Genomic DNA, 70069 nt, shown 5'->3' with positions numbered 1-70069 from the left:
ATCAGATACAGGAGCTGAGACAACTAATGCTGAATATACGAACAGAAATGGAAAACCTCTTCAAAAACCAAATCAATAAATTGAGGGAGGACATGAAGAAAACTTGGGCTGAACAAAAAGAAGAAATAGAAAATCTGAAAAAACAAATCACAGAACTTATGGGAGTGAAGGATAAAGTAGAAAAGATGGAAAAAACAATGGATACCTACAATGGTAGATTTAAAGAGACAGAAGCTACAATTAGTGAACTGGAGGATGGAACATCTGAATTCCAAAAAGAAACAGAAACTATAAGGAAAAGAATGGAAAAACTTGAGCAGGGGATCAGGGAACTGAATGACAATATGAAGCGCACAAATATACGTGTTGTGGGTGTCCCAGAAGGAGAAGAGAAGGGAAAAGGAGGAGAAAAACTAATGGAAGAAATTATCACTGAAAATTTCCCAACTCTTATGAAAGACCTAAAATTACAGGTCCAAGAAGTGCAGCGCACCCCAAAGAGAATAGACCCAAATAGGCGTTCTCCAAGACACTTACTAGTTAGAATGTCAGAGGTCAAAGAGAAAGAGAGGATCTTGAAAGCAGCAAGAGAAAAACAATCTGTCACATACAAGGGAAACCCAATAAGACTATGTGTAGATTTCTCAGCAGAAACCATGGAAGCTAGAAGACAGTGGGATGATATATTTAAATTACTAAAAGAGAAAAACTGCCAACCAAGACTTCTATATCCAGCAAAATTGTCCTTCAAAAATGAAGGAGAAATTAAAACATTTATAGACAAAAAGTCACTGAGAGAATTTGTGACCAAGAGACCAGCTCTGCAAGAAATACTAAAGGGAGCACTAGAGTCAGATACGAAAAGACAGAAGATAGAGGTATGGAGTAAAGTGTAGAAAGAAGGAAAATCAGATATGATATATATAATACAAAAGCCAAAATGGTAGAGGAAAATATTATCCAAACAGTAATAACACTAAAAGGTAACGGACTGAATTCCCCAATCAAAAGACATAGACTGGCAGAATGGATTACGACCCAGCAATACCACTGCTAGGTATCTACTCAAAGGACTTAAGGGCAAAGACACAGATGGACATTTGCACACCAGTGTTTATAGCAGCATTATTTACAATTGCAAAGAGATGGAAACAGCCAAAATGTCCATCAACAGACGAGTGGCTAAACAAACTGTGGTGTATACCTACGATGGAATATTATGCAGCTTTAAGACAGACTAAACTTATGAAGCATGTAATAACATGGATGGACCTAGAGAACATTATGTTGAGTGAGTCTAGCCAAAAACTAAAGGACAAATACTGTATGGTCCCACTGATGTGAACCGACATTCGAGAATCAACTTGGAATATATCATTGGTAACAGAGACCATCAGGAGTTAGAAACAGGGTAAGATAATGGGAGCTGAAGGGATACAGACTGTGCAACAGGACTAGATACAAAAACTCAAAAATGGACAGCACAATAATACCTAATTGTAATGTAACTATGTTAAAACACTGAATGAAGCTGCACCTGAACTATAAAAAAAAAAAAAGAGAGAGATCTTAATATAGATTATAAACAGGACAATTTAAAATAACCATTTTGTAGGTTATAATGATATATATTGATTGGCTTTGTCTACAAAACAAAACAAAATTTTTAATAATATAGAGAGTGCCTTTAATGAATTCCTTTACTTATGACCAAATGTCTTATTTTATAAATGTGAGAAAGAAAATGAAACACAACAAAATTGTATAGCTTATCTGCTTCTAGAGGGAATTAATACTTATGACCATGTGGTTTATTTACACAGGTGCAATAAGAATCTGTTCTCTAACTTATTAGAATTTAACTGGATATTGACATACCCCAAATTCCGTTTATTGTTGTGATAAGTCCGCTAATAAGGAGCTACATTTTATATGTGGGAATGACGTCTACAAAGTCCTCCCAGAAAAATGTGTCTGGTAGGGCTTTATGACTTACAAAATTCTAGACTTACAGGCAGTAAAGAAATTTTTTCCTGGCAGTCCAGGAATATTAACAAATATGGGAATCGTAGAGAAAACAGTGCAAATAAGGATAGTAGAAATTCTTCCGGCAACTAAAAGTAATTCACAAATTAGGGGTTTTCCAAAGCCTCCACTCAAAAGCTAATGCCAAAGCTTTAGTATCAAGTGGCTCTGGTTTTATTTAGTTATACAAAAAGAAGGGATTTATGTATTAATCAATACCACTTGTTATATCCATGTACTTAAACTGGTCAAATGAAAGAAGGTATTGATTTGAACGATGCTCAGTCAAAAAATTATTAAGCAACTTACATGATCAAATCCATGCCTCCCTGGCAGGAACTTGCCCACAAGGAAGGAAAACCTGTACAAGAAAAACTGACACTTGGCTCCACTTCCAGCATGACTAAGCAACACTGGGGCAGGGCTGGGGATACTTCGCCTTTAGAGATAAACCAAAATTAACTGGGTTGTCTTGACTGATCATGATTTTGACTGGTAATAAACTTTTTGACTATTTCCCACACAAATGAACTCCTTGACAAAAATAATTCTAACCCTAATTTCTCCTGTGCTGATATGTTGTGGATACAACAGACTTGTGAGAAAGCGGATTTCCACCATAGATGTAGTGACCTTTGAATATGCACTGTGTTTTGTATTTGCTGAGCCAGTCTTTCTGAAGCCTGACTCCCCTCTGCTCTTCTGAATGAACTCTTTTCTGGTCTAAATGCTTCTGCCTCAGTCTCCCTTGACAACATCTACCATGCCTCCGGGCGAGGGCTAAGGATTTGGAAATGCACGTGGACTCCTGCCTGGCAGAAGATAATCATCTGAGGAAGAGGCCAGCTTGTAGAAAGATAACTTCTCCCTAAAATACTTGGTGGGAAGTTCACACAACCCCTGTTCACTCTGACACCCCCTACAAAGGGAAGGGATCGCCAAAGGGGTTAATAACGGAGGCCACTCCAGGGTCCCAGCAGCTCGTCCTCTGAGAGGTGGCTCTGTCTCCCTACTGGATCCCAATCCAACGTCACCTCATTGCTCCCTGGCCCACCTTTTCATGCCTTGGCCACTCCTGACTTCTCCCAGTTCCTGGATCATGAGCACTTCTTCCCGCCCAGGCTTTTGTTCCTTATCCTGCCTCCCACGCTCCTTTGCCAGGCTAACACCTAGTTTTCCTTCTCACCCCTGCTATGGGTCATTTCCTCCAGAAGCCTTCCCTGGCCACACACACTCTGTTAGGCGCTCTCCCCACACTTGGGATTTCATTGTTGATCTTCTCACAATTGCAGTAACATACTTATTTATGTAATTCTCTGTTCAATGTCCAACTTGGCCAGAGTGTACATTCCACGAGGACAGGTGCTGACTCTTTATACTCACCTTTCTTTCTCCACCACCGGTCACAGTGCAAGGCAACTAATAAATGCTCAAAACACGTTTGCTGAAAGAGTAAACGATTGGCCAGTGACATGTGGGGACCTTAGAAAGATTAGATGGGGGCAGTTAAGTCCAGGTGCTGGTCAGTTTTCTGGTGTTACCTCCTGAGTCAGTTATTCACAAAGTGACAAGAGCTATGACATGGGATGAATGTTTGAAAACATCAGGCTATGTACCTTATAAGAAAAAAACCTCATTCATTCACTCATTCAATTATTATTTTACTAAGTGTCTACTATGTGTCAAGTACTGCGGATGTACCCAAAGATGATAAAACCAACCCAGTCTTTGCCTTCATTGGGCTTACAGTCTAGTGGGGGAAGCAGATGTTAATAAAAAATACACATCCACCCACAAAATATAAAATTATGTCATTTCACAAGTAGTAAGGTGGTAGGAAAGAAAGGTACACAGTACTCTGACAGCTACAGTATGGGTCTATGTTTTCTAAAGAGGAGTTACCTGCCTCAGTTGCAATCTGAAGGACGAGTAAGAGTAAACCAGCCAAAGAAGGGCAGTGCTGGGGGACAATTCTCCATGGGCCTCATGATTCTGCACATTTCATGAGCAGAAGCACTACCTATCTTTGTTCTAGAGTATATTTTCAAGGATGTTCATATAGCAAACTATAGATAGACGTAGTGCAAAGTCAATGTTTGTTACTGTCTGGTATAATAAAGATGTTTCCCTCCTGCCTACTATAAAAACTTCGGATTCCTTTAGCTCAGGGTTCCCAGACTGTGATATAAACCCATTATGTAAGCGGTTTCAAAGTCATCGCCATGAAAAACTAAACAAACATGAAGTTTATGCTGTTTGCTGTGCCATGGGTAATAAAAGTCCTTTGTCTCTGACCTAGGGGTCTCATGTCTTCTGCCAGCATCCATGAAGCTGTGGCAGGCTATCTCATTAGTTTGCGAGAGGTGTACAATCTCAGCCTTCATAAGTTACTGGCGGGCAAGTAGATGACACACACCAAGGCTCTGCGGTGGGCGAGAGTATAGCAAGTACAAAGATCTGAAAGAAGGCGAGCATGGCTGGAGTAAAGAAAGTGAGAAGGGCCTGGTATGAAATGAGGTGAGAGGTGGCAAGACCTAGAATCCTCGGACAATAGCACAGAGGCTGGCCCAGGAGGTGTCTTGGTTATTTGTTGTGACAAATCTGCCTTTGTGTGAGAATATATGGAATTAATAGATTGAATTGGGGTGGGGTGGGGGGTGGGAGGTGGGCAGTGCACATGGCAGCAAGGCTCTGGTCAATCCAAGCTGAAGGGATAGTATTTAACATTGGAAGAAAGTGAAAATAGGAAATTCTTTCATCGTAGCCTAAAACCTGTTATGAATATTTTTGCATGCATGCTATTTTGTAATATCGCTTTTAGAGATTAATTTCACTTCTCGGTACTCCAAATGAAGAAGGAAAAGTTATTATTGGCTGTCAATCATCTTGGGTGTACAAAAGGAACTAGTCATCTCGAAAGGGAGAAGTGGTGGTCCTTCAGTACCCACAGAGATAATTCATGCCACCACCTCCCATGGGAAATCCAGAGTCCGCTGTCTTTACCTCCATGGTGCTCCATTGCAGCCCCAGGCTGGTGTCAAAGGCTTCCTCACTTTTCTTAACTGGTATTTCCAAGAAGCAAGATAGCAACAGTCCTCAGAACATTCTCGGGAATTTCCCACTCTTCTCTTGACTTTTCCTTTAAAAATTCAGTACATAAACTGCTAAAAGGAGGGAAAGTAGATGGAAAAGGAAGCAGCCAGACTCTTTGTGCCCTGCATCCCCCCCCATCTCCCAGCTGCTCTCTGGTTCTGGCAACTGCTTGGAGACCAAGAGAGAAAGTTGGGGGGGGGGGGGTGGTAAGGAAGGAGAGGGGAGGTCAGGCAGGATGATGCTTGGCCTCAGGCAGAAAATAGTCTTTTGGGGGGCCCTTCGAATTATACAACTTAATTGAGCCCCATTTTCAACCTGGCGGAGGGCCCGGACTGAAGGCAGGAGATGCAAAAATAAGGGCTGCCAGAAAAGCCAGAAAAATGCTGGCAAGTAAATTAAGTCAGGGGTAAGATTGCGGGGGTGAGCAGCAGCCTTTGGAAATGAAGCCCCGGAACCCCCAGATCATCACCCTCATAGCTTGTTTGCTTGAATGTTGCTCATGAGGACCCAACCCAGAGTTTTCAAAACTCTCCAAAGTTTCTCAATCTTCCTCTGGTGGCCCAAAATGCCCCACTTCCCAGCCTTGTAGTTCTTTTATTGACACACAGCTCCATTCCGGTAAAAGGATGGTTTGGGGGTGTGGGGGAGTGGAGTGGGATGGGTATAAAGAGGAAGTTGGAAACTTGGGGAAGAGGCCCTGTCCAGGGAGCTGGGCACAGGAGCTGGTGGGCAGTCAGAGGAAGAGGCTGCGCCATGCCTGGCTCTGCTGCAGCCAGCATGGGTCTGAGGGTGGCTCAGACAGGTCTCTGGGCTGACCAGGGCTGATAGGGGTGGTGGGTTTTCAGACTGAAAGGCCCAGCCAGCAGCAGAACACAGCTGAACACAGCAGAACACAGTGGAGAGGGACCCAGGATGCAGCAGGGAGGAGGGAGGCGGTGTTAGCTCCTTGATTACCTGGGCGGGAGAGGGTGGGGGAGGCCGGGGATGGGGACAGGATGTTCTTGCACCACCTGATACCTGGATTTCCCTTCAGGCTTTGCGGTCCTGGTGTTTCTCCAGTGTTGTAAGTATCCCTCCCCCACCTTTTTAATACGCTTTTCCTTTTAAGTCATGGGAGACAGAGGTGCGGTGATGGGTGTGGAAGTCTTGGTACCAGGGGGGCACTTTTCTAGTTCTTTCTGTTTTTCAGTTCTTTTTGTGATCCAAATGGCTCAAAACTTTTTATATAGATTTTTTTAATACTGTTTCTACTTTTCTCTATATTTTGACATTTTTCAAATAAAAAAAAGTTTTAAAGGTTCAGTTTCAGTGAAGACTTTGGCTAACGGCCCTGGTGGAACTACTCGCATGGGCCCATAAGCTGCATGGGGTGGGGAGGGAGGGAGAAGTGATGCCCGCCGGTTCTCCTCCATAAACCAAAGGGCAGAAAAGGCTCAAACTGGAATTAGAGGAGAGGAAGAACTTGCTGGTCCATCATGAGGAACTGGCTGGAGGGATGTGGGAGACCACCATGGTGGAGTGGGTTACAAATAAGGGGTGCTGCCACCCGGAGGCAGTGCAGACAGAAAAGAGACGGCCAAGAGCCTGGGGCAAGTGCCTGTGTTGCAACGCCCTGCTTTTTAGTCTGCAGAAGATTCACCGCTGCATTTGATCTTTTCTAAGCATTTTAAGAATGGGCCTTATTTCAATCTGACAGGGAACGCCCCAGAAGCAGAACTGATTCAGCATTCTGTCTTTCCCCCCCAAGCCTGCCCTATTGTTCACTACCAAGCCCCACTGATGCTCAGCGCAGGGCTCAGCCAGAAGGCCTGTGGCTGAATCTTCCCGTCCCTTAGGCTCTGCGTACAAACTGGTCTGCTACTACACGAGCTGGTCCCAGTACCGGGAGGGCGAGGCGAGCTGCTTCCCAGACGCCATCGACCCCTTCCTCTGTACCCACGTCATCTACAGCTTTGCCAACATAACCGACAGCGAGATCGACACCTGGGAGTGGAATGATGTGTCGCTCTACGACTCGCTGAATGCGCTCAAGAAAAGGTTGGGCCATGGGCTCGGACAAGACAGGAGGAAGACAGAGGGTCAGCCAGGAGGTCCCTGCTTCTCCCCAGGAGAATGGGCAAGGCCCACGGTACCCACCTCTGGGTGGAGAATAGCAGGTGCTAGGACCTAAATGGGAGGAGGTGATGAGGTGGGTGTTAAGCAGTGTTTGGGGTGATAATAGAGGCAGACTATAGACAAAGGCAGCAGCTGAGCTCCCCTGGTAAAGGGGAGCCCTTTCCCTTCCCCTGAGGGTGTCACACCAGAGAATATGAAGATTCTCTCATGGCTCGATGCTGCTGTACCCCAAGTATCCCAAAGCAGGGGAACAAGATTTAAGTAGCATATCCCAGAGTGACTGCAATAAAGTCCATGATCTCTTAAAATCACTGAATCTCTGGGTTTGAAAGAACTTAGAGTTCAATCCCTCCTTCAATCCAAAGTTTGAAGCCTGCTGTGACCTCCCAGACATGGGGCCGCCCAATCTCAGGACAATTTCACTCTATCCCTGCTCTCCCCTATTTCCTTCTGCCTATAGGAACCCCAATCTGAAGACTCTCCTTTCTGTTGGAGGATGGACCTTCGGCTCTCAAAGGTAGGACCCATTCCTCAGGAGGAGGACTACAGAGAATGGAATAGGAGTGGAGGGTTGTGAGAGACACAGGACCCCAGACTGGTTGACCTCAGAGGCCTGGTGTTTGTCAAGGATCTAAAGCTCAGGTACAGTCAAGGAATCAGAGCCCAGGGAGAGATGGGACTTGCCAAGAATCATGTAGCAAGTTGTCAGTAGATCTCCTGACTCGTCCCCATGCTCTTTTTACCACCCCCAAAACTGAGAACGAAGAACTGCTAGGGGCCTATGGCTGGAAGGGGGTGGGGGATGGAAATGAGCAAGAAGATTTGGGGTTGTGGAGACCCAGGGAGGATGTACTGGAGTAGGTAGTGTTGGAGTGGGCTTGAAAAGGAGATGGGGTATAGCCAGGATGCATGTCATTTTTTTGAGCTGGCTGACTATGTCAGGCCCCCTTTCCAGCCATATCACATGTAACCCTCACAACAGTACTGTGAGCTATTATGATTATCCCCATCTTACTGAGACTCAAGTTATAACCCACAAAAAGTGGCCTGGCTAGTATATGATAGAACCAGGACAGAAAAACAGAAATGTCTGGCTCCATCACATTTTCTTTTGAAGATGCCTTGCGTTGGGTCCTTCTCTGAGCCTGCCCTTCTGGAGCAGGCAGGCTCAGGCTCCAGGTGCCCCAGGGCTCAGAAACCCTGCCAGATGCTGAAGGCACCCAGCATCATGGTGCTGAGAACACTACTGGCGTGATCTCGGTTCTAGATTTTCCAAACTAGCCTCCAACACCCAGAGTCGCCAGACCTTCATCAAGTCAGTGCCACCATTTCTGCGGACCTACGGCTTCGATGGACTGGACCTAGCCTGGCTCTACCCTGGACGGAGAGATAAACGACATTTCACCACCTTGATCAAGGTGCTGGTCGGGTGAAGAAAAGGGGCAGGGAGGTAGGCAGGCATCAGTGAGTAACATCAGTTAGAAACTGTCTTCAGCTGATGTCCTCCTGAGAGCAGGGTCCTGAGATCCTGTACCAGGAATGAGACAAGTTGCCCTGTGCCCTGGAGATCTCACACAGCAAGGAGCCATCTGTGACCACAGTGGGAGGTGGAGGGGGAACCTAAGAGGCCAAAGGTGATGATGGAGTTGAGTAACTACTCACTGCTGCCCACTCAGTGGCATGTCATTGCCCACTGTTCAGCCTCAAGTGGATGCTCCTGAGACACTCAGATCCATCTGGGGCAGCCCAAGCCCAGCATCTCCAGGTAACCCAGTGTCAGAGCAAGGGTCTCCAATCTCAATTATAAATAACTTTAATTTTGTAATTTCACATACCGTCTTGAGCAAAGCACAAAATGAAAGGCAAACTTCTTTCACTATCACCTGCAGGCCAGTTGGGATCACCCACTATTCTGACGATCCCTTCTGGACCAGGAGTAATTAAGTGCAGGCCAGATAGGATGTGGGGAGGAGATTGAGCCAAACAATATTCTTAGAAAAAGAATAGGTGGCCCAGAGTTTAGCCTCACTGATGGGCCACTTTATCATTTCCACTGAGACCCAGAGAGGCTGGGGATCACAGCAGATGAGGAAAGTCAGTGAGGACAGCCAGAGACCTTAGTTTCTTTCAACAAGTCTCCTTCTCACACAGCCTGGGCCCCCTTTCATTCACCTCTCTCTCTCCTATCTAGGAAATGAAGGCTGAGTTTGCAAAGGAAGCCCAGCCAGGAACAGAGCAGCTCCTGCTCAGTGCAGAAGTATCTGCAGGGAAGGTCAACATTGACCATGGCTATGACATCCCCCAGATATCCCAGTGAGTGTCCTGCCTTAACAGCCTACCCAGAAACCTCTTTCCCTTACCTTGCCCTAGCACTCATGTAGAGTCAGGAGACTGGACTTCTAGTCTGAGTTCTTCCAAAAACTTGATGTGTAACCTTGAGTAAGTCACTTCCCCTCTCCATACCTCAATCCTTGCCCTTCCTTTTTCTCTTGAGGTGTTGTATTTGCCACTTGAGAGGGTTGCTATGAATGTATTTTGGAAAAGGAAATAGAAAATTCCTATAAGCCAGCCAGCTACTGCTGGACATTTTCTTGGTTCAAGGTTGAGCACAGTGCTAGACTCTGGAAAGGCCACACAGCAGTAATGATATTTATTTTTCATTTCTAGAAAGCTGGAGAGTCCTCCAGGTGCTTTCACACACACAGGCAACTCTCTTCCCAGTTCTCCCACCCCATCCTCTTCACCCTGCTCTGTCATGCTTATGACTCTGAGAGATCGCAGACTAGCTTCTTGGTAGAGCAAAGGAAAGATCTTAGAAATCCAGAAGTAAGGAAGAAAGTCCCTTCCATATGACTTTAGAATCTTCTTTAGGGCCTTAGGGAGGTATTGGCTTGAGGCTGAAATTGACTATTTAGGGTACAAAAGAGGTAGCTCTTAACCATTTGCCCCAAACATCTGAAGCTCATACGCTTGGCATCTGTCTACAGCGCCCCATGCTCACAGCCCCTGTGACCTCACATTGCTGGTATGGAAAACTTTCGTCCTACCTACCCCAATGTGTCCTTAGGCTCAGGTTAGCCTTAGGCCTTGCTCCTTCCCTTTGAAGCTGTCTTTTGAGCTGCTTTGAACCTACTTTCACCAAGGCGAACATGGTAGGGAGTGGAGGGAGTAAGGTGAGATGGAGTACCAGCTCCCAAACCTGTGCTGGAGGCAGGAATGCTTTAGTAGGGCCCTGAGCCACTTCCTGCCATGGCACAGAGGAGGGGGTCCAGCAACCAGGGCAGCACATAGCTGAGAATGGCTCATCTCTCAGTTGCCTGCTTGCCCTGCTCATATTCTACTGGGGTAGAGGACTGGAGGTCAAGAGCTTTTCTAATTTCCCATCTTGCCCTCCATTGTCGCCATCTACCCCACAGACACTTGGATTTCATCAACCTCTTGACCTACAACTTTCACGGCGCCTGGCGCCAGACCACAGGACATCACAGCCCCCTATTCAAAGGCCAAGAGGATGCAAATATCGACAGATTCAACAACGTTGTGAGTGCCTGGAAGGAGGGAGGACCAGGAGGGGGTCTTCAGAAACTTGCCACGTGCTGATGTTCACACAGCAATCCAACTCATCCTCAGTACAGTCCTACAAGGGTGGGGTCATGAGGCTTACTTCACAGACAGGGAAACTGAGGCCCCAAATCTGTGCATTCTCCATGGCCCCTGGAATGAAGGAGGAGGCAGCTCCATAAAAGGATGAGGACATCTACAGATGGCTCTGCAACTGGACTGATAAGTGAAGGTGGAGGAGGAGATGCAGAGCAGAGAAAGCACAGGGGACTCAGGAGGCAGGGTCTAGCCTCACCCTGCCATTTGTTTACTGTGAAAACTGAGCATGTTACTGGATCTCAGCATGTATCAAATGACAATAATCCCTTCCTATACTTAATAGGATGTTTTTAGGGCATGAAACCATAAAATGAATTTTAAAGTGACATGATTGCTTCCCAGAGGGAAGAGAAATCCCAAATGTACCACATACCTGCAATCCCACACTCTGACGTGGCAGAATTAATCGCACAATCTTCCCCATCCCTGTGCCACCAGCCCAGCTAACTGCTCGTAACTCTTTCCATTCTACCCTCAAACTAGGACTATGCTGTGAGCTACATGCTGAGGCTGGGCGCCCCGGCCAATAAGCTGGTGATGGGCATCCCCACTTTCGGGAAGAGCTTCACCTTGGCATCTGCCAACACGGGCATCAGAGCCCCGATCTCGGGGCCAGGTCTAGCAGGCCACTTCACCAGGGAGGCGGGGATCCTCGCCTACTATGAGGTAACGGAGTTGGGGGGAAGTGGAAGGTGCCCCAACACTGCCAGCAGCCCTGGGGAAGCTGATCCTCCCACCCTACCCCACGCTTCTGCTTCCTTGGGAATAAAAAAATGTCCCAGTTGACTTAGTACCCCTGCAGACCTTTAGCAACTAACAGTCTCCCCCCACCAGACACACTGGTTTGCACCGCTCCCCTGGGGAGAAGATAAGGGGTATCCCCAGGGCCGCTGGGTTGGGGGTCGTCCTTCCAGCCCAGGGAAGAACAGTGACCAGGAAGTAGGCTCTTTGCTTTAGTCCAGTCTCTGCTGTTCTGGCTGTGTGGCCTTGGGATAGTCTTCAGTGTCAGCGCAACACATCCCAGATCCCTGCTTAAGATGGAGAAAGTGATCATAACTACCCCCCACCACTACCATTTCCACCCCTCAAAGCTGCCAGGTTACAGCAGCCACAGAGAACTTTCTCTGGTACATTTGCATGTGTTTGCATAAATTTCATGAAAACCACAGTCTCTGGTGGCAGATGCAGCCTGCAAACCCCAAAGAGAATGAAACGGCAAGATGAAGCTAGGGGCTGAAAGATATTTGGGGAGTGACATCTCCCACTGACCTGTCAGGTTTCAGCATGACCCCACCCACTGCCCCTGTGTTCTCTGCTCAGATTTGTAAATTCCTCCACGGAGCCATAGTCTATAAACTCAGCAACCAGCAGGTCCCATACGCCACCAAAGGCAACCAGTGGGTGGGGTACGATGACCAGGAGAGCATCAAAAGCAAGGTAGGTTTCCCCAAGGCCACCACCCAGGATTAAAGGAGGGAGACGGAGGCCTGTTCAAGCAGCCTTGTGTGGGGCCCCCTGCACTTATGGCTGGGCAGTGCTGTGGGAGGGGCCCACAGAGCTGGTTCTCCCCTGTCCCTGTCCCTGGGAACCCAGCACTGCTCACTCCAGACTTCCCTTGCCAGGTACGGTACCTGAAGCAAAAGCAGCTGGCAGGAGCAATGGTGTGGGCCCTGGATTTGGATGACTTCCGGGGCTCCTTCTGTGGCCAGAAGATCCGCTTCCCTCTCACCAACACCGTCAAGGACACACTCGATGCACCTTAGCCCTCTCATCCTTCTGCACACAGTGGGGGAGGGGAGCCCCCACACTCCTGGCTCCAGCTGGCCTGATCACTTGTCCTTTTGATTTCCATGCCGACCCTTAGTCTCCCTTCTTTGGAACCTTCCTGGAGGGCCACCACTCTGAGATTTGAGCTCAGCTCTGGTGGACAAGGAGTAGGGGTTGGGGCGTAGGGTCAGTGAGGCCTCAGCACCCTCTCAGAATAAGGCACAGGCTTGATATGCACTTGTTGATTAATGAAAATGCTCGCAGACCCTAAGCCTACAGCAGGGGAATTCTTCAACTGAGTTGCCCCCAGCCCTCCTTGCAAAAGACACCATTTTGGCAAGCTCTATCACCAAAGTAGCCAAACATCTTATATGAAGCAAATGGCCTTACTAATTATACCCTGTGCAGAGCTCAACTTGAAACCTTCACCCAGGAACATAATCTTGCCCCTCATCCTACTTCCCTTTCCTAATTCTGCAGCTGCCCAATAAAGTACAAAAGCTTAGAGTGTATTGGCACTTGCTTCAATCCATCTTGGTGGCCCTGCTGGACCCACTGGGTTCATCTCCCCCACCTTCTCTGGATTCCTCTCTGAGGCTTGGTGGCTCAGGCTTGCAGAGGGTAAGGCCACCATGGCTTCTGCTCCCCTAGAAGTCCCAATGGGAGGCCAGAAGTCTCAGACTCACCTTCTTTGAACTGAACCTGAGAGGGCTGACAGCCTTCCAGATCTTAAAATCATTGTCATCAGTCTTCTTAATTAAATTTCTCGTTAAAAGAAACCTGTTCTGTTTCCTGAAGCCCAGAAGACATTGGCAAGGAAGACTTTAACTCCCACATTTCATCTCTTCTGACTCCCAGGGAGACTGTAGGAACCAACCTTGGTTTAGAGAGTCGTGAACCCTGGATTGTCAGGGCCAGAGGGGAAATACAGCTGTCATCGCGTGCCTCACCCCTCACCCCATCCCCACCCCGCCCCCCAACCTCAGGGCTGGATGGGGTCTCAAGGGCACTTGAGACATGGCATTCCAGCCTCTACCTGATGCTCCCAGTGACAAGCTGCTCATCACCTTAAGAGCAGCTCATTCCATTATGGGGCTGAAATCTGTAGGGTCCCCCGATGCCCTCGTCCCTCACTCCACCACTGTCCATGCAGAGATCAGACTGGCCTGAGACATGAGGGGGATAATGGGCTGGGCTGGGTTAGGCTTGAAGGCCAGTCGTTTTTCCAGTTTCCCTTATTTGGGATCCTCACACCAAGTTTCTGTGAATTCTTAGGGTCCCAGACATGCCTGTATTCAATGAGAACCCAGATGTACATTTCAAAACCATAGAGAATTTATTTGTGGACTCCCTAATGTTGGGATTCTCTGGGACTTGGGGTAATCACAAATTGGCCTGATAGTTTGTGACACTGGTTCGCAGGGTAGGGGAGGAAATACCATTGATTGTCCTGAAATCGGAGCCAGCTGGAGCTGGGCAGATGCAACTGATCCCAGGGTTATAGTCCTGCTAAAGGTAAAATAAGTGAGAACTTTGCCAGAGGCTTACAGGGTGCCCGCTGGCCAGTGGGGCTAGCATTCCTGAATCCCCATGCCACTGCCCACCCCACCCCACAAAGGTCTTCGAAACTCCAGGGGCCGTGAGCCCTCCCGGGCAGCCAATTCCCTCCGCCCAGGGCACCCTTCCCCCAGCCCCGGGCAGGCTCTCGCAGGCTGACTTAGGGTCCTGCTGGGTTAGTCACACATCTTTATAGCTGCAGAGTCAGAGTCAGAGTCAGAGGCCAGGGATGGAGATTAGGTCTCCAGAACCCGCCCCCTGCCAGGCAGGACACTGAGTCACCCAGCAAAGGGCACGGGCACCCTCCACTGCCCCTCCCCAACAAGGATGGCAGGAGGGTAAGGGACAGCCATACTCCCATGTGTCGATCTTCCCACACCCACACCCACACCCCCTGGAAAGGAGAAAATGTCCATGGGCGTATTATGAGTTTGTTTATATACTTATTTATTGATTGATTGATTTTTAATTGGCACACGGACTCTGGTGCCAGGCTGTTTGGGAGTGAACTCAGCTCTGCCATTTCCTGGCTGTGTAAATTTGGACAAGAGACTCGAGCCTTAGTTTCCTCATCTGTAAAATGGGGGTGATAGTGGGTGGTAGGGTCATGGTGAGGATTAAAGCACTTTGAACAGCACCTGGCATCTAGTGGGTGCTCAAAATGTGGGACCTACACTTTTCCCTTCTTATTCACCCAACAGCCCTTTACTGAGGTGCAGCCAAGTGCTGGCTCTGCTGTGGGTGGCACATAAAGCAGGCACGGTCACTGGCCTCAAGGAACACATGCTGTACTGGAGGGGACAGAGCAGTAAACACGTAACTTCAGGATCTCACCCTGTACACACACACACACACACACACACACACACACACAATGTCCACCCTCTGTAAAACTCAGCAGGTCCCCACGCTCTCCTATTATCCAAGGTAATCCATTCCTTGGATAATTGTTTAAAGATCACACGACTTTCCATGACCCAGTAGGCCCACTGCCTTGGAAATCATCACACTGATCTGGCAAACAAGAGGTGCACCATGGAATCATGCTCACAGCTAATCCGTCTTGAGCGGTAGACGTGGGTGGGTTGGGCGTTTCATGCTGGAGAACACCGAGGAGGCCCACAGCTGCCTGTGGAGTCGGGGAGCAGCTCTGGCCCCCCAGGCTCTGAGCTCAATACCCACCCACCCCCACTTTGGAGTTGAGGCCGTTCAACAAGGGTGTGCGCTCACCTGGAGGCCCCATTATGGGCTCTAATTCCATTTTCCTCCAACAGGAGCCAGGGATCCTTGGAGAAATGGCGGATGCCAGGGCTGGGGAGGGTAGGTCCAATATTTATGAATTTTTCAGTAGTGGGACATATTATACATGCTAAGGAGGGCACAGAATGTCCCTGTTTAACTTGAAGAATTGTTATAAGATGAACGCCTCTGTGACCACCACCCAGGACGCAAAATGTAACACCCCCGGGGTGCCCCCCGAAGCCTCCACCATCGTGTACCTCCCTCCTGGAGGCAGCCACCGTCCCCACCTTCACAGTAACCTTGACTTTCCTTTAGGTAGGTCTAACCACCTACACATGCACCTAAAGACCAGAGCCTGGTTTTGCCTGTTTTTGAGTTTAATGTGGATGAAATTACACCGCAGGCCTTTCTGTGGACTTGCATCTTTCACTCACCATTATGTCTGTGAAATCGCGTTATTCTGTGTAGCTGGAAATCGGTCATTTCATTCCATCTTTTGCTTTACAGTTGAATGACTACTCCAGAGTCCTCTGTCCACCTCACTGCTGATGGCAAGTGTTCCCCAGACTTTGATTACTGTAAATAATATTGTGATGAACCTTCTTGTAATGTGTCTCCCGGGGCCCAGGTGCTAGAGTTTCTGAGGGTGGAAGTGCTGGGTCAGCGCAGATCTCATTTTCAACTGTGTGAGATACTGTCTCACTTTCTCCGGAGTGGCTGTTCCGCTCTACACTCCGCCGGCAATGAGAGTTCTTCATCGCTCCTCCCTGACACATGGCATTTGCAGACTTTTAAATTATGATGACTTTTAAAGTTTTATTGAATGAAAGAATCAATGAATGTATTGAAATTTGGACATACCTGCCTTGTCCCACCCCCACCCCACCCCCCACTGCAAATGCCCATGCTCACGCCCTGCACCAGAGTCAAGAAGGTTCTCCTTTCGGGGTCTCTTCAAGATCTGCCTTATGAATTTATTCCACCCTCAAGATCTAGGGGACTATACATGACTTTCTCTACAATTGTTGGGAAACTGAGGCCCAAGGGATGGATTAAAGGAGGTTTCACCTACAGAAACTCTAACCAGGGGGCTTAATCCCTCTTCCCAGGTCCCAAGCCCCATCTCAGGCATCCCTACTCCCATCCCTCTATACAGCGTCACACAACACAAGAAAGCATCCCCAGGAATTGTGGAGCCCCAGAGCACGAACCCTTAGAAGCAGCCCACAGGGAGGTGATTTTGGTCTGAGAATCCCCAGGCACTGGTGGTCGTGCAGAAGCCAAACCCACTGCTCTGGGCTCATTTGCCCGGTGGAAGCTTCTCCCCCATGACCTGGCCTAGGCATCTGGCAATGTCCCATCTCGCCCTGGCTATGCTCTCCCTCAATCTGGGAACCAGGTCCCTGGCTGCTGAGACCCAGTTGGGGTGGCGGAGGAGGTAGCACGCTCCTCAAGGGGCCTTGTGGTTCCTCCCCGAGAGCTATTCCTGGCCTCGGTGGCTCCCCGCCCCCCAGAGCCCCACCTGACCTGACCCCACAGCTGGGAATAGTTTGGCTGGGGGTGGGGCGGCCCCGACTATATAAGCCTGAACCTGGGTGTCCCCGGCAGCCTAGAGGCTCAGACCGTTCACTGCTTGCCCCTCAGAAAGCCCAGAAATGACAGGAAAAGGTGTCTCTGAAGCTCTCGCCTGTGGTCCAGAGGAGACGGCCTCTGAGCCAGCCAAGGTGCCCACCACAGAGCCCTCCAAGGAGGCCGCAGCTTCGGAGCCCACCGGGAAGCAGCAGGGTCCCAAGCCACAGGAGCCTGCCTCTCAGGCGCCCGCCCCAGCCACCCCCACAGCCACTAAACCTGCACCCCCAAGAGAAGGTGACAAGAGGTGGGGCGGTGGAGGAGGGGAGGCAGGCACGGCAGGGAGTGGGGAGTGGGTGGGGGGCAATGCTGGGCCACAAGCCCTTCCATCTCACCTGGTTTCTCCCCCAGATGTTCCCAGTAGCCCACTGAGTCTGACTGTGGAGGCCGTGAGCAGTAGCTCGGTGACCGTGAGCTGGGAGCCCCCGGAGAGGCTAGGGAAGCAGGGGTTCCAGGGCTACGTGCTGGAGCTCTGCCGAGAGGGAGGTGAGCTCAGGGCGAAGCCCAGCCACACCCAGGGGGAGGGGGCCCAGGGCAGCAGGGACCAAACCCCAGACCTGCAGTGGGGCCAGCGGGGGGAGATCCACCGGAGGGGACACAAGCGGTCCCCGCGCTCCAGCGGTGTGTCTCTGAAGGTAGGGAGATGTCCAACACGACCTCAGGAGACTCCTCCTCTTCGAGGTCCAGGGAGCCTCTAAGTAACAGAGATGGAAGTGCTGGGGACACTGGGGCACTGCTCTGATGAGAAATTAAGGAGGCGCTGAGTTTCCAAGGACCCTGCTTGGGGAGGGCAAAGCAGGAGATGGAGAGCAAAGTATCTGGAGAAGGGGGAAGGGCAGAGTGAGAGGTAGTGAGGAGAAGGGTGTGCTCTGGCCGAATTCCTGTTGACGCTGCCCCTCTTGGTGGCAGCCGAGTTCAGCCTGGCCTCTGGCCCTGCCCCTACGTTGCTATGTCGCCTTGCGAATGTGTCGCCCTCCAACCCCTCTGGATTTCAACAACCTCATCTCTGGCGTCGATTCCAGGAGAGCTGGCCTCTAATATCGGGTGTCTTTGATGCCATTTCATAGTGAGAAGGCAGGGAAGGAGGAACATGGGGACGAGGAGGCCCAGAAGGGGAGGTCAGCACCCCCAGATCACCAGCAGTAAGGGAAGCCCTGTTGAGAAGGAGACCGACCCAGGCAGGGCCTGGTGACCACGGTCACGTGGCTGAAGCCCTCCCACCCTCCGTCCTCTGCAGCCTCCGAGTGGGTGCCCGTGAATGCCCGGCCCATGATGGTGACCCAGCACACCCTGCGGAACCTGGCTCTGGGGGACAAGTTCCTGCTGCGTGTAGCTGCGGTGAGCTCCGCGGGGGCTGGCCCGCCGGCCGTGCTGGACCAGCCTGTCCACGTCCGCGAGATCATTGGTAAAAGCCCATCCTTTCACCTCCTGCTCCCCAGCCCTTCCCAGATGCCATCTCGGATGGAGAGACCGAGGCCAGGGGGCAGAGGGACCTGGGCAGTCATTTCCCCATCTCACACTCACACGCACAAGCCACATGCCAATGCCATCTTGCCTTTAGAAGTTCCTCAGCAGCAAGGAGGCCTCTGGAAGTCAAAGAGGCCATTTCCCTGAGTGGTCCAGCCCCCTGGCATTGTGGGAAAGGCTTCTTGACCCCCATAAAGGAAAGCTCAAGCTCCCGGGTTACCTATTTCAGGCTCCTGAGACAGTCAGAGTCCAACCATCTCTCCTCCTATCTAATCTTAGTCCTTCCAGCTCATTCTCTGCACATGTCCTATGGCCTGGGTTCCAGATTCTCCCACAGAGAAGGCCCAGTTCCTCCACAGCCCTGCTGGGAGGAAGAAGAGGGCCTGGAAGAGACTCATGAGGCTTCTCCATCCCAGGAGGGCAGGGCCCAGGGAGGACCTGGGAGGCAAGCTGCTGTCCCCGTGCTGATATTTCTGTTTGCAGGGTTCCTTCGCCTCCGTGCTGCCCTTGCTCCCCTCCCAGGGCTGATCAGGTTTCAGTCTGTTAATGGCAGTGAGTCATTTGGTCAGGTCTGTGGTCCCTGGGGACAGGCCAGGGCCCCAGGGTGAAGAGGGACATAGGCAAGCAGGTGGCCTGAGGCCTTCTCCCCTTTCCCACTTGTTGCCCTACTGGTGGGGGTGGATGTTTCCTGGCAGAGACTGGGGCAGAGCTCCACAGTTCTGGACAAGCCTCCAGAAAGAGGGTTTCATGGTTTCAGTAGGGGCCAAGTTTGGATTCAAGGAAATACTTCTCATCACTGAGAACTGAGAAGAACCAGCCAGTGGGTTAGAGAGCTCAGAACTGTGGACTATTGTGACTGGTCCAACTGAGCCAAGCTCCTCATTTTCCAGGTGGAGAAACAGTCTCCAAGGGGCCCCTCCAGGTCACCCAGCCACTTAGTGCAGGGCCTTGACTGCCACACAACCCGTTCAGACCCTGTCCAGGCTGCACTGGGGACTTCTCTGGTCGTCTCCAAAAACCACCCATGTACTTTGAGTCTGAGTGAAGAATCACCCCACCTAGAAGCTGCAGTATGGACAAACTGACCCTGCCCCCAGGTGCTGGGAAGCCCTTCTTGTTGAGAAGGTCCTGAGCCCTCCCCAGGGGCCCTTTCCTAAGAGGGCTAGCCAGATTCTGCATCCACTTCTCCATTAAAATTCCTCTGGCAGGAGAGAGGGGGATTTCCTGGAGAGAATACAGGGAGGAGGCCATGACCATGCAGTCCGGCCCTCTCCTTGGCAGGGCGGGGGCGGCAGGGGTGGGGGGTGAGGGAGGACTGCTTAGGATCAGTGGCCACTCAGCTGTCCCTCCACGGCACCTGGAGCTGCCAAGCATTCCTGGCCCCCTGCAGCTGCCCCCAGAGCATTCCACCCTGATGCTCCCTGAGCCAAGGGCCTGCTCATCTAATCCTCCGGACGGACGCAGTGTTCCTTCTCACTGTCTCCTCCCCCTCCGCCCTGCATGCCACCGACCAACTGCTACCACCTGTTTGCTACTGAGGACCCCCAGCGCCGGCCCTGCTAGGGGAGGGCTGCCGCCGCTCCCCTTGGAATGCCCAGTGGCTGCCATGTTTATACCTGCTCAGGGGACGGTCAGGAAGCAGTCTCCCGACCGTAGCAGGGGCTGAAGTAAGCCTGCAGGAAGGACTTCCTAACCTGTTGGAGGCGGGACGGTGATGAAGAAGGCGGTATCCCGGCCCTGGTCTCATTTAAGGAAAGAGAACTGAATCCTCCCAGTGTGGTCTGGAGACAGAGGAGTAGGCCTAATAAGGGTTTCTCTGAATTCCTTGGGGGTGGGGGGTGGGTTGGGGTGCTGCTAGATTAGGAGGAAGAGGCATCGCCTCTGGGAGTACAGTCTGACAGGTACAGCTCTAGCTCTCCGCCAGGGGGCGTCAGGGAGCGAGCCAGGGCCCATCTGGAGCCTGGGAATGCCTGGGCTGCAGGGCGGATTCCAGCCTGGCAAGGTAGAGGCGTTAAGGGAGTGCCCGGATGTTTATGAGTTCACACCATGGAGGTCCTGGCCTCCCTGGAACCTCCTGGCTCTCAGTTCCCCAAGGACCTTAAGGGATCTGGGCCCCTGGACCTCAAGAGTGAGCTTTGCCCTTCCCATGAGGGATAGCCCAGCACACACCCAGGGGGCCCTCCTGCCCCGCAAGCGGCCCTTGGCAGCTGTCCCCTCCCCTGCCTCTGAAGTTCCCCATTGGCCTCCCCACTGCTGTGCTCAGCCTAGACTCTTGCTTTGCTGCAGAGGCCCCCAAGATCCGCATCCCCCGCCACCTTCGTCAGACCTACATCCGCCAGGTGGGAGAGCCGGTCAACCTGCAAATCCCCTTCCAGGTGAGCATGCCTCCAGCCCAGGGTAAAAGCCTTCTCTCCCAGGTGGAAACCAGGGACCCCATCTGAGCTGTGTTGGGAGCCCAAGAAATGTCAGAATCCCTGGGAGAGTCTGCCTGGAACGTGCCAAGACAGCCCTACTTTCCCTCAGCTGAGCACATGGCTCATTTGCGATTCTGCAGCCTGTGGACAAGGCAGGTGGCTTCCCAGGGCTGGCTGCACACCTGGAGGACGTGACTCTGGGCAGCACCTGGCGCCAGCCTCTGCTGTCCCTCCCAGGAGGGACCAATGTGGCAGGCTCCCCAGGACGCAGCTCCAGAGACCCCTGGAGGTGGGGTAGGCGTGCCTAGCCCCTCCCCACACTGACCCACCTTTCAGGGGAACCCCAAGCCTCAGGCCTCCTGGACCCACAATGGCCATGCCCTGGATAGCCAGCGGGTGCACGTGCGCACTGGGGAGCAGGACTCCATCCTCTTCATCCGCGCCGCCCAGCGCTCTGACTCTGGCTGCTACGAGCTCACTGTGCAGCTGGAAGACCTGGGCGCCAAGGCGGCCATCGACGTCCTAGTGATTGGTACGGGGCTTGGGGAGGGAGGGCTGCCTCGATGGCATCTCGGAGCCTACCCCATCCCCACCCTGCCTCCCAGACAGGGCTGAGGGCTGACGGGGTCCAGCCACGGGAATGTGCCAGGGGCCACATCCTGGGTGTGGGGCTTTGTGGCGATCCCACCCTCACCCCCATTGACCCCCACGCCCTGGCCCTGCAGAGAAGCCGGGGCCTCCCAGCAGCATCAGGCTACTGGATGTCTGGGGCTGCAATGCCGCCCTTGAGTGGACGCCACCTCAGGACACCGGCAACACAGAGCTCCTGGGCTACACTGTGCAGAAGGCAGACCAAAAGACGGGGGTGAGGCCGGCTGGGCAGAGTGGGGCGCAGTGGGGTGCGGAAGGAAGGGCTGGGTGGGGTCAGGGCAGGGAGCTGTTGAGGTGGCTGGGAAAGGCCCATTCCACTAAGCGTCTAGGGACCGAGTCCCCAAGCCACAGCTAGCCTCACTCCTGGCATGGCTCTGGGCAGCAACTTTCCCTCCCTGGGCCTCAGTTTCCTTATGAAGACTACAGGGTACAGGACTGGGCTCTCTGAGCGCTTCTGAGCTCTGGGGTGGTGCTTCTGGAAGCTTAAAGTACATACGCATCACCTGGGGATCCAGTTAAACTGCAGGTTCTGACTCAGGCCCAGGGTAGGGACTGAGATTACGTTTCTAAGAAGCTACCAGATGAGGCAGAGGATGTGGTCCAGGGGCCACGGTGGGCGTAGTAAGGCTCTAGACACTCTGAGGACCCCAGAGAGGTCCCGGGAGTGACTCAGCATCCTGCTCCCCCAATTCAAAGTCCCTTGGGCCCCAAGCTGAATGGCTCAGTGCCCCCTGCCCCAGGGTTGGAGGGGTGTACGAGGGGTGCCAGGTGAGGAGAGAGGGCCAGGGCCAGGGCGAGAGGTGGGGATGACAAGGTCGGCCCCACAGCAATGGTTCACCGTGCTGGAGCGCTACCACCCGACCACCTGCACCATCTCCGATCTCATTGTCGGCAACTCCTACTCCTTCCGCGTCTTCTCAGAAAACCAGTGTGGACTCAGCGCCTCGGCCGCCGCCACCACAGCGCTCGCCCACATCCAGAAGGCAGGTGGGTCTGGCGGGCACGCCGCCCCCCCACCCCCGCGCCTCCCCCGTGGCTCCGCGTCCCACGCTCCGGCTTTTCACGGGCGCCGTCTCCCTGGAACACTCGCTGCACTCCCCACCCCACATCACACATTCACACAGAGAGGCTGTGAAGTAATGGATGTGGTGGATGGATTTTGACAAACACATCTGAGCAAACCCATGCAGATGAGGGCGCCCCACGGGAAGCCATGTACTTATTCTAGAGATGCTGCATGGCTGCCAAAGTCCCAGTAATCACTGGGTCTCATGTGCTGTGTCCCGGGGGGACTGCTCTGAAGGGCACTGTGCACCCGGAGAGGTAGACTCCTGCAAATCTGCCAAAGGAACAAACCTCAAGACCCCAGAATAACGGCACCTAGATGGATGGAGAGATGTGGGTGTTTACTGTCTCCAGACAGGCGCATGACCCTCTTGCATCAAACGCTGACTCCCCAGCCCCCTCTCCCTGTCACCCCGCAAGCTCCAAGGCCCTCCCCCACTCAGAGTCTGTGTGGGCTCAGGAAGGCTCACTCCTTATAACAGCTGCCTGAGCTGCACAGAATTAAGAAATTTTTGCATAAGAAAAGAAAGTCAGTGATGTCTCCAAATTCAAGCAGAAACGAAACATGGGCTCCCTGGGGACCAGTCTCCAGCACTTTCTCACTTCCCTGGTGTTCCTGTCCCTCCCCTCTCCACTCCCCTTCCTGACCCACCCAGGCATGGTCTCTGCTTTTCTCTGCCTTTGAGATTGTCCATCTCTAAGTTCTCATAAATTGGCCATGCCTTGCTTCCCAAGATCCCAGGAAGCTGGGGTCCTGCAACTGGGCTCCATGGAGGAGGGCAGGGATGGAATGATCATTCCCACCCTGTGTGATGCTCAGATCTTCCTCCAGACTGCCATCTCTGTCCTTCCAACCCTTATGCCCCAAACTCATTACGTGCTATTAGGCACGTCGCTCACCCACTAAAGGCCATCTATCAAATGCTGACGACAAAACTTAACCTTCTGGAGGAATGCTATGCAATGACACAAGATATGGAGGTTTAAGTCATAGTGATTATTTTAAGCAAATGGATGAGACTAGTCCTAAGAGGTCTTCTCCATTCCTGTAGCCTCAAATTTGCTATTTGGTCCCATTTCCTCCCTTGAATCCAGATACTGCTGCCAAGCCTAAAGGGTTTATTGAGCGGGACTTTTCAGAAGCGCCCTCCTTCACCCAGCCCCTGGCCGACCACACCTCCACCCCCGGCTACAGCACGCAGCTGTTCTGCAGTGTGCGAGCATCACCCAAGGTGATGGGTCAGGCCCTGGGCTGGTGGGGGTGGCTAGGGGTCAGAGGGGTTGAGGGATCCCACTTAGACCTGAGGACTACCTCCCGGAGCCCCCTGCCCAGCTCCCCTCTGACCATGCTCTTCCAGGCCAAGATCATCTGGATGAAAAATAAGATGGACATCCAGGGGGATCCCAAATACCGTGCCCTGTCCGAGCAAGGCATCTGCTCCCTGGAGATCCGTAAACCCAGCCCCTTTGACTCTGGTGTCTACACCTGCAAGGCCACCAATGTGCTGGGGGAGGCATCTGTGGACTGCCGGCTGGAGGTCAAAGGTGAGGGTTGTGTGAGGAGGGTCGCTTCTTAGGGGCCCTCCCATGGATGAAAGGACAGTAGGGGCCACCGCTTTGGAGTTAGACCAGGTGGGGCTGAGCTCTGAACAGCAAGGCAGGAGGGAAGGGGTAGCGAAGATCGAGGTCAGGCCGTCTAAAGCACCCTCCGAGGGGCAGGGTGCCCAGTGCAGGGAAAGGAGGTTGTGAAGTCGTCTGTGTTTGGGGTGATGGCATATAACCTTGAGCCTCTCTTGCTTCCTGTGGGTCCCCAGGAGACCTCCCCCCAACCCCCATCCCAAGCTCTAACCTGCAGGATCTCTTACAGCGTCGGCCACACACTGAGAAGAGGCTGGTGGAGGCTGGAATGAGGAAAAAGGTAAATGGCTGGACCCACTCCCTCTGCTGCTCTGGGGGTCGTACCTAGCAGAGAGGGGCCTGAGGGCAGGGGGTGGGAGCGAGGACCAAAAAGCAGTATAATCAGCTCTGGGCACAACTCGGCTGCCGCAGGCGGCTGTCGCCCATGTGGCTCTGGGGTGCTCCAGATGCAGGGGGGTGATAGTGCACAGCCGGGGTGACCGTGGTGAGGCCTGCAAGGGGGTGATTCAGCGGATGGTCACAGGGTAGGGGGTTAGCCCTGGTGTGGGGTGATCTCAAACAAGAGTGTTCTCTTTGGACCTGTTTCCCCATCAGAAAAATGGGACAACGGTCCCTGAGCTGCTTTTCTCCCCAGGTGCTTCTGAGGCTCTGGAGAAGTAATGAAGTGTCCTAGAGCTGAGGGAGGCAGAGCTCAGACCCGGGCATGACCCTTAGGGAGGGGAGAAGGGTATTGCTTTCCTTCCCCTCCGTACACAATCTGTACCTCTTCTGGCACGGCACGGGAGCCCAGCCCTGCCTGACTCCAGGGGCTCATGAAGTGTCTCCTTTTCCAGGTGCCACAGACTCGAGGGATCAGGTCCCCTGGACCCAAAATCAAGCCCCCCAGATGCCCAAGACCCCTGTTTCTGCTGACGGAGACTGCTGATGGAACAGCTCTCTGGAACTGGCCTGGCCTCCCTCCCCCAACCCCACCTCCAGGCTGGAGCCTGGTACATGGGAGTGGACCCAGTAGGCCTTGGGCCAGGCTTCCTGGACACGAGGGGCACCTAAGAGCTGCAGAGATTTGAGCATTGCTGCAGAGGGGTGTGCACTGGGCAAGAAATGCTCGAATAAAGGTGTGCAGTGTTCCAGTGCGGGGGCCTTTGTGACAGCGAGCGTCACCGCGAGAAGGGTGTTTAAATGTGCCACCATGAGGATGGTGCCAGTGGGAGGGGTCTCAAGACATCATAGAGCTTTTCCAGACGTGTTGCAATGTTCAGGATCTTGCTTTTGGATTCAGGGTTTGCCACCCTCACCCACCAACCACTCTCCCCATTCCCAGTAAGTGTGTAACACAGGAGCAGACACAGCCTCTCTGGAACCCTCCTTGCTTCCGGGGCCTCCACATCACCCCCCCATCCCCTTCCCTTCCCAGCTTCTTCCCCATCCCACTCCCACCGCTGCATCTTCTCTGTTGAGACGGTCTTGTTGCCCCCAGCAGTGGGGGTGGGTAGCCAGTGGTATGCTCTCCCTGAGGGGTCACAGTCTTTTATTAGTTTTGCAGTCCCCCCCTCCTCGCCCCGGAAACCCACCTCTCAGAGAGGGAAAGCCCTGGAGTCGGCACTGGCACTCAGATCCCAGTCAATGTGACATCCTCCATACACCCCTCCAAACAAGGGGTTCAGGCCTGGCAGGTGTAGGCTGATCCTTTTCCAGGGGCCCTAAAGTTCTAGAATCTGAAACCCCTGAGACCTGGGCTAAATGCCAGGGGCGCCAAATGCCAGCAAGGCCTACCCCCAGTAATGGTGGTCTCCTCTGGCCTGGGCCAGTCTGTCAGCTCAGGAACGCTCACAGTCAGCCCTAGAACCTTGAAGGACACGTTCCTTTGTCCAGCCCCTCCCCAGCCAGGTGGATTGCTCCCAAGAATTGCGTGCCTGGAATTGTCCTCTGCATTCGGCTAGAAGTAGCAGAGACAGATGTCACCTAGTGTCACCCAGGAGAGTCCAGCTGGTTGTCAGGGGCTGGTGGTGCCCAGGTGACAGGTAGTTCCATCCCAGGCTTCCTGGGAAGCGCAGGGCAAGAATGGGGGCTCAGTGCTGTTGCCTGCTGGCTGTTTGAGGCCCACTCCGTCAACCCCCCATCCCTCACTCCCTGGGGATAAAGGAGAAACCTTCCCCAGCAATGATCTGAACCCCTTCCGGGGTCCAAGGGCTGGTGCAACATAAAGCAAATGTCAGAAATGATGTCTGGACCCACTCTTTCTGCCTCTCCCAAGTACAATCCAGAGTTCCTCAGAACAAGGGGAGCAGACATCCTGGCACCCAACACAGAAGCACAGAGCCTTCCACAGTGGGAAAGAGGCTTCTTGTGGCCTGCCTCTTGGCTGCTTCTGGCCACCTTCCCCTAAGAAAACAGACAAGGAAACAAGTCAAGGCATCCTCCATCTTCCTCCTTCTCCCCTTGAGCTTGGTCTCTGGGCTGCATCACTGATACCCAAGCCGAGCATCCTGCCTCACTGGGGGATCCCAAGCTTCCCCTCCCCAGTTCGGACTGCTCCTGGCAGCCCCGTCTCCCCCAGACCTGCCCCGCCCTGAGGGGCTGGACTATATGTGGTTCGGGCAGGAGGGGAGGCTCAAGCCACCCTCCTCTTTCCCTCCAGATACCCGGCTGCTGCTCCCCACCCCCGGCCTCCTCCAGGACCCTGACTCCCTGTGGAGGGGCCCTGCTGCTGTGCATCTCTCCAGAGCCACCCGTGCCCGCCCCGTGCCTGCCCCCACGGCGCCGCCGGGGAAGGCTCGAGGGGACCGCCGGCGCGCAGGGACGGCCGGGCTGCGATGCCGCTGCGCGAGGGCCCGGGGGCGGCGGGCGTCTAGTCGTCCGGCCTGTCCTCGGGGAGGTCCTCCCCCGCCGCGGGCCCGGGCCGGCAGCGGAAATGGTCGTTCCAGATCTTCAGGAAGGTGACGCGGAACTTCTGGATGCGGAAGGCGTAGACGATGGGGTTCATGGCCGAGTTGCCGTGCGTGAGGAAGATGGCGATGTAGGTGAGGATGCTGGGCTTGTGGCAGGACGGGCAGAAGAGGGTGACGCAGTTGAGGATGTGCAGGGGCAGCCAGCTGAGGGCGAAGAGGAAGAGGACGAGGGCCAGCGACTTGGCGATCTTCAGCTCCTTCCCGTAGTACTTCTGCGGGTCGCCGGAGGAGGCCGCCACCTTCTTGCTGAGCTGCTTGCGGATGAGGTAGAAGACCTCCAGGTAGACCAGCGCCATGAGCAGCAGCGGAGGCAGCACCCAGACGAAGAAGTTGAAGTAGACCATGTACTCCATGCTGATGACCTTCTCGAACTCGCACTTGATCACCGGCTCCCCCACGCTGCCGTTTGCCACCCAGGCCCGCTCCACCTCGCTCAGGTTGTTCCAGCCGAACATGGGGGTCAGGCCCACCACCAAAGAGAGAATCCAGCAGCCGGCGATGGCCACCGCAGCCCTCCGGGGGGTCACCACCGTCTTGTACCTGGGGGGCAGGAGGGCAGAGGGTGAGGCGTTGCCGCGAGAACCCCCTGGGCAGCCCCACCCAGGCCCGTGGGATCCAGGAGGAGGCCCTGGCCCCACCCAGCCCCGCAGGGCTGGGGAGGGGCATGTCCTCCGCCCCAGGGCCAAGGCGCTCGGCTCTAAGACTTAGGCTAGAGCTTGCCATGTGTTGGTTCATCTCTCCCGCAGGAGGGGAGCCTGGTTAAGGAGGATAAAAATAGTAACAGGAAGTGACAGAGGACCTCCTTTAGGAATTTTAATAAAGATTACCAACATTAAAATCGCTCCCATGGATTCGACACATTCCTACTGGTGAGCTCCTTATCACTTGTGTGGGGTAGGAAAATGCTGGCCAGAATGAGGGTCCGTTTGACAGATGAAGAAGGTGAGGTTCAAAACAATCACACAATTTAAGGCTACACAGAAGGTGGGAACTCTGTCCAGTGATCCAAACACACCTCTGCACTGAGCAAAACAAACCGTCCTTCCCTTAGGCCAAGTGACACACTGTCAGAAAATGCCTGCCCATAGCTCCCCTTCTTTTGGCCCTGTCCCCTACTCCCCTGCCACTGACTCATCCCCACCCCCATCTTTCCCAGACCCCCCTCTCTTCCAATCCCTGTGCAGAGTTCATCTCCCGAGGCGTGGATCTCAAGGGCATTGGGAACCCGCTCTGCCTCCTCATGCTCATTGGGAATTATTCTCCGGAAGGAAAACTGATGCATTCACTGAGCATTTAGTACATGCTAGATACTTTCGTTTATTCATCCATTCATTCAGACATGCATTTGTGCATTCATTCAGCAAACATTCATTAAGTGCTTTCTTTACCAGGCAGTGCTCTCTGTGCAGAGAATAAGATAAAAGATCCCCACCTCCATGCAGCTTACATTTGGGTGAAAGACAGAGAACACAAAGTAAGGAAATAAATAAAACAATTACAGATTGTGAAATGTTCCTTGAAGATGTCAAGGGACATGGCTTCCTGAACTTTTTTATGTCATGACACACATGAAAATATTTATATCACTCACAGTAAATGGATGAGGTGCCATGAGCCAGAGGTGACTGGCCACAGAGCTAGACCCTGCCTGCACAGTCACCCCAAGGGCTGAGGGTTTCAATATTTCGGGGGCTTCCACTTCCTTTCAAATCATACCAGCCCGCAGCCATCATGTCCGCTGCCCACATACCAGCCTTGGAGCGAGTGCCAAGGGCTCGGGCCCTTCCAGCTCTGTGCCGAGGAACTGGTTTAGTGGCAGCAGCTTGCCTAGTTGTTTTTTTCCAATGCAGCTTCCAAGATGGATGGAGTGCCCTCCTGAACACATAAAAAGCTACTGAGGCCCGTGGGTGTGAAGGGGGAGGCTTCTCACGTTGTCTCCTTCTGTCCTGTGCCAGCAGAATCTGCAGCTTTCTCCTTTGCAGTGATGATACTTAAGGATGACCCTGACTCTCCTTCTCCTGGACTCTCTACCATCCATCAAAACCCACCTGTTCCAAGAAGACTTTAGAGGGAGAACGATCTGGAGGGTGGGAGAAACCAGGTGTCTTCCCCCCTCCCCAATCTAAGTCCCACTAGGAAGGGACCTTCAGAAACTCATTTCGATCACCTCCTCATTCCAATGGGGAAACTGAGAAACTGAGGACGCCAGATAACTTCAAGACCTTCTGGGTAGTGCTCTCCCCCCACCCCCCACCCCCACTTTGTGATTGTAGGACACTTGTGTCCTCAAACCATGAAGGGCCTTGAAAGCTGTGAGTCGCTGTAATTTCCTCCCTCCCTTCCTCCTTCCTTCCTTTCTTTCAAGAGGCTGTGGGCTTACAGAATAGTCGTGTGTAAAATATAGGACATTGCTCTTCTGCTGTAATTACAGTCCATTCCATCTTCTTATGACCCCAGAAGAATCACCAGGGTCTGGCACATACACTGGAAGTCAGAAAACCCAAAATTGGGCTCGAGGTCTACCATATACATTCCTTTTTCAGCAAGTGAGGAGCAAATGAGATAAAATATATGAAAATGCTCTGTAAACATCCAATCAATAGGAGGTGCTATCACAACAAATTTCATTGTCTAAGCTCCTGTCCCTGCAACCCCCTGGAAAAACTCACATCTGGAAAAACTCCAGTATCTCTAGATGTTCCACAAACACAGCCTAATGGTTCTCAAATGATTTTGCTCAGGTCTTGTTCCTGGTCGTCTGCAAAGGTTTCCCACATGTCTTCTCAAACAAAAAGAGTTCTGGGCCGAAGGGTGAGGGACGCTGCCACAGCTGTCCTAAGGTGTGAGCCTCACTGGGACCAAATGGGGCTGCAGCTGCAGAAGGAAGGAGGCCACGGGCCTTTCTCCAGTCACCACCATCTTATCTCTCATTTATATCACTTAGCATTTACAAAGCCCTTTTACATTCATATCTCAGGTAATCTCCTTAATCACCCAGGAAGGTGAGCCTGGCAGTTAATGGAATCCCCATTTTACAGATTAGAAACGTCCAGAAATGGGCAATAACCAGGTCTCTAAACTCAAAACCAGCTCTTCTTCAGGCATGAGTGGCAGAGTGGGGATATCTCTTTTCGAAGAGCTTTAGAATAGGAACATCTGGACCCTGTTCAAACGGCACTGTCCAGAGACAGAGGACTTCTGGTGCTGCCGTCTGGCCTGAGGATCTGGGGCGTGTCTAGTCGGGAACCCACATCTGGGCAATGATGATCTACTGCGAGACAGGAGGTGGACTCTGACAGTGTCCCAGGTGGGAGAGAGTGAGGAGGTGGCTTCTAGCCAGAGAGTTTCCTTCTTCATCCTGTGCCCTTCACCCTTTCAGACTGCCTGGAGCCCAGGGGTTAAAGCTTTCCTGGGGCTCCTCCAGGACCAGGTCCCAGCAGACCCTGGGGCTTAGGGTATCAGTTTTGATCTGTTTTTCTTGCTATTTTCTCCTTTGTGGGAAACGGCTGGACCCTGGACCTTGCCTGAGGTAGGGCAGGCTCTCACAGGAAGAGCTGTCTCCCAGGGCCAGCGGTGTGACTCACCTCTCCCTACACATGGGGAAAGAGAAGTGGAGGCTGCAAGTCCTGGAGCACCCACGGGGTTGGGCACGTTGAATGCGCGTCCAACACTTGGGGATGTCCCTCCCGAAGTTGGAGACCAAAGCCTCACCACTCCCAGGGCTATGCTAGGAACTAGCTTGAAAGATCCCTGCCTCAGGAGTATGTGGTCTCAGCAGGTGCAGGAGGAAAAGCAGCAGAAGGGATCCATTAAAACACCAAGCGAGGCCTGTATACAAGGCAAGCAGGGCAGGTATCTCCTTAAAGATGTAATGGAAGAAACCAGGAGAGCCCAACCCCTCCAGTAACTCCCTCACCACCAGTGCATTCAATCCCACCATTGGTGAGACATTCCTTTGGGTTAAGAATTGCCCTTTCTATGTATTATCTTTAAAAGCCAAGATAACACTAACTCTGCAGTATGAATTAGTTTATCAGTCACTATCTTCTTCTCTGTGATAATAACGTAAAAAGACTGGGTACCTAGAGTAACAGGGTACCATTCTTGAGAGGGAAAGGGAAAGCATGAGGAAGAGGTAGAAGTGGGGCTACTTTGAGTTTCTCAGTGTTGCTCGGTGCAGGCCTGACTAAACAAGTGCATTTCCTACCACAGCTGCTGCAGGAGAGAGTAAGTGTGGCTTTGAGATAGAAATTAGGGAAGGAGGTCTTCAAAACCTGCACCCAGATAGGGCAAGGTCCTCAGTATTTCCCTGGATACCCTGACAGGGGCTGCCAAATGAGGAAATGGAGATTCTCAAAAATAATAATTAGCTAATTAATAACAAGCTGATAAGAGCAAACAATATGGGTGCTTTCTGTGTGTTGGGTACTAACTTTATGGACATTACTTCATTGACACCTCAGGACAACCCTGTAAGTTAGGTGCCATTTTCCAATTGCAGTAACTGAGACTCAGAGAGGGCAGGAAACCTGCTTAAGGTCACTCAGCCCATAAGAGGCAGTGAAGGAATTTCTAAGATTAAGATCTGTCAGAGTCCAAAGTCCATGTTGGACCCAGCCACTCTGGGAAGGTGGAAGACGGGGAAGGCTGTCCTCAAGGCTGAAGAAGGGAGCCATGGTAAGGCTAAGACATGAAGCCTTGCCTCTTCCAAGAAGCTTCCTGGACTAAGTAGCTCTGAAGATGCTATCTTACTTTGCCTGGGACCCTCACTTCTCCTTCAAAATCTGACATCTTTGGGAGCCATTACATGGTCGTCCCACGAGCTTCTCAGGTGCAGGTAATTCTAGTTTTTCAAAGTAGTTATGCTCTATAAGGTCACCTTGAACACTGAATTAGTGAACATTGAAGCATTGCTCCTGGAGGAAATACAGGATTAGGTTCCCTATGTCCTGCTATTAACTCATTAATACCTAGCCTTGGGCAGTGCCATGGTGGCTCAGGGTCAGAATTCTCACCTGCCATGCCAGAGACCCATGTTCGATTCCCGGGGCCTGCCCATGCCAAAAAAAAAAAACCTAGCCTTTTATGTGTGTTACTGTGGGATATCCTCCCACCTTAGGACCTTTGCACCTCCTGCTCATCTCCCATCTTATTTAATATATATTGTTGGTTCATTAACATTGAACTTAAAGCCAACAGCACTATAACTCATGCCTGAATAGAGTTTATCCAGTACATATACTTTCTCTATTAAGCATAGCACAGCTTCCTGAGCTTAGGAACACTAGACAGCACTTCAGCACTACACTTGAGGGCCATTATAAACAGTGAAATCACCCACAAAAATGTAAAAAAATGTGACGCTATATCTACCACAAACTTGCAAAGGTGGAATCCACAAATAATGATTGACTGTTTAGTTGTTGGCTGTCTTGTTCCTGCTGGGAGAAACCAGGCAGTGGAGGCCTTTCTCTTTTCATTCATTAAACAAATGTTCATCCAGCACCTTTCAGGAGCCAGGCATTAGGTGCTAGGGTTGAGGAATATAAAAAAGACCAGAATCTTGTGAAAGTAACATCCTAGAGGCAGGGAGATGGCAACAGACCTGCAATTAAATAAAGCAGATAATTTCAGAGAGTGTAAGGATATACCAAGTGAAATAAGCAGGATTCCATGAGCAAGCAACAGGGCAGGGACACAGGGAGACCACCTCTTGGAGGAGAGAGGGGCTAAAAGCAAAATGAGCACAAATGAATTCATCCGTGCAGAAGGCCCCTGGGCTGTGTAGGCACCCACGCAAGAGATGAGAAGGTATGGCCTAGTTGGTGACAATGTGAATGGGGAGAAGTGCATGGCTTTGAGATGTATTTGGAGCCAGGCTGATAGGACTTGCTGCTGAGTTTGCATTTTGGAGTGAGGGGCAGAGTAATTGAAGATGACTCTGAGGATTTTATCCTGAACACTGAGTGGAGGATAGTGCCATCCCCTGAGACTCCCCTGATTATCTCTCTCTGATGGGCCCTCCCCTGACTCTGAGCCCCACTCCACTCACTTGTGAACCCAAAACCACACTACTACACACTCCCTTGTATGCGTATCTGGGGTACCCTCCCACCTCAGGACTTTTGCATTTCCTGCTCATCTCCCTAAGATGTCTGGGAAGGTTCATTCCCCCTTCATCCAGGTCTCAGCTCAGATGTCACCTCCTCAGAGACACTCCCTGATAACCCCATTAAAATAGCCCCTGTCACTCTGTATCCTCTGGCCGGTATAGTTTTCTTGATATATGCATATATATTGTTTATACAAATATTTCTGTCTCTCCACTAGACCATGAGAACAGCATCTTTATTCTGTGTGTTCACGGCTGCATCCCAGAACCCAGAAGAGAGCTCAGTGTGGTTCAGTGAATGAACAAATAATGTAAAAATATATACACAAATCTATGCATCCATTTATTCGGAAATGATTGATTGAGGAGCTACCATGTGAGTGCACTTCAGGGCACCAGGATGATTAAGTAGTAGGTGCTCAATTAGAGGTGATCAGATTAAAGAGGCATGGCCCCAGTCCTGGAGGCAATTCCCTCATTCATTCTCTGCTGTGCTGGGAGCTGCAGGAGATCCACTGCTGATTCAGACGCCTTGCTTATGTCTTGTGACATAAGGCTGCTGTAACAAGGGCCTCTTATGACAGGGATGAACAAATGTCACCAGGCCACCAGCAGCCCTTGCAAGTCCATGGCAGCCCCAAGCCCCAGCACTGCCCCTGCATACTGTGAGGCCAGCATGGGCTCACCTGGCCAGAACCAGCCTCCACAGAATTTTTCAACCACAGCCTGAGAAGCAGCATCTCCATCCCATGCAAAATCCCAGCAGCAGTCATAAGCATGCCTGCACTCTCCTATTGGTCCTTTCCCTCATGAATAGTCCTCTCCCATGGATGAGTTCACTTCCAACTAGAGGCCAACTGTGCACAGAGGAGAGCTCTTCCTGGACACCACTGGGGAATGATTTGGGGGCAGACTCTGAGAACAAAAATAATAAAACTCTTTAGAACAGGAAAAGCTCAGAATGCCATTAGATGAGTAGACCACAGAACTCAGGCAAAGGAGCCTTTGACAAGAAGGGGTGGGGGCTGAGGGAAGATGGTGGAGTAGAGAGCTCAGGAATCAGCCCCCCCCCCCCCACACACACACCAGAACAACAATTTAACAGTTTATTCGGGCTGTCTGAGTCAACTGTTTAAAAGCTCTGGAATCCAGTAGAACACCATGCAGCATCCACAGTGGGAGGAACAGGCTGGCAAATGGCAGTAAATTGCTCTCTTGTGCAGCAGTTACCGGTGCCTATCCCCGACTCTCACAGGCAGCAGTGGCGTCCGGCCCCCCACATTGCTTGCTGGTGCCAGAAATTCACTTCCCCATGATGTGGGGTGGGCCTGGCTGATCGCTGATCATGACTTCTGATTAGCAACTTCAGACTGTTGCGGCTCTGGCTCTGAGAGTGGCCACTGTTACCAACTGCCCCACCACAGGCAGCGGAGGAGAGCGGACACTCTGCTGCTCAGGCCTGCTGCGGATGGTTGAAGGGCTACGTTTGCTGGACAACAAGAAAACCCAGCTTTGGGGAACTGCGGACGAAGCTCCTGGCACCCAGGGTAAAGGATGATATATATATATAATAAGCTATCCAGATCAGCTTTCCAATTTTTTGCTCTATTTTGTAAGTTTTCTATAATTCTTTATTTGAATATTCCTTCTGCCCCTTTTTTCTCTGCAGCTTTCAGGACTTTCTTCTTGCCCTTTGCATTCAATAGTTTGATCAATATGGGATAGGGTGTACTTTTCTTAGATCCTGGTTGGTGTTTTCTAAGATTCTTTAATGTTTATATTCACATTTTTTTGCATATAGCAAAAAAAAATTGTAAATTTTCTATCATTATTTATTGGAATATTCCTTCCGCCCCTTTTTCCTTCCATCTCCTTCTGGGACTCCCAGAATGTGATATTGGTATGCTTGACGGTGCCCCAGAGGTGTCTTAGGCTATTTTTATGTTTTATAACTCTTTTTTCTTTCTATTACTCAGTCTGACTCATTTCAATTGTCTTGTCTTCAAGTTCAATAGTTCCTTCTTCTACCACCTCCAAACTGCTTTGAAACCCTCCTGGGAATTTTTATTCAGTTATTGTGGTCTTCAACCCCAACAGTTCTTTTTGATTCCTTTTTAAAAATTCTGTCTCTTTATTAAGATTCTCATATTAATAATTCATTAGCACGAGACTCGACTTAAAGTCAAAGTAGGTTAAAAGTGAAAGGATGGAAAAAAATTGCCATTAAGCTGTAGCCAAAGGAGAGCTGGGGCAGCTATACTAACATCAGATAAAATAGACTTTAAGTCAAAAAGCTACCAGGGGACAAAGACGGTCATTATATACTGATAAAAAGATGGTCGATTCAACAAGAAGACATAACAATTATAAATATATACACACCTAACAGCAGAGCCCCAAAATATATGAAGCAAATGCTAATTAATTAATATACCACTTTCAATAATGGATAGGACACTAGACAGAAGACCAATAAGAAAATATAAGACTTGAATGATACTCTAAACCAATTAGACTTAACAGACATGTATAGAACCCAGAATACACATTCTTCTCTATTTTACAGATAAACCGTATCTTAGGTCACAAAACAAGTCTCCATAAATTAAAAAATATTGAAATCATACAAATTATCTTCTCTGACCAGAATAGAATGAAGCTAGAAATCAAGAACAGAAGGAGAAATGGAAAATTCACAGGTATGTGGAAATTGAACAACATACCCTCAAACAACCAATGGATTAAAGGGGAATTTAGGAAATAGCTTGAGGTGAGTGAAAATGAAAATACAACATACCAGAATTTATGGGATGCAGCAAAGGCAGTGCTGAGAGGGAAATTTGCAGCTCTAAACGCTTACATTAAAAAAAAAAAAGAAGACAGACTTCAAATCAGGGACTTAACCTCAAATCTGGAAGAATAGAAAAAGAAGAGCAAACTAAACCCAAACAAGCAGAAGAAACACAACATTTACCGTGGCAATAAATGAAATAGAGAATAAAATAACAGTAGAGAGAATCAACAAAACCAAAAGTTGGTTCTTTGAAACGATGAATAAAATTGACAAACCTTTAGCTAGACTGATGAAGATAAGAAGAGAAAGGACACAAATGATGAAAATCAGAAATGAAGAAGAGGACATTACTACTGACCCCACTGAAATAAAAAGGACTATGAGAGGATACTATGAACACTGTATGCCAACAAATTAGATAACCTAGATGAAATGGGCAAATTCTTAGAAACACACAAACTACCTCCTCTGACTCAAGAAGAAATAAAGACCTCAACAAATCAGTAAATAGTAGAGATTGAGTCAGTCATCAAAATACCTCCCAATAAAGAAAAGCCCAGGACCAAATGGCTTCACAGGAGATTTTACCAAGCATTACAATAAAAAAAAGAATTAACAACAATCCTGCTCAAACTCTTCCAAAAAATTTAAGAGGAAGGAACACTCCCTAATTCATACTATGAGGCCAGCATCACTCTCATAGCAAAGCCAGATAAAGATACCACAAGAAAAGAAAACTGTAGACAATATCTCTTATGAACATAGATGTAAAAATCCTCAACAGAACACTAGCGATCCAAGTCCAACAGCTCATTTAAAGAATTACACAGGTGGTCCTTAGGGAATTTGGCATGGCAGTCCCGATGGCAGCCATGGGCACCTTGGCACTGGGCCAGAGTGGTCCTGGCTCACTGGCCCCTGGTACTCAGTGACCAGCAGCCCATCACACTATGTAGGAGCTGTTCCGGGACCACAGCAAGATGCGTGAGTTCCCAGCACACAGTGTCAAGGTGCGCTCGGTGGCCTGAAGTTGCGGTGGAACATAGTGTGGGCCTGCTTTGTTGGCATCCGAGAAATCCCGACCTCTTTGTCACCACATCTGGGGATAAAACCAATCGCATTTGAGACGTGAGGACTACGAAATGCATTGCCACTCTGAACATTAAAGGTGACAATTGCGAGAGAGCAGTAGTAAGATAAGCTACTTCTAATCATTCAACAAGTATTTACTAAACATCTCCTTGGTGCCTGGCCCTGTGCTAGATGTGGGACATCCTGGGCTGAATAAGACACGGTCTCCAGCTCTAAAGACCTCATGGCTTGTCAAAAAAAACTAACATAATGTTATGTGGTTCTTCCTATAATGGAAATTAGGTGTCTACTCAGAATAGAAATGCTTAAGTCTGCCTGGGGGAGACAGGAAAGATCTTACAGAATTTGGAGCCAACTCTTAGAGTATCCATGAGAATTTAGTGGTCAGAGTGTAGTAGGAGAGGAAGTGGCAGGGATGGGGGTCTGGGGGAAGTAGTTCTCAGAGGAACAGCATGTGCAAAGGCATGGAGAATTTGGGAAAGTGCTGACAGTTTAGAATGGCTGAAACTTGGATTGTCCTGTGACCTGGGAGAAGGTGGTCAGGAAGCTGTGCGGTGCATTGACAGGCTCTGTTCTTCACTTGGCATTGTCCTGGGAACCTTCAGGCCATTTATTGTATTTTAATGACTCTAAGATGTCATTGGTCATAGGATGCACCAATATTTTATGTAACATTAAGGAAAGAAGATAAAGCTGCCAGGTAACCATGATATACCAACAATTCTGGGATGCTCCTTTATATATTTAAAAATACATCGCAGATATTAAGATTTGAAAAAATAGGCATCTTAGAATCTGTGAAGTTGGTTAGATTTTTAACTGACATGCTCACTGGAATTTGTCAATAAGACTTACACCAGAAGGTGAAATGGTTTAGTACTTTCCTGAAGTATACAACTGGTGGTGCATGAATGATTTAGGTGGTGCATGCAAGTATCATTAACATAAGGTTATGTATGTATTTTTATGTTGTTAGAAGAAAACAAGTAGTTCATAGTTATTTTGGTTTAGCAGTTTACTGCTAAAAATGAAGCTAAATTTATTTAAGTAAAAAAATTCTGGGGCGGGCCGCGGTGGCTCAGCGGGCAAGAGTGCTTGCCTGCCGTGCCGGAGGACCCCGGTTCGATTCCCGGCCCCAGCCCATGTAAAAAACAAACAAACAAACAAAATATAATAAAACAAGAAAATGTTTAAAAATGTTTCCCTTCCATCCTTCCTTCCTTCTCTCTGTCTTTCCTTCCTTTCCTCCCTCTCTCTTAAAAAAAAAAAAAAAAAAAAAAAAAAATTCTGTGTCACTTTCAAGAAAAACATGAAGTAAAGAACAGTACAGCTGCTAACATGGCTAGGATAGAAATTATGAAGGTGGCATTTGAATGACAAGTTTGAGAAAAGCTGGTATAAGAGAATAAGGGGCTTGGGGGTCAAATCTGGGTTTGGATTTTGACTCTATCACTTAATGCTTTGACATTCTGGCTAGTCTCTTTTGTCTTCCATTTGTTCATCTGTAAAATGGGTATAGTAAAGTATACTTTAGTGAGGACCAAATGAGGAAATCCCCTTCCCCTGACTAGGGCATCAATGAATCAGCCTCTGAAGGACAGCTCTGGTCTTCTTTCTAGGATAGCAAAATAACCTTCTGGGGGATTATGGACAGACAAGTCATCATGCTGATAGTATCTGGCTTCCTAGGAGAGAGCATTAATATCTGCTGGAGTCCTGATGGACAGACCATTGCTGCAGGCAGCAAGGATGATGCAGTGACCTTTGTTGATGCCAAGACACACGGTTCTAAAGCAGAGGAGCAGTTCAAATTTGAAGTCAACGAAATCTCCTGAGGCAATGACAGTAACATGTTGTTTCTGACAAATGACAATGGTTGTATCAATATCTTCAGGTGAGGGGATTCTAACCTACGGAACTGTCATGCCTTTTGTTTTCATTTTTTAATTTTTTTATGAGAGAAGTAGAGGGGTTTAATGAAAAATAGTGCACAAAATAAAGGGTTCCCATTACCATCCTATTATTAATACCTTGCATTAGTTTGGTACATTTTAAGAAATTGATGAAAGCACATTATTATAATTATATTATTAACTATAGTCCACGGTTTATCTTAGAGTTCACTGTTAGTGTTGTATAGTCCTATGGATTTTTTTAAATTTTTATTGTGGTAATGTATACAATCTAAAATTTCCCCCTTTTAACTGCTTTCAGATATGTAATTCAGTGCTGTAAATTACATTCCCATTATTGTGCTTCCATAACCACCACCCATTACCAAAACTTTTACATCATCCTAAATAGAAACTGTACAATTTAAGCATTCACACCCTATTCCCTCCCTGCCCCCAGCCCCTGGGAACCTACACTCTAGATTCTGACTATGAGTTTGTTTATTCTAATTCCTATCAGTGAGATCATACAGTGTTGGTCCTTTTGTGTGAAGACATGATGTCTTCAAGGTTCATTCCTATTGTCTCATGTATCAGAACGTCATTCTTTTTCACGGCTGAATAATATTCTGCATGTGTATATACCGCATTTCGTTTATCCATTTAGCAATTGATGGACACTTGGGTTGCTTCCATATTTAGGTCATTGTGAATGTTGCTGCTGTGAGCACCAATGTGCAAATAAATATCTGTTCAAGTCAAAAAAAAGGAAAAGAATTACACACCCTGATCAAGTGGGATTTATCCTGGTGTGTAAGGGTGGTTCAACTTAAGAAAATCAATTAGTGCAATATACCATTAATAGGATGAAGGAGAAACAGCACATGGTCATCTCAATTGGCACAGAAAATGCATTTGACAAAATCCAGTATCCTTTCTTGATAATGACACCTAGAAAACTAGTAATAGAAGGAAATGTCCTCAACATGAAAAAGGGAATATATGAAAAGCTGCAGCTAACATCCCACTTAATGGTGAAAGACTAAAAGTTGTCCCTCTAAGATCAAGAACAAGACAAGAATACCCACCGTTACTACTGTTATTCAACACTGGAAGAGAAGTACTACCCAAAGCAATTAAACAAGATATAGAAAGTAAAAGCATCCAAATTGGAAAGGAAGAAGCAAAATTTTAACTATTACGTGATCATATATACAGAAAATCCTGAAAAATCCACAACAAAGCCCCTAGAGCAATAAAGTAGTGGGGCATAAGATCAACACCCAAAAGTCAGTAGTTTCTATACATTAGCAAGCATAGAAACATTTTTTAATTAAAAAATTCCATTCACAATAGCAACTAAAAGAGTCAAATATCCAGAAATAAATTTAATCAGGATCTAAAGAACTTTAGACAGAAAAATACAAAACCTGGCTAAAAGAAATCAAAGAAGCCCTCAATAAATGGACGGTCTTCCCATGTTCATGGACTGGAAGACTAAATATTGTTAAGATGTCAATTCTACCCAAAGAAACTTACAGGTTCATTGCAATTTTAACCAAAATTCCAACAACTTTCTTTGCAAAATGGAAAAGCCAATCATCAAATTTATATGGAAGGGTAATGGGTCCCAAATTGTCAAAACCATCCTGAAAAAGACAAACGAAGTTGGAGGACTCATACTTTCTGGTCTTAAAACTTATTATAAAGCCACAGTAATCAAAACAGCATGGTACTGTCACTAGGACATACACATAGACTAATGGAATTGAATTGAGAGTTAAGAAATAAACCCTTACATTTATGGCCAATTAATTTTGACAATGGCACAAAGAACACTCAATTGGGAAAGAACAGTCTCTTCAACAAATAGTGTTGGGAAAATTGGATCTCCATTTGCAAAGGAATGAAAGTGGGCCCTTACCTAACACCATATACAAAAGTCAATTCAACATGGATCAAAGACCTAGATATAAGAGCTTGAACTATAAAACTCCTAGAAGATGACATAGGGAAGCAGCTTCAGGACTTTGTGTTTGGCAATGGTTTCTTAGACTTCACACCTGACGCACAAGCAACAAAATAAAAAATAGATAAATGGGACCTCATCAAAATTAAAAACTTGTGCATCAGTGGACTTTATCAAGAAGAGTAAAACAGCACAATCTACATAGTAGGAAAAAATATTTGGAAATCACATATTTAATGAAGATTTAATATCCAGAATATACAGAGAAATCCTTCAACACAACAAAAATATTAAACAACCCAATTTAAAAATGGACAAAAAACCTAAACAGACAGTTCTCCAAAGAAGTTATAGAAATGGTGAAAAAGCACAAGAAAAGATGCTCGGTATCACATCATTTGATTAATGCAAATAGAAACCATAGAGACACCATTTCACACCCACTAGAATGGCTATTATTTTTTTAAAAATGGAAAATTACAAGTGTTGGAGAGAGTGTGGAGAAATAGGAGCACTTATTCATTGCTGATCACAATGCAAAATGGTGCAGCCACTGTGAAAGACAGCTTGGCAGTTCCTTGGAAAGTCAAGTATAGAATTACCAGATGACCCAGCAATCTCACTTCTAGGTATATACCCAAAAGAATGAAAGCAGGGAATCAAACAAATATTTGTATACTGATTTCATTGCAGCATTATTTACAATTGCCTAAAGATGGCAGCAACCCAAGTGTCCATCAACCGATGAATGGATAAACTCAATGTGGCATATACACACATTGGAATATTATTCAGTAGTAAAATGGAATGAAATTCTGATACATGTGAAAACACGGATGACCCTTGAAGACATTTTAAGTGAAATAAGTCCAACACAAAAGGACAAATATTGTATGATCTCACAGATATGAAATAATTAGAATGAGTAAACTCATAGAGTTAAAATCTAGAATATTGGTTACCAGGGGATTGGGTGGTGTTATGGAATAGGGAGTTAGGGCATAAAATGTACAGTGGAAAAGTTCTGGTGTTGGATGGTGATTACAGTAGGATAATACTGTGACTGTAATTAATAGCACTGAATTATAAATTTAAATGTGGTTAAAGGGGAAATGTTAGGTTGCATACATGGCACTAGAACAAAAACTTTTAAAAAAAGATCCATGGAACTGCACAACACAGTGAACCCTAAGTTAAATCATGGACTGTAATTAATAGCACAATTATAAAAGTGTGTTTTTATCAATTCTAACAAATGTACCACACCAATGCAAGGTGTTAATAGGGTGGTATATGGGAAGCTTGTATTTTATGCATGATTGTTCTATACACCCACAATTTCTCTAATAAAAAATGAAGAGAGAGAGTGAGTGGGGTGAGTATGGAGGTCCTAAAGAACTCTCTTCAGTCAACCTGGAACTGCCAAGCACAGAACCTCCTCATTACTGGACAAACAAGACGGGCTCCTTGCTGGGCTGATTCTGTTGGAAGATTTCACTCCCTGCCCTGCCCAGATTCACAGTGGGTCTGGCCCATGCAGGTTGCAGTTCCCAAGCTCCTGGGTCAGCTGCATCCTGGAAGGCACTGGCAGGAGACTGGAAGGAGGAAGAGAGAAGCCAGGATTTCTACCCACCTCTCTCTCTGTCCCAGACATGTCTTGGGCAGTGGTTACATCTCCTCTTTGGCTTAGCTTCCATCAGACAGTCCCACCGTGGCTCCTCTTCCACCAGCTGGTTCCAGTCCCTGGGCTCCAGAAGTCCCACCTCTTCCCTCTGCCTCTTCACCTAGGGGCCGCTTTCTGCTAATCTCTCTGTCTCCTGTTTGGTTTCTCAGCTGAGCCATCACCTGTAACTAACTCCTGGTATTAAAGGCCCTCCATAGCAGATAACTAAAATGATTTCTGTGTTCCTGGGTAGATATTGACTATTTTGGGGCTGAAGGTGGAGCAGATGGGATTAAACATAGAAACTACAAAGAAGTCCCAGCCAGAGGTATGAGGCGACTAACCAGACTCTTAATCAATACATGTTCTCTCAGAAGTAGAGAGTCCATGTGGTAGGTCTGAGAAAGGCTAAACGAGGGTCTGTTTGGAGGCAAGGGTGATGAAATGTCCTGCCAAGTGCTAAGACAGGGGCAGGTCCTCAGCCCTGGCAGGCCCTGCTCCCCCCACACCCCTTCCTGGCTGAGCAGAGGGAGGCTGAGGCAGGAAGGGGAGGCTGGAAGGGATGGGCATCTTTCTGCAGTCTGGCAGGTAGGCAGGGGTAGGCAGGGTCTGAGCCCTTCATCTTGCCTTCCTCATCCCTGGCATCCCAGGAGGAGCGATATTTCTCAGCCCTGAGCCACCTCCTTCCTGCCTTCCCTCTTATCAAAGATCTCAGCCACTTGTAACTGGAGATTTGACTCTGGATGACCAGGGAAGGCTTTCAGACTATTAAACTACTTCCTGCAGAGAAATTCTTCCTCCCAAAGGAGAACAGGAAATCAGATACAATCAAAGGCGCTGGGCACACTCCAGGGGCCACACACTCAGCAGTGACATTGCCCAGGGGAGTCTGCCTCGGGAGCTCTGGGGAGGGGGCCAGGACGTTTGGGTCCCAACAATCCTGCCTTGACTCCTCCCAGCTCAGGACGCTGTGGACTCTTCACCTTCTCCGAACACCAGCCCCCCAAAGGGGGACCCGTGTCAAACCCCAGGACCAGCCTGCAGGGCTGCAGAGAGGAGGGGCAGATGGTCTGAGCTCCTTGAAAGAAAAGAGCTGGATAAATTGATTAGGTTGCTACTATAATGGACTTTGGAAATAGCTCCTGGTCACTTGCTGAGAACAAATAACACTGCAGCCCAGTAGGAAAGACAATGTTGTTCATTTATGTCACTCAATAACACCCCCTGTTCTGAACAGCTTCTCCCACCCTCCCTCCTTCACATACAGAGCTTTCCTTCTGGGCTCTGGGAGGGAGCAGAGGAAACACAGCGCCTGCCCTTAGGTTGCCTAAGGAGCCTCAGTCTGATGGAGGAGTCCCAGCCCCCACCAAGCTGCCAGTCTGAGAGTGGAGTAGCACAGGCTGAAACACACAAGGCTGAAGTTATGGGTGTGAACCCCCAGACTCATAAGTCCCATGGATAACTGGCATCACGAGTTCTGCCACAGACTTTGCAATGAAGCATCTCTTTTCTCTGGTGTGTTCTTCTGTCTCTACCAAGAGGGGTTTGGATGTGTTTAGGGTTCGGATCTAGAGGAGGCTGCAGGGGCTGGGGTGTAGGGAGGGAAGCCGTCAGAGTTTGGGGAGGTGCATTTTCCAAGTACATTTCCCTTCCTCCCCTTTCCCTTTCTCCCAGTTTAGGACAAATCACAACGTACCAGCACAGACAGGAGGTATGTGCACTGAGAAACAATGTCCTCGGAGATTTTAAGATGCAGTCACCTGGGCCCATCCCCAGTGGAGGGGCAGCTGTGAGGCCCAGGCCTGGTGCAGGGGCCGCCCTTGGAAGGGGGAGGAAACTAGCGAGGCGAGACCCAGACCTTACCTTCCGGCCACGTCCTGCTCTGAGATTTGATTTTCTCCTGCTCACAGGGTGAGGCAAGGATGGGGAAAAGACCAAGGCCAATGGCCTCACCTGCCATGGGTGACTGTTTCTGACTCATCCGGTGGGACGGGAAAAAACACCATCCTGCCTGTGTTGGGATTTACTGACCTGTGAGTGGCCAGCGCAGTGAGGCCTTACTGAGATGACCATGGTGGTAGAAGAAGCAAAATTCCTTTCCTGGTGAAGTGAAGAGATTTGACGTCGTGGGGGAAGGGAGACTGACTGGGTCATTGTGCTCCCCCCAGGCCTCTGTGGCCTTTAAAGGACGTGTCCAGGTACACGAGGCAGCAGGGGACCCTCCAGCCCTGGCAAGCACTACTCCCTGCCAAGCATTTCCTGGCCTCTCAGGAACCATGGGGTACGCTGTTTGAAGACCAGTTTCCACCAAGGGACTATAACTACTTCCTGCCAGAGAGACCTGTGCAGACTCCAGATCAACCAAAAAACAGTAGCCGGGGCTAGAGCAGACCAGGGCTGGAGGATGCCTGAAGTGTGCAGAATTCCTCGGGCTCGGGAGACCACAGAGGGGCCAGTCTGCCCATTTGGAGGTGCCCACATGTGGAGCAGCTGATGGCGGGACCCCCAAAGGAGGGCAGGCTGCCCTTGGACCTGCCCGTCACGGAGGGAGTCAGGAGACCTGAGTTTTGTTCCTGGGTCTGCCAGGAGTGCACTGGCCTTGGGTGAGACACTTCTCCTTTCAGGTCAGCCATGACCTCACCTGGATGACGGGGTTTGAATGAGAAGTTTTCCCAGCCCCCAGGTCATGATTCCCCTCTCCTAGAATGTGTCAGAATTGCACTCTAAGGAGAGCTGAGCCGGTGGCTAGCAGGAGGGCAGGAAGCTCACCTCTCCCTAGCCTGGGAAGGAGGAGCCCTGTGGGTGTCGCAGAGAGATACCTATCATTTCTGAGAAGGGAGTCCCTCCTACAATGACTTCACACTCTGAGCTATGCCTCCTCGTCCTCCACACCCCCGGGGTAAGGAAGGTTGGGAGGGTCGCGGAATGGAAAGAGAAATATTTGTTGAATGAATGAAGTTATGCTTTGGAGTCAGATCTGAGTTCAAACTGGCTACACAGTTAACAACCCCTGGCCTTGAGCAAGTAACAACTTTTGGAACCTCAGTTTGCACCTTGGCAACAAAAAGACTTGCATTGCAGGCTCCCTGTAAGCATAAGGCTGGATGTGTCCAATTTACCAGGCACTGTATAAATGGTGTCTATTGTTAATCACCGCTGGGAGAGCATCCCTGATTTTACTGGAAAATATACTCACAGCTCTCACATAGATATAAAACAGGTTGGGGGGGTGCACATAAATAAAAAGTTACTTCTGTTTCACTTTGGAAGGCAGATCACATGGCTTAATTTCCATTTTGCAGCTCTCTCTCCCACCTAATTCAACCTTGGTACGGAATTAGTCTGTGTTCCCAGAACTGACTCGACTGCAGGGGTTGGGTGGAAAGAGACTTTCGGAGCTTGCTCAGCACAGCACTAGGCCCAGCACAGGGTGTGGGAGAAGACACAAGCCCTCGGTGAAGCTCTATTGGGTAAAAACTGGAGATAGGAGAAGGCAGAGTCTGGTAGCCTGTACGCCTTTTCCGACCTCCCTTCCAAGCATTTCTTGGCCTGTCTGGAACCATGGGTTACTCTGCCTGAAGACCAGTTTCCACCAAGGGACTATAACTACTCCCTGCTAGAGAGACCTGTGCAGACTCCAGATCAGCCAGAAAACAGTAGCCGGGCTAGGACCCAGGAGGCAGGTCTGTTGCCCTAATACCAAGAGCCAGGAGACATAGGAGGACACGCTCCTCTCAGACCTTCCTGGTCTGGGAGAAAGGGGATGTTCTACTTGAGGAAGCAGCTTATCTCAGGGCTCCCTATAGTTCACACGTCTGGCCCTCTGCTCTAGGGCAACAAGAGCTGGCAGGGTATGAGAAGTTGGGAGGTGGTCAGAGAAGACAGAGAGCGCGCTCCACCTGGGGAATCTTTTACAGAGGAGAGAGAGTCCGCTCCCCACTTCCGCTCTCCATTCCACATCAGAGTCTTTACCAAGATCAAACTTCAGTCCACCCCACTGCGTGAGAACCAACCAGGCATTGCTCTTGGGAAGCACAAGAAGCTACAGTCACCTTCTCCCAGTTTCGGCCTTTCTCCCTATCTCACATCCAGAATAGTAGACTTTTGAGCCCAAGTAAGAGCTGTACCAACCAGCTCCCCACAGTTTCTGTTGTCTTTCCTTGGCATCTCCTGATGTTTCTGCCGCTTTGTGTCTCACTCCATGTGTATCCACTCAGCCCCGCTGCTAAGCTGGACAGCAGCACTGATATGAAGTTAGAAGCCAGGCCCAGGCAAGGAACCTGTTCTTGCAGCAGCACACACAAGAGTATAGAACACCTGCCTTCCCTGATCTCCACCCACCCTGGCCCCTCCCCAGCTCCCCTGCATTTGCTCAAGGCTTTCCTTCTCTCTTCCACCCAGCTCCAGGGATGGGCCAAGATAAAGGAGGGGCCCAGAGGCAGTGGAAGACACCCAAGCTCAGCCAGGGAGATGCAAGTAAGACGGAGACCCCCTTCCCAGGACTACAGCCAACACGAAGAGATGTTCGATCTCCTGGATCAGGGACTCCTTGCTCCCCATCCCTCCCCCACACCCCCATGTGGGACCATAAGTAAAATTCCTTGTTTTCCTCCTTGAGCCTATAACTGCAGAGACCGTGTGTTGTTCAATGCTGTATTCTTAGCACAGTCCACAATACCTGGCACATGTTAGACACCCAATAATATTTGGGGAAGGAAATGGAATCAGAAAAATGCTCAATTAAAACCTGAGAAGGCAGGACAAAAAAAAGAGGGGGAGGGGAGAAACAAAACACAAATGCAACAAATATAAAACAATTACAAACATGGTAAAAATTAATCCAATTCTATCAATAATCACTTTAAATGTGAATAAAGTAAGAGGGAACGTAAGGGAAGTCAGTTTGTCAGTCTGAGGCTTCTTACTCAGCTCAACAACAGCCTCCCTCCTTGCAGGCCAAAGAGCCTTGCATCCGGCAGCACAGATGAGGGACTTTGCAGAGAACTGTCAAGATTCCCATTCTAAGGTCCTGCCTCAATCGCTCAGCTCCGGAATATCAAGCCACTTAATTAGGTCAATCTCACAAGAGTCTGACTACACTTCTGCTTCCTGCAAGACCAACCCATTCTCTTCATTGCCAGAGCTGGGCAGAGGGAGTGAACGGCCTGTTCTCTTCTGTGGGGAGCTGGCCTGGGCCCCTGCCATGTGCACCGAGAGAATGCAGAAGCCAGGAGCAGCTGGCAGAGCCCCGTGGCAGGAGCCTGGCCAGGCAGCTTCTCTGGGGGTTGATCAATAAACTCATTTTCAGTCTGCAAAGCCCGTGTAAATCACTCACATCTGCCAGGACCCCAGATGAGGGAATCTTACATTATGATGTGTGGGGGAGGAGAGGCTTCATTTTTTAAGCCTTCTTTTTTCCATCCACCATTCACGAAAACTTGAAATGCTGTGCTCACGGCTGGAAAAAGAAAATGCAGAGAGCCCGCAGTAATTGTCCTTGGGGGACTCGACCAGGCAGGAAATGGGCAGGCCGCGTCCGCAGCCAGGGCGGAACAGGAGCCCAGGAGCTGGGCGCACATGGGGTGATGTGCACCCAAGCGGCTTCCCTCCTGGGCCTGAGAGAAATACCCACAATCGGGCATTCTGCAGGTCCACGTCCCGTGAAGGCCGGACTCCCCACACCTCTCCCTCCTCTGACCTCCACATTCGTGCCCGCCATCTCCCATGGACTCACACTGATTGGCCAGGGAAGCGGCTCAGGGGGACAGGAAATGCTGCCGCTGGCACCAGGGGGCCTGGTTTGAATTCCCGCTCCACCGCAGACTTGCTGTGTCAGCAAATGACGTCACCTCTCAGACCCTTCGTTTCCTCCTATGTGAGAAAGTGCTGATATTTGCCCAGCCCACCTCCAGGCATTTCCAGAACTACCGTTGGGCACTGAGCATTACATAAAATCATTTCCTCTTTCCACAGTCAACCTGGGAGGAAGGCATCCTCATCTCCACAGATGAGAACAAGGGTCCTTTGCCCAGAGCCATGCAGCTAGTGGCCAGATTGGAATTACAGCCTACAGCCAGGGTGCTGTGTGTTCCTGCGCTGATATTCCCATGGGGTTGAGGAATTCGAGGGCCAGAACAGTAGTCCTGCCTTCTGCCATATCCTTATTACCCAGGCCTCTTCAACTCTAAGGTACACATGAATCACCTGGGGGGTCTTGTTAAAATGCAGATTCTGAATCAGTGAGTCTAGCATGGGACCTGAGAATCTGCATTTCTAACAAGCTCCCAGGAGGTGCAAAGGCTGCTGGTCCCAGGACCTCACTTTGAGCAGCAAGTCCAATGTCACAAAGCCCTGTATCTGGCACAGAAGTAGCTCCCCCCACCTTTCTTTGGGAAGGAGGGTGATCGAGGGAGCCCAGAAAAGAAAAACGGCATTGTCTTAGATCTGTAGGAAATAGGGATTCAAATCCCTGCAGGGTCCATCTCAAATCCACCCGTGTGATCTATTTCTCTTAATGGACAGCCGCCCCACCCACATATGGGGAGAGACGAGGCTAGAAGGCAGGACAGAAGAGAGAGGGGCAAGGGGCTCCAACCTCAGCACAACAACAGTGGCCCGCACAGCATCCCTTGCAAAGCACTTTTAGGCCAATTCTCCTTCTTGATGCCCGCATTGGCTTCGGAGGCCTTGTTGTTGCCATTTTACAGATGGGAAAACTGAGGTCTAGGAAGGCCCAGTGCAGCCAAGGACACAGCTTAGCTGGTTAGTGATTAAGCTGAGACTGAACCCTGGCTCATCCTACTCCGAGTCCAGTGCTCTTTCCAGGTCTCGTTCCAACTGTCAGAAAGGTGGCAGGGAGGGTCTCTCTACGCTGCCTCTCCTGCCCATCTCCACAGCTCTCACCTCCATGGACCTCGTGGGATGATTTCTGCTGCAGTGAAGCTAGCAACACCTCCTGATTTAGCTTCTCAGCTCTTGTGATTGAGGTAGCCGTGCAAATAAGCACACGCAGGCCCTCAGGCCGGAGAGAAAACAGGCAGGGCTGAGAAAGAAACCAGGTGGCAAGCTAGGCCCACGCTTCCAGCAGCCTCGGTTCCAGAAGCCGCAGTCAGACTTCTTAGCTTGGCTGATGCTGATTTCTCCCATCACCTCCATCCTTCTGTCTCTCCTCAGCGTAGACGCTCTCAGGACAGGGGGCTGCTCTCCTCAGCCTGGAAACTCCCGAGCACAGTGGGGGCGGGGAGTAGTGGGATGTATTACCAAAAAAGCATTCACTTTAGTATCTGGTAGGTAAATATATGAATCCCAATTTTGCTATTTATTAGCTGGCTAACAATTTTCAAGTTACTTTACCTCCCGGGTTTTCTATTTCTTTATTTGTAACATAATGTTGATAGAATCTCACAGGACTAAGTAGAATTAACTATCCCTCTGAGGAAGGCACCGAAGACTGTGCCTGACGTGCAGGAGATGCTCCCCCAACCCCGGGCTGCACTTCACCCTTCCTCAGATCCCCTCAGTGCCAGGCAACCTCCTGGACCCAAGGAGGGGCTGCAAGCAGGGAGGGACCTGCCCCAGGCTCCGTACCGGGAGCAGTGACAATAACACACCCTCACCTGTGTGCAGGGCTTTGTGTGCCTCCCAGCCCAGCCATAACCACCTCTGCAAGGGCCAAGCTGGCCAACTTCAGACCTCCCCAGGCCCATAGAGGAACTTCTCAGGCCACAGTGGTGGACAGGTGCATCAACTGTCCGCCCCAGACACAGCAGAGACAGACAGAAACGTGCACACACATGTTACTATCCAGCCTGCCTCCTCCCTCCGGCCACCGGAAAGGAGAGGAATGGGTCCTGTGACACGGGAGGTGGGTGTTGGGATTGCACCTCTGCTTTCACATATAATCCTCTCAGCAATCTCATGAGGTAGATATTATCATATCCAGTTTAGAGATGAAGGGGCTGAGACTCAGAGAGGTTGGCCAAGATCACACAGCAAGTTGGAGAGCCAGGACAGGAGCAGCGCTTGGCCAGCCTGACTGCAAAGCGCTGCTGTGCCCAGGCACCCGGGGGCACGCCAACTCGGGCCTCTCCGCACCCCTCCCTTTCTGCTGGACTCTGGATCTCTGCACAACCCTGAGGAGTAGAGCAGGGACTTTAAGTCCAGAAGCGAGGAGGCTTGTCCGAAGGGCACAATGGCAGGCCAGACCCAGGGTTTAGGGTTCGGGCTCCTGGTTCCCAGGCCCCAGTCTCCCCTCGGTATCAGGCAGATTGTGGGGAACTGCTTCTCTTTCAGCCTTCCCCTGGTGGGAGGGAGCTCCCCTGTTTTTGATTCTCCTCTTGGGTTTTTCCCTTGAACACTTCTCTTCAAGTCTTGACTGAGTACGAACTCGGGACCTAAAGAATATGCACAATGCCAACAGGACCTCAGCAATGGAGTAGAAATGGATTCACACCTCAACTCTGGGCAGACCCCCTGCAACCCAGGAGCTGTCCTGTCACTGAGGAGCTAAAGCTCAGAGCCAGCCTGCACAGTCTGCCACTGTGAGTTTCCTCTCCACCAGCCCGAAGGCCCACCTCTCCCTGTCCTGTGGTCAGGGAACTCCTGGGCCAGGCCTCCGTGCCACTGGCAGCCCCCTGCTCACCGACTTCATCAGAGTCGGAGGCTCGGCTCGTTGACCAGCCACCAGGGCGACACACCACTCCCAGGGGAATATAGGCAGTGTGGCGCGACACCCAAGAGGGAACAGGCTGTCTCTTTAAACATCAGCTCCAAAGGCAAATCTGGCCCCTCTGCTAGGCGTGCGTCACCACCTGCCTCCTGGCCCTCCTCACTTCGCAGCGGCTCCTTCTGCTTCTCACCCTCGGCTGCACTGCACTCGCACACCCGCAGCCCTGCAGCCCGCACGGCTCCTGGGCCTCCTCCCAGCCCAGCCAGCCCTGGGGCAGCGCCCTGAACTGCAGGCCGGAGATCAGATCCGGAGGGGAGGTCAGAGCACACACAGACAACTTACCCTGAACAATGAAGCCATTCTCCCTTCCCTGTCCAAGAGCTCTGCCTCACAGACAATTCTTTGAGCAGGGATTGGAATTATGCCCAAAATATAGAGACAGAAACTGAGACCTGCAGACACAGGTGATTTACCCAAGGTCACCCAGCAATAAGTTTTGAAGTCAAGGTTCAAATAGAGGTCTTTTCATTGATCCAGTCAATTATTCTTTCAGTGATTCTGGTTAGCCTTATCAATAACTGTCTGCGAGTTATTTAACCTTTCCAGCTTCCTCATGTGGAAATGGAGATTATGTCATATATTTGTACAAAATGCTATTAATACCTGTTTATAAAATTGTGCGAGGATTTAAATAAGATAATCCTTACGAAATATTTAGCACAGGGAAATAATTAGCAAATATGAGGCACTCAAAAGTCAATTGCTACCCTTACCATTCATTCAGTGATTCACAGGATCAGTTTTTGGAAACCAAAAAATGGGCAGGAACTGGGCAGGGCACTCTGGATGTGGAGATGAATGGGCCTGGACCCCACCCTGGAACTACTCATAGGCCCGGCGGGGGAAATAATCACAGTGCAGTTTGAAAAGGGCTGTGCTAAAGGGAAGCACTGGGAGCAGAGGGACAGGAAGGCAGAAGAAGGAAGGCTGCCTGGAGGAGGTGTCATTTGAGTTGACAGTTAAAAAATGAGTAGGAATTAGACAAGGGAAGGGAACAACTTTCTGGTATGTGTGTGTATGCATGTGTGCGTGTGTGTGCATGTAAGAATAGTCTTAGATGCCAAAGCCCCTTCTTTTATTCTTCTCCTCAAGTCCAAGCCCTGGATAGGCCAAGATGTGCCTGGCTTGGAGGCAGGGAAAGTGAGTCTTGAGCACAGATAGAAGGAGGTGTGGGGCCGAGCATCCCCAGTTAGGCAAGTGACCTTGGCTGTGTGTGCCTGGGTGTGGGCCAGGCCTGCTCGAGCCTCCTGCCAACGTGGCAACTGGTAACTTGTCAGTCTCCCCAACTTGGCAGTGGGCCTGTGCCCTTGAGGATGGGACTTGTGTCGTCAGAAAATACTCACTGACTCTAACATGTAAAATGTGCTTGTTCATCAAGAAGGGCTAACGGCAGGGGATGGGAATGAGAATTGGGGTGAGGCACGAACAGGAAACTGATTAGCTTGGTCTGGACTCTTATATGGACTTTGGAGAACGGGGGAGGGGAGTGAGCAATCAGAGTTAAAGGAAAGGTCTGGAAACTAAGGAAATTAGGTTTCGACTGGTAAAAATAAAAATAAAAATAAAAAGCTACAAACCCTGCGCTGCCTTCCCCACGTGCATATGCGAACACACACCTCCCCACCAAACACAGACCCAAAGGAGAATCTGAAGCCACTGTGGCTTTCCTGTCACACAAGGAGTTGGAGGGAGCCGAGGGGGCGCGCCATGCATTCACACTCGCACTCCCAGCCTGTTACCAGTCCCTGAGGCCTGACACAGCAGCTCTCGCTGTTGTCTGTGTCTCCCCCTGGTCCTTTCTGGGTCGTTGCCATCAAGGCAGCTCTTGGCAGGAGCCCATAATGGGATGTTTTCCTTAGAGAGTGGGGGAGGGAGGGACAGGGAGTCCGCGTGTTTACTCCGCAAGGCCCGGGTATCCCTGCAGGTACGTCTGCCGAGCACAGCAAGTCCCCAAACACCTTGAATGGTTTCCTCCTAGGAGGCGATTTACAGAGCTGCTGGCCCCCAGGGGAGCCCTTGCCTGGGCTTCCTCGGCTGCCAGCCACCCCAGGAGACTCAGAGAATGAGGCCCTGGGAGGAAGACGCAGGGGTGGGGCTGTTCACACCCTGGAAAAGAGGCATTACCAACCCCTTTCTCCTCTGCAAACAAACAGCATGGGGACAAGAGGGAGCTGGGCCCTGAGCCAGGAGACCAGGATACTCATCCCCAACTTGCCAGGAAAGCTTGGGTGAGTCCCTTCACCTGTCTGTTCCCCAGCAGTCCTCTCCAACCTCTTGGAAATGTCATTAAATAACCCTTCATTCTCCATGACCTGCCCCTGCCCTCTGTGGGTGAATGTGAAGTATCCAACTGATTTCTTCTCAACCTGGTATCCCAACTAAAGTGCCGCTTCTCCATTTGAGCATTCTCTCATTCCTTCACTCCGTAAACACTGATAAAGCACCTACTATGTGCCAGTCAGGCATGTGTCAGGTACTGGAAGATAATGGACAGGAGAGACTGCTAGAACCACACCCTGCCAACACAGAACTTGGCACATGCAAACTCGTTCTGACAATACCTGAACCCAATGAGATTACAAGGGTCACATATTGTCAACTAGCAATTGAAAAACAAGCTTTGGATCATCTGACAATAGGAATAGTCCCCCTGTTCTGAGAGCCTGCTATGTCCCAGAGCCTTACCATGCAACCTTAGAAAGGAGGTATTAAAGGGTCTGCTTTGCAGAAGAGGAAAGGGAGACATAGAGAGGTTAAGTAACTTGTCGAAGCTTGCTCTTCGTTTCCAAGGGTCTCTCCATAAAGCAGGAGGAAGGCCATAGCTCTCTGAGAGGGGCCAATGATTAAGAATATCCAGGGTAGAAGAATTTCTTCAAAAACAACTTCCCCTTTCCTGCCTCCCAAGAGAATCACTGCCTGGCAAACTACTGTTCACACTGGGTGAGTGTGCAACAGAGACCTTGATTCGGTTTGGGTGGGAAAAAAGGTTGAGAACCAGCTCTTACCATGCTGCAGCCTCAGTGTCTGCTCTCCCAAGGGGTGGGCAGCTGGGAAATGGAAACTGCTGGCCTCTGAGAGCAGGCTTCATGCCAAGCTGCACTGCAAACCTCTGCTACGTGGGGCAGGAGTGTTCCTGCATGGATGGGCTGACAGGGCTGCTCAAGCAAGCCAGGGGACAGAGACCCAGTGCACCCCCTCAAGTCCTGGGGTGCCCCCTGCCCCACCCGCTCTGCCCATCAGGAGTGGGCTAGAGCTGGTGCTTGATAACCACCTGCTTATTGATTGACCACACCCTCTGTTGCATTCACTGAAAAGGCTGCTTCTCCAGACCTCTCTACGCCCTGGGACGGCTATGGGATGACCATGATTGTGGGGTGGGGGAGGAACAACCACTGTGCAGGTGCTTCCAGGGATGGGGGTAGGAGACGAGGCTGGGAGACACACAGTGTCTGGGGACTGAGCCCCAGCCACGTGTTACTGAGGATGGGCAGAGACTTAGGGGCGGGGAGGGAGGGGCTCTTAGGGATCCCAGAAACCATTGCATCCTGTTCAGAATGGAACCTAGCTGGAGGGAAGAACCCCCACCTCCGCTGCCTCCTTCTGGAGGATTTGGGGAGCCCTGAGCCACGTGTCCTTACTGCTGTGGTCCCCGCCGACGAAGCCAGTAGCCCCCCTGAGAAGTGGGGTAGAAGCCGAGGACAGAACAGCTGGAGATGCCTAGGAAGCTTGCAGTATGTTTGAGCGACGCCCTCCTAGATGCTGTGTGAGGAAAGAAGCGGCCTATCCACCTGACCACACGAGGGGATGGGGGTGGGGATGAGCTAGAAGGAAGCCCATCAGCGGACCTGCCGTCACCTCACCTCCACCTGAGCATCTAATAGGGTCTTAGTCTCCCCACCAACTTCTTTCTTCCCCGCCCTTCCCCATCTCCAGAAATGGCATCACCATCTGCCCAATGGCTGAAACCATAAACCTGGGAGTCACACTAGGCTCCTTCTCCCACCTTGCACACCCAACCCATTACCACTTCTATCGCCATGCCTGCTCCACACCTAGCCTGCCTCCTCACTGGTCTCCCCATGCCCTCTCTGACCCTGCTCCAGGCCATCCCACACATAGCAGGCAAGGGTGAATGAGATAAATTACACCATTAGTATTTCAGATTTAAGCCACCCTTGCATATATGGAATAAACCCTATTTGATTGTGATGTACTATCTTTTTTATGTCACTAGATTTGATTTGCTAATATTTTGTTAAGGATTTTTGACCTTTTAAAATGTAATTTAGATTATGTCATTCCCTGCTTAAACCATTCAGAGGACTCATAGTGCACTTAGAATACAATCCGACCTCTTGACCATGAACCACAAGGTCCACAGACACCCCCCCCCCCCCCAATCCTCCAGCCTTGTGCATCTCTCAGGACATTGAGAAAGAGTTTTGGAGAAGCCACGAAGGGCCTGTGACAGACAAGGCCAGGTGGCTTCCTTCCTTCCATTCTTCTCTGGTTATAATTATAACTGTCTGTTTACATGTATATCGGCTGGTCTTTCAGTTCCAGCACCGACTTCTTGCCCATGATAAACCCAATACACGACACAGGATATGGCCCTTCTGAGTTAGTGAAGGAAATGAAAGCTCTGCTTCTTCCATTCCTGCACCTGTGTGGCTGAATATGACTGTGAAAAACACAACCACGCTGCCTGGTCTCACCTTAAAGTCATCACCATGAACTTGAGGTGGGCTCTTAATGTTTCCCCCAATTACGCCAGACGTCCTAGGTCTAGTCACTTACCCACTTGCTAGGGAATTATTTCACATTTGCTACTCTCTTCAAAACCTCCTCCCACAGCCTCACACTCAGGTGACGACCTTGCTTTTTACGACACTAAGAAAGCTGAAACAACCAGGACGGAACTTCACCTACCAGCTTCTGCACCCACATACTGTGCCTTCTTGCCCGTTGCCATACAAGAACATTCATGCTCCTGGCTAAAGCCAATCCCTTCATTTATGCCCTGCCTGCCTAAAAGAGGACATCACTCCAGAAATTCTCTCCTTTGCTCCATCACTTTCAGTCTCTACCAGATTATTTCAATCAGCACACAAACATACTAACATTGCTCCTCTCTCAAAAACAAAACAAAACACAACGTCTTGGTCCCACTTCTCCTGTCAGGTACTTCTCCATTACTTTGCATCTCTTTGTAACAAAATTTCTCAGAATCTATACCTGCTGCCTTCCACTCCAACCCTCTTCCCTCCTGAGCCTTCATCAATCAGGCTTTCTGCCTCCACCGCTCCATTACCATCGCTCATTTCATACTCACTCCAATGGTAATTCTCAGTCTTTATTGCACTTGACCCATTGGTGGCAACCAAAACAGCTGATCTCCTGCTCCTCCTTGGTGCACTTTCTACACTTGGCTTCCAGGACACATTCTTGGCTATTGATTTTCTTCTTACATCATGATTCCCCTTTGCTGGTGCTTGCTCTTCTCCTCACCCTCTCTATGCTCAGTCCTTGTGAGTCCAGGTCTTCTTGTGTTCTTTATGTGAACTTCCTCTCTTGGCCATCTCATCCAGCCCCGTGGATCTAAAACTGTCTATATGCTGATGGCCCCCCTATTTGGACAGCCCAGATCTCTCTCCTGAACTCCATCCCTGCACATCAGCTGTCCACTCAACATCCCACTGAGGCACTGACAGACACTCTAGATACAACACGTCTACATCTGAACTCCTTGCATTGCTCCTCAAACTTGCACCACCTGCGTCTTCCCCACTCCAATGATGCCAACTCCATCTTTCCAGCTGCCGGAAACTTTTACTGACATGGAGAAAGCATATAATATAACATCAGTGAATAACCTTGGAGTCTTACTTGACTCTCTCCTTTTTCTTAATCCCACATCCAATCCTTATGGGAATCTTTGGGACCCGTTTTCAAAATACAGCCAGAATTTAAACAAATTGTAGTACATTCACACAGTGGACTTCTTCACAGCAATGAGGGGGGGGAAAAAACACCAACTACTATTTACTTGATAACAGGAATGATTCTTAGACATAATTTTGATCTTCAGAAGCCAAACACAAAACAGTTCCTACTACTTGATTCCATCTACAAAAGCTCAAGGGAGGCAAAATCAATCTATGGGCAAAGGTCAGAATAGTGCTTACCTTTGGGAGGGTTATGGATTGGGAAGGGCACACTGGAGCTTTCTGGGGTGAAAATGGTCTAAATATCAATCTGGGTGATGGGGACATGAGTATATATATATAAATTTCTAAGTTATACTAAAGATTTGTGTTCTTTTCTGTGTGAAAGTTTCACTTCAATAAAAAGGAAATAAAAGGTTAAAATTTTTAAACAAATATCCAGAATTAATCACATGTCACCACCCTCTCTGCTATTTTCCTGGTGACCCTCCTCTCTCACCTGGATTATTGTAATAGCTCCTAACCAGTCCCTGCTTCCTCCCCTGCTCCCTACAGCATATTCTTGGATCTGTGATTTTATGTCTTTCGTGAGAGTTGGGAAGTTTTCAGTGATTATTTCTTCTATCATTCTTTCCAGCCCTTTTCTTTTCTCTTTTCCTTCTGGGACACCTGTAATACGTCTAGATACAGCACATTCTCAACATAGCAGCCAGAGTAATCCTTTAAAACCTAAGTTTGATCAAGTCACTTCTCTGTTCTAATCCCTGCAGTGGCTCCCATTTCCCTCCGAATAAAAGCCGAAGTCTTTCCAGTGACCTACAAGGCCCTGGGAGGCCCAGCAGCCCATTATATTTCCGGCTGTATCTCCCCTGTTATCATTCCATCCCAGCCACACAGGCCTCCTCGCTGGTCCCCAGGCATCCTTACTCTCCTGCCCAACCTAACCAGAAGGGTAATGGACTGAGGAATGCCAGCACACCTCTGGGGATTTGCAGTGCCGGAGTAAAGGGAGTCGGGAGACATCTAACCTCATAAGGAATCCGTACAGATGGTGAGATGGAGACTCTTTCCTACGGGGCACTCCTCAGCTTCCACACTTGCCTCTGATCCGATGAACAATGGGAACTGTGCATACCCTTGTAGCGTTATTTGTAATAGTAAGACATTGTAATAATCTAAATATCCAACAATATAAGAAGGGTTTCATAAATGACAGCCAAATATTCATTTATTCAACAAATGCCCTGTGCCGGGCAGGGGGCAGACATGGCTATGAGAGCAGATTTTGACCCAGAAAGGCAGTAAATAGAAAGCTGCCCAGGCAACGAGTGATACAGAAGGAGAAGTAGATCCAGCCTGAGAACCTAACAAAGGAAACGAACCTGCTCCAGGTACAAAGAGGTCAGGGAAGCCTCCCGAAGGAAGGGCTATTCTAGCTGAGACCTAAAAGATGAGTAAGAACATATGATCCAAGATTACAGCATTGTAAAGATCTTTACAAAATAATTTTTATTGATGGGGAAATGCTTATCCTATCATGCTAAATGAATACAATAGGATATAAAATCATATATACAGATGCTCTCAACTCTGCAAAAATAGTCTATCTATCTATATATAGAAATGGAAAAATTTTTTGGAACACCAAAATGTTAACAGTAGTTAGCTGTAGGTGGTAGAATTACTGGTGATTTCATCATCGTCTTTATCTTTTCCTATATTTTTTCTCAAAAATTTCCACAATAAACAGGGACTGCTTTTTGCTTAGAAATAAATACTAAACTTCAGGGTTTGGCTTCCACCCCCACCCCACGCCCATAGACCCCTGGCTGGAAAGGGGTCCTCCAGAAGGCATCTTGGCCGTCCCCCTGCTTCAGGGCAGTGCTGAAATCTGGGAGGGTTGCCCCTCACACACTCTGAGACTCTCTGGAAGCCATTCCAATGCCAGCTGGGGGAAGCTTTCATCTTTGAAATGAGCCTAGACCACCCCACAACTAAAGCCGGCGCCCTCCCCGCTCAGCACACTCCTCAGTGGACCCACCTGAAGGCGATCCCTAGTGCGAACAAATACAGTTTCATCACAAAGCTACTCCCATTTCCCCTCTAAGCCTACCAGTAATTTGCTGACTTAACCTGCCAAGGCTGCATTTTTCTTTTCTGTTCCTTGAGGAACAGGGTGACTGCTAAGAACTCTTCCTGCTCCAGCCTTCTAGATCAAAGGTAGGGGAGCAGGAGTCAGGGGTCAGAGGGAGGATCTCCTGGCTGAGTGTCCTTGAGCAAGCACGCACGCTTCCTGGGCCTCGGTTTCCATTTCTGGGCGTGGAGGGATAGGGGGTTGGGCATCATGCGTCCCACGGCCCCTCTTCTCTCTCAGACATTCTAAGTCTATGACTAATCAATTAATTCATCTTTACACAGAAGATCTGGAGACAGCCTGACTCTCCTGGAAGCAGATGGCACAACTAGAGAGCAATGCTCTAGTACCCAGAAGGCCACAGACCATCACCTGCTGGGGTATGAGTGCAAGAGGCTCTTTAGTTGTCAAGAAAAGCCCAGGCTAACTTAGGCCCAGTTAGGGAAGGATAAATTGATCTCCTAAAAGGGAACACACCCTAATCTACCAGATCGATTTTCCTCCCAAGGCCTCCCTGGGGCTCGGCAGCCCAGCCAGGCAGGCTTCCAGCTCTGGACAGAGGCAGGGCTCCCAGGGGCTCCGCTGCCCACTGGAGTGAAGGTGCCTCAGCTAGGGAGGGAGGCGGAGGCGCCACGTGTGAGCTGAGCAGAGTGCGAGGCCATTGGCGAAAATAAGAGGAGAAAATCACACCATTGACTGACAGCCTTGGGGAAACTCCCCCTGTAAATCTACAATCTCTTGGGGGCCAATTCAAGATGCAGAAGATCTTACTGGTTCAAGGAGTCAGTTAAATAAGCCTGGATTCAAATCCTTGCTCTGCTCCTGACAAACTGTTTATCAGGAGGTACATTACTGAACCCCTCTGAGCCCCAGACCTTTTTAGAGTTATCTATAGAATGGGGATAATAATAACCTTTACCACATAGAGGCTATGAGCAGTGGAAGAGATAAAGCATATGAAACACAGCATGGCGCCCACCACATAATCACTGGGAGCTAAAAGCATAACAAAACAAACCCTCCCAGGACCCCAGCATGGCGCTGCTAAGCGCTATGATGGGAAAGAACCACAGAGAGCTAGAGCTGAAAAACACCTGAGACCTGGAACCCAAACCGTTCATTTAACAGATGAAAAAAGAAAAAGAATCAGAGAGCTTGAATAACTTGTCGAAGTTTGCACTGCAAGTTAGTGATAGAGCAGAGTTCAAACTCAAGTCTGTCCAACTCCCAAACACCCCCACCAGCATTTCTTCCCACCACACCCCATTGGCAGTTCTAGGGTCTCCTTTCCACATTAGGCTTTGGGCAAAGAGCCCTCTGTTGGCATTCCCCCCCTGCAACCTGCCTATTGGAGCAGGCATCAAAGAGCCACAGGGTGCCTTCAGGAAAGTACAGGGTGAGAGTAGGGGGATGACTGCTAGAGAGTCCCTAGAACTAGGAGGTGAGGGGAATAGGGTGTCAATTACCAGACATGTGGAGCTGTTATGCAAATAATATGCAAAATACATGTAAATGATCACAGGTTATTGATGAATCAACAATCTGAGCTTTTTTAAAATTTGTAACTGGATCATACTACATGATGTGACTCCTTTTTCTCTCTTGGCTTTCTGTCAAGTGGAAGGAAATAAAATCTGGGGTCTACTGATCAGCAGCCCTCTGCCCTAACCATGCTCACTTGGTGAGGGGCTCAGCAGACCTGTGTCATTTGGATGCTCAATCCATGCTTAACCAACGCTTAGTCAACAGTACTCCCTGGTGCCTAGGCTGCATCTGCCTTTGATTGACTTGTCTGGCAGAGAGCCTGGTGCCTGGGAACCTTGAGGGGGAGGTATCCTCACAGACCCTGCAGTCCCCTGACTCCAGCTGGTGAGAGGAGAGCAGAGCAGAGCACAGTGGGCTGTTTCTCCTGCAGGGGTTCCGAGCAGTGATAAGCACAGGCCTAGGGGGGCACATCACCTCAGCCCTGCCTCCAGGATCTCTACTTTGGCAGCCAGGCCCCAGCAGCCTTTCCCTAATTCAGGAGAAAGGCTTCTCTCTGTGGGGCAGGCCACTCCCAGGCTCTGCTTGCGTGTGGCTCTGAAAGAGCCAGGTCTGAGCTTGTGGGGGCATCTGTGGGCAGAGCCCTGAGATAGAAGTGGGGAAGATCAAGGCCACAGCAAGAAGGTTAGAGGTTAGATAACTGGAAGGCCTTCCTGAGGCTCAACCATGCGAGCTCTGGAAACTCAGTCATTTCAATTCAATGTTTGCTGAGCGTGGGCTAGGTGCCAGACACCATGCTAGGAATCCCGAAGATTTACAGAAACAAACATGTGGTCACTGCCCTGGTCCCTGCCCTTGGGGCACTGACAATCCACCAGGGGAAACATGGATAGACATAACAGTACTTTGACATCTCCCTGGAAATGTGTTCTGTGTGTGGACTGTATGAGTTGTCTCTACAAGAGTGGGAGGGGATAGAGGCAGGGGAACAAGGCTTGTCTATCCAGGCCTACTTTGAGCCATATATCAGTAATGATAATAAAACCACAAACATAAAAAGGAGGTTTATTGCTTTCTTAAAATGTCAGGCATAACATTAAGTACTTTATCTGTGTGCATTCATTATCTTCTTCCAATAACTCTAGCAAATAGGTACCATTAACTCCCCTTTTATAGATGAGAAATTAAAGCTTAAAGAGGTAAAATAAGACCTTTTCCAAGGTCATGCAGCTAGAAATTCAGAGTAAGGATTTGAACTCAGCCCTATGTCCTTAGTTACCATGCACACCTTATCTCACGCGCACATGCACACACACATGCACACACATACACTGCACCCTGTCCAGAAGACAGCCCTCCAAAATGCCCCAGCTCCTTGAGGCTGGAGCAAGGAGCAAAAGGAGCTGCTCTGTAGGGACGAGCCTGAGGTTCCCGCCAGCACAGCCAGTACGCAGCCCCACAGGGCGCTTTCTGCTGGCCTGTGACCTCTATCACACCAGGATTAGGCCTTTGGCTCGCCTTGGCACCCACCAAGCAGACAGAATTTCTTGAGCAGCCTTTCCGCATGTGCACATCTGTGCGAATTTCCTAATGCGGCAACAATTTGTTATAATGGTCGGGCCAGAGGCCCAGCCCATTCTAATGGGTTGAAACCAGCTTCATCTGCGCAGGGACTAATGGCAGCGGCCGCCCACGGGCAAGTGTGTGAAGGCTCCTCAGGGCTGAGCTTTCGGAGTTTCTGGACAGCCTTCCCTGCCCTTCTCCCCTCCTCAGCAGTCTTCGCCCCACTGTCACTGGGAAACAAGGATGAGGGAGAGGGACCAGCATGGAGGTGCTGGGACACCAGCAATCAAAGCTCTGCTCCCAACCAGATCAGGAGACCCTCTGGTCTTAGTCTCCCCATTACCAGCCCCTGCTCCACCTCCCCTACAGGATCATAGTGACAAGAGTAAAAAACAGTGCATGAAAGGGCTTTCAAAAGTTAAATGTGCACAAAGTAACGAAAGGGGAGAAACATAGGTGCCTAGGCCTGCCTGGGAAGGCACCCAAGGGAGGTCTGAGGCCCTACATCCCAGAACTGGAAGCTACGCTGCCGATGGTAGGTGCCAAAGATGACCAGAGCTCCCCAGGAGAAAGGGAATCGACTGGTGACATGAATTTAAAGAGGGGGCAAGCACGCCTGACAATTGTGTTCCAGTAGGGCCAGTCTCTGGCAGTGGGCCCAGGCACTCGCTGGTACTTAGTGGCCCAGGCACTGCCTGGTGACGACATTATGGCCTGGCAGGCCTGGAGAGGGAGCTCCAACGTGGACTAGACACCTGCACTGAGGACGGACACCATCCAGCTACCAACCCGGTGTGCCTGGAAGCAGCAAAAGCACCTCTGCTGCGATGGGCAAAGGCACACAGTTTTGCAATAGAAAGAGGAACATGAAGAGGAGGCACCAGCTTTCTTCCCTCCTCCTGCCTGTGACAGATATCCCATAAATGGGAGCTGAGCAGAGGTAATCAGACTGCTTGAGGACAGCCTCAGAGGATGGAGTGGCTGGTGAAGAGATACCCAGACAGCAAGAGAGCTAAAGAGTGTCTTCAGGAAGCTGCCTGGTTCTGTTAGAGGGAGCAGCACTCCTGTCCCCAGCATAACTGCTCCCAGCACATCCTTGCCTCCACCCTAGCTCTCTGCTCTGCCCCTTCTGCTTCCTGGGAGACTGGTGGTACTCAAGAGCTTACTCCCACCTAGCGCTCACAGGGACCTGGTCATGGTGGCCCATCCAAACCCACCACCACACACTGCAGGCCCGACAAGCAGCCTTGGATTCCCTGGCGTGTCAAAAGAGCTCAGCAGCTCCAGCCCAGGGGTCCTGGGCAGTGCCAACTTCATGGTCCTCCGGTTGCCCGGTCCCCTCCCAATTCTCCCTCTGCAGCTCAGCCTGGCACTGCAGAGCAGAGGACAGAGAGGCAGTGTGAGGGTTGGGGCACAATTCCCCGGAGATGCCTGGCTTAGGTGTGGTCTTGTGCTCTACCTCTCATCTTCTCTAGATGGCCCCCAAGGGTCCTGGGCAGGCAGGGTGCCCATGGCAGGGAGGGGGTGCATGCAGCAGGTATCCTCTACTGCTGTGGACTCACCGAAGCGGGATCTTGACCCGGAGGTAGCGGTCCACAGCAATCGCCAGCAGAGCCAGGATGGAGCTCTGGGTGAGGATGAGGACAGGGCAGGCAACCATGAGACAGGTATGGAAGTAGGTCTGCGGCCCAATGTTGATGAGGATGGCAAGCGGGATGACCAGGGCACCCACTGCCACGTCAGCCACCGCCAGTGACACGATGAAGCAGAATGTGGCATCCCGCAGTGCCTGGTTCACTTTCACTGCCCAGATCACCAGCACATTCCCAGGAACGGAGACCAGGGCGATGAGCACCTCGATGCCAATGTACGCGGCCTGGAAGGCCGAGATGGAGGGCGGCATGGCGGGCACAGGCTCGGCACATCAGCAGGCACGCGCGGGGGGACACGAGACAGGCACCTGTGGTCATGGAAGCCCGGGGTGGGGAGGCCTGCCTGTAGGGGCAGGAGAGCCCAAGCAGCTCTGGAACTCCTGCTGCCCTTTGGAGACATGCCCCACTTGGCACATCCGGTGCCTGCCCAGACTGGCGGGCGTACCCAGGCCCTTTCTCTGCCTAATCTTTGTCCCCTCCCCTTATCTTCCCCAGAGGTTCCATTCAGCAACTTAAAATAGCAGAGCTCTCTCTTCCACTGCCTTTTTTCATCAGGTGTGAGGCAGCTCTCAGCACTCACACAGCACACAGGGGTCCCCCATGCCTGCCTTTGCCCACCCATGCCCACAAAACAGGATGCAGAGAGCTCACCATCCTGCCTGCCCGCCGGCACGGAATCCCAGCGGCAGTGCCCAAAGTTCCAGGCACCTGGTGCCGCCCAAAGCTCCGGGGCCGCGCTGGGCAGGGCTGAGCTCTGGGCACCGCGCGGCAGCTCATCGTCCTCCAGGCTCCCGCCGCAGCGCTCCCAGCCCGGCCTTTCAAGCAATCACATGGTGCGGCAGAGGCTCAGCCCAGGACGCTTTTAAAGAGGTAGCGCCCCTGATTCGCACCTGGGACGGGAGCAGCAAACGTGGTTTTGGGGGCTGAGCCCATTACAAGGCCAGGGTGTGGACTCCCCACCCCGCAGCGTGCCCGCACACGTGCCTGCGCCCACCCACCTGAGCCACGGCTGGTGCCTGCTCCTAGCAGTCCTCTGACCCACCCCCACCAGCTCTTCCAGGGACTCTTGCCCACCACGTACCCCAACGGGGCATTCCAGTCCCTTTTCAGCCATCTTCCGCACCCCTGGGGAGTCCTAGAGGGAAACTGAGAAACGGACTTACCCAAGATCACCAAAGCTGGCAGTGCTCCTGGCCACCTGAATTGCGCTGCCCAAGTGCCCCCTCACCTCCCCCGACGCCTTCCGCAGCCGCTAGCTCCAGGAATGCCTAGAGAATCCAGGCCGGCCTGGGAGGTACAGAGGGCTGGTGCTGGCTGGCACTTGACTCGGGAGCCGGCGCCTCCGTCGCCCCCGGAGAGGGAGCTGAGTGACAATTGGGCTCCGCAAGGAAGGAGGGGGCGGCGGCGGCACCCGCGGGCCCCTCCCTCCCGACTCTCCTCCCCCACCTTCTCCTCTAAACAAAGGAAGTGATGCCGAGTGAGAAAGGAAAAATTTGAGCTTTTGGAAAGGTCTGATGTGTGAATCCAGCCCTGGGACTGGACAGAGGGGTAGCCACCGGGTCTCCGCTCCCTCCCTTCTCTGCGCGGTTGCCGGGGGAGCCCGAGTCTGGCCCGAGGTGCTGGCTCCACCCCTCTCAGCGCAGCCTCTCACCCGCTGGGCTCCCGAACGTGCCCCTCTCAGGCACACACACACACACACCCTCCAAAAAATGTCCTTTGGAAACCCTGACACCCGTCCCGGGCTCTCCTCCACCCCTCAGTCAAAATACCCTGCTCTCCATTGAAATCAGCCTCTGCCCAGTCTCTGGAATCACATCCTTAGAGAGAACTCCATCCTGATTCCTTACAGTCCTTTCCATTCATCTTTCAGAACTGTCTTTTAGTCTGTTCGCAATTTCCATTTAACAGATGAGGACACTGAGGCTCAGGAGATTGACTTAGTATCCCAAGATCATCTCTATTAGTGTCACTTCCTCATGTCCCTTTCTTTCCATTCAAAGCATAGTCCCTAAGCCGTAAAGATCTAACCCAATCCCCTCCTGGCATAGGTGAAGAAGCAGACTCTGGGAAGGAAGGGACTTCTGCAAATCACACAGAAAATCACAGGGGAACTAGTGTAGAGCCCCAGGCTTCTGACCCGTCCCCCTCCCCGACCCGCTCCCCCAGTGCTCCCCACACTGCATCTCATCCCACTCTTGGCTGCCTCCAGCTGCACTTCTTGTTGTAGTGACTCACTACGCTGCTTAGACCACCCTGGGGGCTGACCTACACTCAGAGCAGGTGCCTTGCAGGGCTCTAGACCCAAGAAATCTTGTTCAGGAGTATTGGGAAAGGGCCCTTGAAGGGCAAAGAAAACCCAGCTGGGACCCCCTAGCCTCTGCCCCCTTGCTGGATCTGAAGATGCCAAAAGGGGGGGTTCTTCCCAGAGGAAGGTGAGCAGACTGCTTCTGCTCAGAGGTCTGCAGGAAATCTCAGGAGGGACCAGGGCAGGATCGGGGCCCAGTGGCTGTTGGAGGAAGGGGTGGATAACTGCTGGGGGTCTGTCAGAAGGAAGGAGGCCAATGTGAGGAAAGATAACTTCCATTTCTGCCTTCAGGGGGAGCAAGGAATCTGTACTTCAAACAGCAAAACTGCAACGCTTATCTAGAGCCTAGTTCGATAAACTTGGACTTACAAACTCTCCTTTCCCCCTCCTTTCCATTTCTCTGCAGACTTCCTGCACAATTACAAGCAGCACCCCAACATTCTGCCCTCTCCCCAGCCCTGTGAACACGAAGGTCTTTGTGCCCATCCCCCTGCCTCTCACCTCTTTCCTTAGCTCAAGTTCTTTTTGGCTCAAGCCTTCCTATCCCCAGTCCTCTCACAGGTCTTCCTAATTTTTGCTCAGTCCCCAGCATCTCAGAATCACCCAGCTGTCAGAAGAGTGCAAAGACCCAGGCAGGCTCAGCTTGGGCTGTTGACACACAATATATAAATTTGCATAATACCTGTAGGTAATTTGTTCCTCAGTTCTGGGCAAAATTAGCTAAAACCCTCTCTTCTCCGTACCCTTCTCCACCACTGCCCATTCCCAGGGCCAGGCCTCATCAAAACAGAACAGCCTGTTTGAGAACAGAGCTGGCCAGGACAGGGTCCGTCCCAGGGAGTGCTCTAGCCAGGAGGGATCCTTGCTGTACACATGCTCTGGGGCAGCAGGGCCATTTGGTGCCATGAAAAGAGCACCTGACTGAGAGCCATTACAGCTGGAAGCTGGGCTCTAGGCTCTTCTCTGCCACTCTCCACATGGCTTCAGAAAAGTCACTTTTTCTCTCTTGGCCTCAGTCTGCTCATCAGTAAATTTAGACAAATTGATGTCTGTAGCTCTTTCTTGCTCTGACAGCCACTAAGTCTATTCCAAGATGGGACAGACCAGGCTCAGAGGACACCATGGGGACTGGACGTTTCCACCTAGAAATCTGCCAAGTCCACTGCTTCCCAGGCCAGAGACAGATCCCCAGGCTGAGAGGGGCGGGGGACTTGCTGTAGGAGAAATTGAGGCAGAGCAGAGTCAGAGGTCTGCAGTGGGGACAGGACAATGTGCGTGGCATAGGTAAAGAAGATGGAACCATGGCATCCAGAAGTTACACTGAGCCAGACTCTTGGGCTTTGCTGTCATGTCCAGGACCTCTGGCCACGTGAGCAGACACAGGACCCTCCATGCTTTACCCTGCCTCCTAACAGTTGGCCTTGTTTTCTTCATCCATAAAATCAGTACAGGAATGCCACCTCAAAGGACAATTGTGAGGATTTAATGAGCTGGCCTATGGAGATTACCTTGCACAGAAGATTTTATCACAAAACCAAACAGGCAGCCCTGGGCAGGTGAGGTAGTGGGGATAGAAAGGGTTGGGGAGTGCACAATTATAGAACCTGCTCTGTCCAGCCAGGGATACTAGAACTGGCACCAAATCCCACAAGGACCAGGTTCAGGTGCCTTTAAATGTACCTAGTGAAAAGCTTTTATTTTGTATGTGACCTTGGGAGCAAGTTAATGTCACAGTAAGTAAAAAGATCCCCAGGGCCTATCCTCACCCTTATTCCCAGTTTACCTTTTGGTCCTACTTCTTTCTTCCCAAAGCCCGTGACCTGGGTTTCTCCACAGGCCCCTCACCACACCCCTGCACTTTCTCCGGGGCTCATCCTGGTCAGCAAGGGCAAATTGGGAGGAGGATGGGGTGAAGGTCCACGCTGCTGAGCAGCCCTGCACTTTCTCCTTTCCAGGAGTGCTCCAAGGGGGACTCACTGTCCCAGGTCAAGAAAGGCCAGCCCAAGGAGGCTGAACCCACCCCTGCCCATCCCTTAGGATGCCAGCAAGGAGGGGGCTGGCTGTCAAAGCTTGGCTCAGCTCCCAGGGGGTTGATGAGGTCTTAGGATTCACCTCTGTCCCTTTCCAGCAGGCAGGAGATTATTTGGTCCCTGACTGGTTATTTAGCATTGTTCTGAGCAGTATGTGTGTATAAGGAGGAAGAGAGTTGGGCAAGCGCAGGCAGGTTCAGAATAAAAGATTACTGGATGGTAGGGAAGCCTATAGTCCTTCCCCCAGGATGCCCCCCTCTAAGCCACTTCACCGCTGCAGTGACTTCTTTGAAATGCCCTCCTAGCTCTCCTTCTCTTTCCCCCTTCCCTCCTCAGATCTGGAATCCAGGTCACTCTTTCCTCTTCCTCCTTCTGTCTCCCTTCTCCCATGTCAGAGACTCCAGCAGGGAAAACGCTAGGTCAAAAAGAACCAGAACTTCAAACTTGGGTTGAATATTCCCACATGTGTTTGTGAGGGCATGGAGGGGTCTGGGACAAGTCGAGGTCACTCAGTCTATCTCCCTCCAGACAGCACTGAACGGTTCCTAAATCCTGAAGCCAGGGTGTCACTATCATTTCTTAGCCTCATCATGCATGCATAAGTTGTTCATTAAATTTAACATTTATTGAGCCTCTTTTGTGTACCAGACACAAGCTAAGTACCAGGGATATAAAGATTAAAAAGCCACAGTCTCCCTGGCATCTCCAGAAAAATCTCACAATCAAATGGGGAACAGGAGGCGTGCATGACCCCAATACCCAGCCCCGTTTGCGAGGAGCAGGATGCTCATTCTCCTTCTAAACCTGGTCTTTCCTACCTCCATTCACAGATGCTTCCTTTTGCTCACTTTCAGCAGCAATGGAGAAGAGCTAATGCTGGTGCTGGATAGCTGGTTGGCAGCCTTCTAGCCTGTGGTTTTGACGCTGTGCACTGAGGACTCCATCGGGTCAAGCAGAATAGACTCGGGGCCTCTGAGGCTGGGAAGGAAGGTCAAGTCACAGGAGCTCAGGGACCAGACCCTGCTTTAGCCAGATCAGCTAATTCTGTTTTGAATCCACATGTGTGTTCCTGGCATAAGATTCTATTAGCTCCATGGCTTTGAAAAGTTTGACAATCCGAGCTCCAATCCACACCTTCCACATTACAGATGAGGAAACGGAGGCCCAGGGAGAGAATGAACTTGTCCAAACCTTCCAGTACAGCCTGGGAGAGCCTGGGGCCGGCCCAGGAGGTGAACAGTGTCCTGAACCCTGGCCCTACTATCACCTGGGGAACCCCTTGAGCACCCAGCCTGTACACTTAGTGACATGACCAGTTCTTGGCTTTTCACAACCTCCCCATCTCACAGGGGAGGGAGGCAGTGGCAGGTAGATACAAATTTATACAAGAATGGCCCCCCACAGGTGCCCAGCAGTTTAGTGCTTATAAAGAAGTTC

The 70069-nt window shown here is 50.4% G+C and overlaps 3 protein-coding genes and 1 pseudogene across 3 annotated transcripts; 3 read left to right on the top strand and 1 right to left on the bottom strand.

Moving 5' to 3' along the window:
• The first annotated feature begins 5787 nt into the window (after positions 1-5787).
• On the top strand, positions 5788-13167 carry CHI3L1 (chitinase 3 like 1). The gene is made up of 10 exons (XM_077157454.1): positions 5788-5920; positions 6152-6181; positions 6954-7155; positions 7694-7750; positions 8501-8651; positions 9425-9546; positions 10650-10773; positions 11377-11559; positions 12214-12330; positions 12516-13167. Exons 1-10 carry the CDS (start codon positions 5872-5874, stop codon positions 12654-12656), a joined length of 1176 nt encoding a protein of 391 aa, XP_077013569.1. The 5' UTR covers positions 5788-5871; the 3' UTR covers positions 12657-13167.
• A 3912-nt stretch (positions 13168-17079) lies between these two features.
• MYBPH (myosin binding protein H) lies at positions 17080-25456 on the top strand. The gene is made up of 11 exons (XM_077157453.1): positions 17080-17325; positions 17440-17574; positions 18326-18493; positions 20842-20930; positions 21306-21501; positions 21695-21834; positions 22448-22607; positions 23781-23917; positions 24044-24230; positions 24553-24603; positions 25157-25456. The coding sequence occupies exons 1-10, from the start codon at positions 17115-17117 to the stop codon at positions 24567-24569; spliced, it is 1440 nt and encodes a 479-aa protein (XP_077013568.1). The 5' UTR covers positions 17080-17114; the 3' UTR covers positions 24570-24603; positions 25157-25456.
• A 378-nt stretch (positions 25457-25834) lies between these two features.
• On the bottom strand, positions 25835-65699 carry ADORA1 (adenosine A1 receptor). Its single transcript, XM_077157455.1, has 4 exons — positions 65461-65699; positions 64949-65187; positions 64208-64605; positions 25835-27811 (listed from the first exon to the last, which is right to left on the bottom strand). Exons 3-4 carry the CDS (start codon positions 64546-64548, stop codon positions 27172-27174), a joined length of 981 nt encoding a protein of 326 aa, XP_077013570.1. The 5' UTR covers positions 64549-64605; positions 64949-65187; positions 65461-65699; the 3' UTR covers positions 25835-27171.
• Positions 36730-45178, top strand: LOC143679142 (THO complex subunit 3-like; annotated as a pseudogene).
• Positions 65700-70069: the final 4370 nt, after the last annotated feature.

This window comes from Tamandua tetradactyla, chromosome 4, assembly GCF_023851605.1.
Source record: "Tamandua tetradactyla isolate mTamTet1 chromosome 4, mTamTet1.pri, whole genome shotgun sequence".
NCBI lineage: Eukaryota > Metazoa > Chordata > Mammalia > Pilosa > Myrmecophagidae > Tamandua > Tamandua tetradactyla.
The sequence above is the reverse complement of the archived record's forward strand: the minus strand, read 5'-3'. Positions and strand labels throughout refer to the sequence as shown.

What these genes read in the sequence shown, in the direction of transcription:
- CHI3L1 (XM_077157454.1), top strand. Translation starts at nt 5,872, where the DNA reads ATGCCTGGCTCTGCTGCAGCCAGCATGGGTCTGAGGGTGGCTCAGACA. An exon ending in TCTGAGGGTGGCTCAGACAG is followed by an intron (nt 5,921 to 6,151) that starts GTCTCTGGGCTG and finishes ATTTCCCTTCAG; the next exon opens with GCTTTGCGGTCCTGGTGTTT. An exon ending in GGATCCTCGCCTACTATGAG is followed by an intron (nt 11,560 to 12,213) that starts GTAACGGAGTTG and finishes TTCTCTGCTCAG; the next exon opens with ATTTGTAAATTCCTCCACGG.
- MYBPH (XM_077157453.1), top strand. Translation starts at nt 17,115, where the DNA reads ATGACAGGAAAAGGTGTCTCTGAAGCTCTCGCCTGTGGTCCAGAGGAG. An exon ending in ACCTGCACCCCCAAGAGAAG is followed by an intron (nt 17,326 to 17,439) that starts GTGACAAGAGGT and finishes TTTCTCCCCCAG; the next exon opens with ATGTTCCCAGTAGCCCACTG. An exon ending in AGGCAGACCAAAAGACGGGG is followed by an intron (nt 21,835 to 22,447) that starts GTGAGGCCGGCT and finishes TCGGCCCCACAG; the next exon opens with CAATGGTTCACCGTGCTGGA.
- ADORA1 (XM_077157455.1), bottom strand. Translation starts at nt 64,548, where the DNA reads ATGCCGCCCTCCATCTCGGCCTTCCAGGCCGCGTACATTGGCATCGAG. An exon ending in CGGGTCAAGATCCCGCTTCG is followed by an intron (nt 27,812 to 64,207) that starts GTGAGTCCACAG and finishes CCTGCCCCCCAG; the next exon opens with GTACAAGACGGTGGTGACCC.